We start from the raw sequence: 72089 nt of genomic DNA on the forward strand, positions 1-72089 counted from the left end.
GGTACCTCTTGGTGAGAGGTGGTGAGTTGCAAAGAGCAGGGAGACTGGGAAAGTGAGAGAGAGAGAGAGAGAGAGAGAGAGAGGAGGAGGAGGAGGAGGAGGAGAGGCGATGAAAGAAAAAGTAAGGGAAGGGAGGAACTGTCATAATCAGTATTGTATAAACGACTCAAAAACCTTCCACACCATTTTGCTTTCTCTAAGTAAATACCGGATGAAAACAGTAAATATACTTGCTTAGTTACGACAACTTTGTTAATGAGATGAAATTATTATTGCTAAAATTTCAACAATATGTTAGGTGAGAGAACAAATGTGCAACTAAAACATTTTTTTACGATTACCTTTCGCTCCTGGTGATCGATACGTTGCAGTAATAAAATGTTTTATAAGTCAAACATGTATCCATTTACTTAACAGGAGGAAATTTTTCTTAAATTCCTGAATATAAGTAGCGGGGACAGATACCATAATCTTAAGAGCGCTCTGAAAATGTGTTGACCAGTTACCATCGCCTCTCACCTCTACCAAATATGCCTCGGAGCGGGACCAGATTTCCTTTATAGTTTGTGTGAAGTGCTACACCCGTATTAGTCATTTAATGTATGGAGTAGTACAGGCTCGATTCTCCGTTCGCTAAACAAGAGATAATCTTTCATTCAGCATGCACTTATTCGTAGCCCTGGATATGGAAGAAGTAAAATCTCATCCCATTTTACAGAAGGAAGAGTGATTGGCTAGTCATCTGTTACAGTCTTACAGATCAGCATCACTACTCTCAATCACTTCGATTCTTGTAGACAGTAATCTCTCTCGCGTCTCTGACCGTCAGCATGATTTCAGAAAGGCATCTCCGCAGCTTATTCCTTTTTAAATCTCTAATCTGTGTAGCACTAATCGCTACATATACCCAAGATAAGCTGTGTTACGACACTGGACATCTCTGTTGTCTTTGACCGGGTATTACGCCCCAGACTCTTGGCAGAGCTACAAGCAGCAGGAATTTCTGGGTTCATTTAAGACTACCACTGCAGCTTCCTTAGTTGGAAAACTGGTTATAATAATATACAAGATGGCTGGTCCATAAAAATATACATCCGAATTGCTAGCTATTCAAATGACTTAGTGTGCATAAATAACGTCTCTTATGGGTTTTGCTACACAGTATCAAAATACAACAGTGGAAAACATGTGAAACAATTAAGTGTGAAAGAACGAAAGCCGACCTAAAATATCTGACAGTGTTAATGCATTAAGATTTGCAATGAACTCTCGTCACTGTGAGGTCAGTACCCACATGGAGGCAAAAACGTGAAATTTTCTATCTTTCTACTTACACCTGAAGTCCTCTTCAGTTAATGAGAAGGCTTTCAGGAGGAAATCAAAATACACAATCTGTCACCCGTGTTTCTCTCATCATGTAGGTAATGATCAATCAGATTTCGCAATGTTGACTTATAAATGACAAATTAGTTATAGTGTTTATAAATATAATATATATGCAGGCAAACCATATAGCTAATAACAAATAATGAAAACTGGGAAAAATGGAACAGACAATTTATAGTTGAAAAAGCCTACCGAGGCCACAGAGTATATATCAATAATAGAATTCACGGACAAATTTATGGTATTTTATTGAAAAGATGGTTGGTCTCCTAGTGATTATACAACATCTCACAGAGATGGTTGGTCTCCTAGTGATTATACTACATCTCACAGAGATGGTTGGTCTCCTAGTGATTATACTACATCTCACAGAGATGGTTGGTCTCCTAGTGATTATACTACATCTCACAGAGATGGTTGGTCTCCTAGTGATTATATACAAGTCACAGAGATAGGTAAAAGTGGCGATCATAATTTTATTGGTAGTTTTGATTTGATTCGTTACTGGGACTTTTTTCCTAGAACACTGAATACTGTTCTGGTCACAGTATATGAGGAAGGATTATAATGTATTAGGAGACCAGAGCATAGACTGCGGAAGTTAATGTTACGTAACCTGATTAAAAGATGCATTTGTACAGTATCATAAGATGATCAAGAGAGAATTTAATCCACTAATGTACATTACTAAAAAACAAATTGGCAATCTGGATTTAAAAAATATTCAAATATTTCCCAGAACAACATTGAGCAGATATTTGTAATGCACAAAACTCAGTGTATTCTTATTGGTAAACTATTTAATTACCCTAAGCGAAGTACTTGTTCTTAAATCGAATAATAAACAAAATGTATAATATATCTTGGCTTATGGAGTAAAAAATCATTTTGCTAAATAAAGCGGAGTGTAAATTCAGTTTCAATAATCAATCTGATCAGCACGAAACACAAATGCTAAATAGGTATTAAATAACACTACTTACTTAGGTACACTAAAAATAGATTTGGAAAAAGTGAGCTAAAGAATGCATGAATTTCAACAAGGTTATCTGATTTCTGCTGGTCATCAAGGTTGCTCTTTGCTGATGACACAGTTCTTTAGGGGATTCTGAAGACATGTTGCAAACGTTTGTAGACGAATTTGGGAGGTATGTAAAAGAAGAAAATTAAAAATAAACGAAGGAAAGATCAAGGTGATGAGGGTAACAAAAGACCTAAACAATTAGCAGTGACGGATTGAATATTAAACTGCAGAGAGGGATTTGGGAAAAGTAGATATATTTAGAAATTTGAGAATGGACTTGCCATAATTATAAGATGGGTCTATGAAAGACGAGGAAAAAAAAACGTAAAATAGATGAGGGGAAAGAAAGGTCGGTGGTGTGTTGAGTCATTTGTGTAAAGAATGTACCAGAGTATAGTGATACCAATATGTTTATATGGAAGTGAAGCATGAGTTTTGAATGCTGAAGTGAAGAGGCTAGAGACACTGGAGATGTCATGTTTGAAAGAGGTGTGTGGTGGGTACATCATACAGAGAATTCGGAACGTTGAAATTAAAAGGTGATGCGAGGTCATAAACGATACAATTCAGAGGGCTGAGGAGGTTTTGCTGAGGTGGTTTGGCATGTAGCGAGAAAGGAGAGAGATAAATTGACAAAGAGGATGTATAAATCTGGGATGGAAAGTAGGAGGAAAGGGGATAGTCCTAGGAACAGAAGGAGAGAAGGGGTAAAGGAGTCTTCGAGTTTTAGGGAACTCGAATACAGATTAGTGAATACAGTGAATACAGATTAGTGGTTTATAATGAACGTGAAAATGTAAAGTAAGCAAGGTAACTTTTATGAAGGGACTTACATCCTGGAAACGGGCTCAAATCCGGCTGAACGGGTTTCATGAAAACCTTCATGAAAACCAGAGCAGGCATTGTCGTTCCCACCTGGAGGTGGGAACGACAATGCCTGCACTGTGGAGGGGTACGGATGTAGAAGTCAGAGAGTAACCTGATTGTGATGTCAGCACACTTCTGGAAAGATGGCGATTGAAGATATGATGGTGAATGTGCTTTCTTCTTTGGGACACTACCTCGTCGATAGACGGCCATTTGCGCAAAACGAAAATGTTGATAAGTTAGTTTTCTCGCAAAATAGGAAATTTCTTAAGTGGTTAATTCACACTAATTCGCACAAAATAAACTTTTCATTGCATTAGAGAAAATTATCCAAAAAATATAATTACTTTTGAGAGCAGAGTGACTGCCTAAGAAACCCGACATCGGACATGCACGCATAATAATAGGTTAGATAAATAGATATTCTTCGAAGACATGAAGTTCATTGTTTGCTCCACCTTTCAGCCTTGAATACATAAACAGTCTCGTCTGGGATCGCTTGCTCTTTAAAGTTCTCCTTCGTGTGTCTTTGAGCCGTGGGAACATAAGGAGGAGTATTGAAGTAGGCCTATTGGCCATTGCTAGGCAATGGCCAATAGCCAACCTTCACCCACTCATGTGCTTGTCTAACCTATTTTTTAAAAACTACACAAAGTTTTAGCTTTAATGATGTTTCATTTATCCACATCTCTATTACCAAACCAATGCTTTCCTATGTCCTTTCTAAATCCATTTTTTTTAAATTAACCCATTGCTGCGCCAGTCCTATTTACATCCCTTTCATTTATTCCTCTTTTCCAAAATTTGTACACCCCAATCATATCATCATATGGATGAGTGCAGATTCAGTCTATCCTCGATTGGAAAGATTTTTGATACACGAGATTAAGTTTGTCGTCCTCCGTACGTCTTCTATTGCGCTGATGTCCGTTCTGTAATACAGTGACCAGAACTGTGCAGCATAATCTAAATGAGGCCTACCATACTCCCGGCCGGGATTGAACCCGCGGTCATAGAGTCTCAAAACTCCAGCCCGTCGCGTTAGCCACTAGACCAGCTAGCCATAATAAGATTCATCCAACTAGGTATATTTCTACACCATAGGAAGGTTAGCACAGGCACCTCTGTGACCACAAATGCAAGTTTTTACAGACGAATCTCCAGCTAGCGTGGCCGTGACGAACTCTAGCTCAAATCCCTTCACTGCCGTCAACATGACTTAAGAAATTTGTGGTCACAGAGGTGCCTGTGCTAACCTTCTTATGGTGTAGAAATATACATAGTTGGATGAATCTTATTGTGGCTAGCTGGTCTAGTGGCCAACGCGACGGGCTGGAGTTTTGAGACTATGACCGCGGGTTCAAGCCCGGCCGGGGTATGGGTATTATTATTATTATTCGGGGGTATGGGATGGTTTTTTTGCAATCGTGTCATTACGATTTCTTAAGTCATGTTGACGGCAGTGAAGGGATTTGAGCTAGAGTTCGTCACGGCCACGCTAGCTGGAGATTCGTCTGTAAAAACTTGCATATGTGGTCACAGAGGTGCCTGTGCTAACCTTCCTATGGTGTAGAAATATACCTAGTTGGATGAATCTTATTGTGGCTAGCTGGTCTAGTGGCTAACGCGACGGGCTGGAGTTTTGAGAGACTATGACCGCGGGTTCAATCCCGGCCGGGGGTATGGTTTGTTTGCAATCGTGTCATTACGATTTCTTAAGTCATGTTAAATGAGGCCTGACCAACAATATACAGAGTCGAAGAATAACCTGAGGCCTCCTGTTATTTATACTCTGATATGAAGACAAGAATTCTATTCGCTTTATTGCAAAGACTATGTGCTGTTGTCTTGGCTTTAGATTATTGTTATCAAGAACGCCTGAATCTTTTTAATCGCCAAGTTGGTTTAGAAAGACACGTAAGCAAACACTATGACATATTTATTAGAAAACGTTTCGGTCCTGGGACCTTGATCACTTCTAACATACAGAGGTAGAAAGGCATTATATATATAGGCGGAGAGTGAGGTGTGACGCACGTGACCTGAGGAATGTCATAAGAACATAAGAACATAAGAATGGAGGAACACTGTAGAAGGCCTACTGGCCCATGCGAGGCCAGGTCCTTATCAAAACAACCTCTGCCTATGATGAGAACGGGTAGACGATGAAATCATGTGACTCCTGTGTTGTTGGGTTGGTGCTGTTTAAGTATCATATATGCCAATGTTTTTGAAATTTTGTAGTTTCCAGTGTTGCGTTCTAGTGTCGGTGACGGCGATTAGTGAGGCTTCTAGGCACCGTCGGCGTCTGAGGTCTGGTTCGGTGAGAACGAGTTGTGCCTCATTCCAGTTCATCAAATGTCCCGTGGAGTCTCTGTGGAGGACACAGGCGTACCTTACATCGTCTCTGTTAGAGGCATTTCGATGCTCATTCAAGCGGACTGCAAGATCTCTGCCTGTCTCGCCTACATATTTCTTGGGACAGAACCCACAGGGGATAGTGTGTGACGCCTGCTGTAGAAGTTAGAGGTGTGGGGCTGCGTTTCGTAGTGAGGTCTTTGATAGATGATGTGTTTATGGTGGAAACGTTGATGTTACTCATAGCAAGTGCCCGGCGAGTATTCGTGGCAACATCACCACATGGGAGTACTATGAACTGCTTAGGGGGCTGTTCCATGGGCGGTTTGTTGAGAATAGCTTGTGCCTTAAGTCTGCAATCTCGGATGAAGAAAGATGGGAACTGAAGACGTGTAAAGGCTTGTGTTATGTAAGTGCATTCTTCTTCTAGAAAACAAGGGCTGGAGATGCGAAGAGCTCTCAAGAAGAAGCCAATGAGGACTCCTCTCTTAGTGCGGGTGTCTTGTGTGAGTAAAAGTGTATAAGATCGTCCTTGTTGGTAGGTTTTCTATACACTTTGAAGAGAAGTTTGTCACTGTCGGGAGATCTGCACAGTAGAACGTCGAGGAAAGGAAGTTTGCCATCATTTTCGAGTTCAAGTGTAAACTTTATTGATGGTTCAACTGCATTGATCTTGTTGAGAAGGGCCTGGATATTGAGACGTCTCGGATAGAAAACCAATACATCATCAACGTATCTTAGCCAGGTAACGGTGTTGGGAATGAGGGTGCTGAATTTCTCTGTCTCCAGGTTTTCCATGAAGAGGTTGGCAAGCACAGCACTTAGCGGGCTGCCCATTGCCATCCCAAAGCACTGTTTGTAACAGTTGTCCTGATACTTGAAGAAGTTGAAATTAACACAAAGTTCCACTAGATTGATGAAGTCTAGAAGAGGTAAAGGGAGGTCGTGGTTTTCAGTGAGCCTCTGTCTCAGAATGTTGATTGCAGCGTCAGTAGGAACGTTGGTAAAGAGGGCTGTGACATCGAAGGAAGCCATGCTTTTGTTTTTGACATTCAGGTTGGAAATTCGGAGAGGTCACCTGAGTGTTTGAGGTGGGCTTGACTGATGGTGCCCAGAAGCGCTGAAAGGTATTTGGCAAGGTGGCCGGCTAGTCTGTGTGGTGCACTCCCTATGCCCGAAGTGATAGGCCGTAGTGGGATGCCAGGTTTGTGTGTCTTAGGAAGGCCATACAGACGAGCTGGTTTCGGTTGACCTGGTAAAAGTTTAAGTAGTTTTTTGCCTTGTTCTGATTTTCGTAAGATGCTACGAGCCTTTTGAAGAAAAGTCTGAGTACTTTCCGCCTATATATTTTCCGCCTATATATTTTCCGCCTATATATTTTCCGCCTATATATTTTCCGCCTATATATTTTCGTAAGATGCTACGAGCCTTTTGAAGAAAAGTCTGGGTACTCTCCGCCTATATATATATAATGCCTTTCTACCTCTGTATGTTAGAAGTGATCAAGGTCCCAGGACCGAAACGTTTTCTAATAAATATGTCATAGTGTTTGCTTACGTGTCTTTCTAAACCAACTTGTCGGTATTTATTACCAAGGTTTATACCAATCACCAAGTATATTTTCTTTTCCAAGGCTTAGAACTTTGCTTTGCACTACCAGAGCACATCACACTTCTCTCAGTACAGAGCCACACCACACTCCCCACAGAGCCACACCACACTCCCCACAGAGCCACACCACACTCCCCACAGAGCCACACCACACTCCCCACAGAGCCACACCACACTCCCCACAGAGCCACACCACACTCCCCACAGAGCCACACCACACTCCCCACAGAACCACACCACACTCTCCACAGTACCACACCACACTCTCCACAGTACCACACCACACTCTCCACAGTGCCACACCACACTCCCCACAGTACCACACCACACTCCCCACAGTACCACACCACACTCTCCACAGTACCACACCACACTCTCCACAGTACCACACCACACTCTCCACAGTGCCACACCACACTCCCCACAGTACAACACAACACTCTCCACAGTACCACACCACACACTCCACAGTGCCACACCACACTCTCCACAGTGCCACACCACACTCTCCACAGTACCACACCACACTCTCCACAGTGCCACACCACACTCTCCACAGTGCCACACCACACTCTCCACCGTGCCACACCACACTCTACACAGTACCACACCACACTCTACACAGTACCACACCACACTCTCCGCAGTACCACACCACACTCTCCACAGTACCACACCACACTTCCCACAGTGCCACACCACACTCTCCACAGTACCATACCACACTCTCCACAGTACCACACCACACTCCCCACAGTGCCACACCACAATCTCCACAGTACCACACCACACTCTACACAGTACCACACCACACTCTCCACAGTACTACACCACACTCTCCACAGTACCGCACCACACTCCCCACAGTGCCACACCACACTCCCCACAGTGCCACACCACACTCTCCACAGTACCATACCACACTCTCCACAGTACCGCACCACACTCCCCACAGTGCCACACCACACTCCCCACAGTGCCACACCACAATCTCCCCAGTACCACACCACACTCCCCACAATGCCACACCACATTCTCACCAGTACCACACCACACTCTCCACAGTACCACACCACACTCCCCACAGTACCACACCACACTCTTCACAGTACCACACCACACTCTCCACAGTACCACACCACACTTCCCACAGTGCCACACCACACTCTCCACAGTACCGTACCACACTCCCCACAGTGCCACACCACAATCTCCACAGTACCACACCACACTCCACAGTACCACACCACACTCTCCACGGTACCACACCACACTCCCCACAGTACCACACCACATTCACAGTACCACACCACACTCTCCACAGTACCACACCACACTCCACACAGTGCCACACCACACTCTCCACAGTACCACACCACACTTCCCACAGTGCCACACCACACTCTCCACAGCACCATACCACACTCTCCACAGTACAACACCACACTCCCCACAGTGCCACACCACAATCTCCACAGTACCACACCACACTCCACAGTACCACACCACACTCTCCACGGTACCACACCACACTCCTCACAGTACCACACCACATTCACAGTACCACACCACACTCTCCACAGTACCACACCACACTCCACACAGTGCCACACCACATTCTCCACAGTACCACACCACACTCCACACAGTGCCACACCACACTCTCCACAGTACCACACCACACTCCACAGTGCCACACCCCTCTCCACAGTACCACACCACACTCCCCACAGTACACCACATTCACAGTACCACACCGCACTCTCCACAGTACCACACCACACTCCACACAGTGCCACACCACACTCTCCACAGTACCACACCACACTCTCCACAGTACCACACCACCCTCTCCACAGTACTACACCACACTCTCCACAGTACCGCACCAAACTCCCCACAGTGCCACACCAAACTCCACAGTACCACACCACACTCACCACAGTACCACACCACAATCTCCACAGCACCACACCACAATCTCCACAGTACCACACCACACTCTCCTCAGTACCACACCACACTCCCCACAGTACCACACCACACTCTTCACAGTGCCACACCACACTCTACAGTACCACACCACACTCCCCACAGTACCACACCACACTCTCCACAGTGCCACACCACACTCCACAGTGCCACACCACACTCTCCACAGTACCACACCACACTCCACACAGTGCCACACCACACTCTCCACAGTACCATACCACACTCACCACAGTACCACACCACACTCCCCACAGTGCCACACCACACTCTCCACAGTACAACACCACACTTTCCACAGTAAAACACCACACTCCCCACAGTACCACACCACACTCCCCACAGCGCCACACCACACTCCCCACAGTGCCACACCACACTCCCCACAGCGCCACACCACACTCCCCACAGTGCCACACCAGACCCACCACTGTCTCCACTGTGGTATACATCGTTTCCCACAGATCACGAAAACGCTTCAATATAAACTTTTATATATATGCGTTATTTTAAAATACAAATAATATAGATTCTATACTCCATGAACGCGTGTACCATTTAAAGTTGGAATGTGTTAGTGAAAGCTAATATTTTGTGTAATGTAAAATATTGAATAATGTTGAAAGCGAAGGTGGAATGAAATTGAGGGAAAACTAATGGACATATACAGACGCCCGCTGTTTGCTTACCTCAAAATTCATAGAATATTACTGACATTGGGCTTAAAGGATGAAGCGTGCAGAACCTTGGCAATAATCACAGTGAATGTATTATAACACCTTAATAATCATTATAATCAATTAGCTCTTAGTAACATTATTGCACGTTCGTGTAAGCCGTCATATAATCAGCCTCTCAAACATAAAATGATTTTACTTAACAAAACGTGATTTATCCCGTTGTCAGTTAAGTAACGCGCCAATCTAATTATCTTCGGAAACCTATAATAAATGTTATTACCCCTGAGATTATATTCTCCCTCTCTTCCTCCAGTCTCAAAGGAACTATTCACGCTCTCTGCCAGTCCCTAGCTACCTTAATGTCTTCCATACATATACTAAATAAAAGCACCAACCACTCCAAAACTATATCCCCATCTGATTTTAACATTTCTGTCTTTGTCCCATCAATTCCATCTGCTTTACCCCGTTTCATTCTGCCTACTGCATCACAACACCTCCCCCACACTCACAACTGGCTCTTCCTTAATCCTACAACATTTTATACCTCCCTGCCCATTGCACGAAATATACAGTTTCCCCTGTCTTTATCAACATTCAACAATTCCTCAAAATGGAAGAAGTGAATGGAAGGGAGTGGACTGGTCAGCAGATGGATCTATGAAAGACGAGGGGAAAAAGGTGAGTGGTGCACTTAGGAGTCTGTGGAGACAAAGAACTTTGTCCGTGGAAGCAAAGAGGGGAATGTATGAGAGAATAGTTAAACCAACGCTCTTATATGGGTGTGAAGCATAGGTGGTGAATGTTGCAACAAGAAGAGGGCTGGAGGCAGTGGAGATGCCATGTCTGAGGGCAATGTGTGGTGTGAATATAATGCAGAGAATTCGTAGTTTGGAAATTAGGAGGTGTGGGATTTCTGAAAGTATTATCCACAGGGCTAAGTAGGTGTTGCTGAGGTGGTTTGGGCATTTAGAGAGGATGGAACAAAATATAATGACTTGGAGAGCGCATAAACCTGTAGTGGAAGGAAGGTGGGGTAGGGGTCGGCCTAGGAAAGGTTGGAGGGAGAGGGTAAAGGAGGTTTTGTGTGCGAGGGGCTTGCACTTCCAGCAAGGGTAGTAGATAGGAGTGGAGACTAATGGTTTTTACGACTTGATGTGCTGTTGGAGTGTGAGCAAAGTAACATTTATGAAGGGATTCAGGGAAACCGGCAGGCTGGACTTGAGTCAACAGAGTGCCTGCACTCTGTTGATGTTGCAGTTTTTAATTGTTGCGTAACCATGCCTCTGGCAAGACAGTGATGGGATAAATGATGATGAAAGCATTTCTTTTATTTCAGGTCACCCTGCCTTGGTGGGAAACGGCCGATGTAATAAAATTATATCATACAAACTTTCTCAAAAATAAAATACATTGCATTTTTTCAGTCAATATAAATGAGAAGTTTATCGGCGTTTTATTCCTGTTGCTGTGAGTTTGTGCCACTTTTGCAGAGAAATAAAAATTCCCACACTATTTCTGTAATCTTTTTAATCTACCTAATAATACCGCCCACTGCGTGTTGATTTGAACATAATAAGAACATAAGAAAGAAGGAACACTGCAACAGGCTTACTGACCCATGCGGAGCAGGTTCATGTGTACCCCCCCCCCAGGATTAGAGCAATGACCCCAACCCCGGATTAGCCCAATGACCCATCCAGTCTGGTCATCCCCACTCAAGGAAGAAGCACGGCACCAGACCCAGCAGCACAAGCTAGTCAGGTCCAACTCACACCCACCCACACTCAGTCATGTATTTATCTAACCTATTTTTAAAACTACACAACGTTTTAGCCTCAATAACTGTACTTGGCAGTTTGTTCCACTCATCCACAACTCTATTATCAAACCAGTGCTTTCCTATATCCTTACTGAATCTGAATTTTTCCAACTTGAAACCATTGCTGCGAGTCCTGTCTTGGCTGGAAATTTTCAGCACGCTATTTACATCCCCTTTATTTATTCCTGTTTTCCATTTATACACCTAGATCATATCCCCCCTAATTCTACGCCTTTCGAGAGAGTGCAGATTCAGGGCCCTCAGTCTATCCTCATAGGGAAGATTTCTGATACATGGGATCATCTTTGTCATCCTCCTCTGTACGTTTTCCAGAGCATTTATATCCATTCTGTAATACGGTTACCAGAACTGAACAGCATAGTCTAAATGAGGCCTAACCAAGGATATATAGAGTTGAAGAACAACCTGAGGACTTCTATTATTTATACTTCTATATACGAAGCCAAGAATTCTGTTAGCTTTATTGCAAACACTAATGCACTGTTGTCTTGGTTTTAGGTTACTGCTAACCAGAACTCCTAAATCCTTTTCGCAATCAGTAGTATTAAGATCTACTTTATTTAGTTTATATGTGGCATGGTTATTTTCCTGTCCAACATTTAAAACTTTGCATTTGTTTATATTAAACTGCATCTGCCACTTCTCCGACCATTGCATCAGTCTATTCAAATCATCCTGGAGTGCTCTAATATCCTCATTAGAATGAATTGGACGGCCTATTTTGGTGTCATCAGCAAATTTGCTTATGCCGCTATTTATTCCTTCATCTGTGTCGTTTATGTAAATTGTGAACAACAACGGGCCCAACACTGACCCCTGAGGAACACCCCTTGTGACGTGCCCCCATTCTGATTTCTCCCCATTTATGCAAACTCTCTGCTGTCTATTTGTCAGCCATGCCTCTACCCAGGTAAAAATTTATCCTCCTATTCCATGTGCCTTAAGTTTCCTCATTAGCTTCTGGTGTGGAACTCTATCGAAAGCCTTACTGAAGTCCATATACACAATATCATATTCATTACCATGATCTACCTCCTCAAACACCTTGGTGAAAATAGTTAGTAAATTCGTAAGACAGGAACGCCCCTTTGTAAAACCGTGTTGAGATTCATTAATCAATCTGTGCCTGTCAAGATGGTTACGAATTGCTTCGGCAATTACTAATTCCATAAATTTTCCCACTGTGGAGGTAAGGCTTATTGGTCTATAGTTCGAAGCGAAGGACCTGTCACCTGCCTTGTAAATAGGTATTACATTTGCCATTTTCCACTTATCAGGCACTATGCCAGTTTGTAGTGATATGTTAAAAATATTAGCCAAAGGTATGCTAAGTTCCTCTTTACATTCGTTTAACACCCTTGCAAACAGTTCATCAAGGCCTGGGGATTTCTTAGGTTTTAGTTTCTCTATTTGTCTGAGGGCCATGTCACTAGTTACTGCAATTGTACATAGTTTATTATCCTGTTCTACGTAATCTATTATTTCAGGAATATCGCTAGTATTTTCCTGGGTGAAAACTGAGAGGAAGTAGGTATTGAGAATTTCACACATATCCTTATCACTGTCAGTGATCATACTTCTGTATACCTGAAAGAACCCTTTTGGGTTAGTCTTTAAATCCCTTGGAACCTTAGTCTCATAATCCCTTTTTGCTTTTCTTATTCCTTTCTTTATTTCTCTCTTTAATTGAATATATTAATTTCTTAACTGCCCAACCCCTCTTTTGATACGCCTATATATGCTTCTCTTTTGACCAGTGAGATGTTTTAATCTATTGTTCATCCATTTGGGATCATTTTTGTTAGATCTAATTTTCCTACTAGGAACAAAAGTTGTCTGGGCAGCTAGAACTATGCTCTGATAAACGTCATATTGGCAACCAAGATCACCTACCTGCAGGGCCGGATTAAGAAGTCTCCGGGCCCTAGGCTATTCAGATTGGCGGGGCCCCTTTGAGTTACGGGTAGGCGAAGTGACCCCTTCCAGCTTTGGGTCGGTGTGAGCCTGTTTAAGGTCTAATTAAATACATTCTGGCTATTTAGATTAAATTTAATAGGGAAAGTACATCAAGACAACCAAAACCATTTACCAAAAGCCATTATAACTATCTTGTTAAATCATGCATTTTAAAGAGAATAAACTCAAGACAGCATAGTATTACTAGATTAGGATATTCAAGTAGTGACATCATGTACCTATTATATTCAGCATAACCACTACAGCACTATTATTCCCTTTATAAATCACTGACCATTATTGTTATCATTGCATCATGCATAAGAGTATCAAATCATATAAACTCAAGAAAGCAAAGAATTGTTTATATTCACAGGCACTTCTGAAATAAACTTTTTTCTGGATTTCATATTGGCAAAATCATCAATTATATTCTGAAAATCAATATTTCTTGTTAGATCAGACTCAATGGTCAACAAGGCTAGGTTACACAATTTGTCTTGGCTCGTTGTTGAACGGAGCTGGGTTTTCACTCTTTTCAAAACAGAAAATGAACGTTCTCCTTCACAGTTAGTAGCTGGAAGTGTTAGGTAAAGGCGATACACTATGTCAACATTAAGGAAGGTTTCTGAGATACCTGCATTTCTTAAATGTTTCAAAGCAGCTGAGGGCGCACATTTTTCAGGTGGAGCTTTAATCTGATTCATATACCCAGAAAAATTAACTATTTCTTCAACAAATGTGTCCTGAACATCTGCTGAAAGGTATTGTTGCAACTTTAATGCAGCTTCTCTCAATTCTGCATCTGGCATAGTAGTAATTTTGAACAGAAATCCAAACTTGTCATTGTGATTCTGGTAGATTTCTTTTCTTTTCACCAATTCTGTAATCAGTGAATCCAGAATGACGAAGTATGTAGCTGTCTTACATTTCTACCTTGGTAGCAACACAATTTCATTGTCTGGCTCTTCAAAATTACGTTTCCTCTTCCTTGACCGGTAACTGTAGTCTTTCACCAGCAGTTTAGCTTTCTCTTCAAACATTTCAAAAGCTTCATCATTGCGAAGTGAGCTTACAAATTCCACTAAGCCTGCATAGACGTTAGCACAAGTAGCCATTTCAATTTCAATTTTCTGAAGTGTCTTGTTCGTGGCATTTAACAGTTCCAGTATACAGTCCCAAAGCACACAGAGTAAGGCCAATTCAAAATCTTCCAATTTTGATGCTAAGCTGGCTGCTTCGCTTCTTGTAGTTGCTGTCTGGTCTTCATCCTCTGCTATTTGGATCAAAGCAGAACGTATTTCAGCAAAGCTGTCTTTCAAAGCATGTGTTGCATCATGCTGTGCTGACCACCTTGTTGTTGATAATGATTTGATGACATCTCCATGAATGGTTGACTTGAGTATACTCCGCCGATACGTTGAAGCAGAGAAAAAATTAAAGAGTGCTTGTAAAAGTCCAAAAAATTAAACTGCAGCGACACAACACTCCGCAGCACATGACCCAACAAGATTAAGAGAATGTGCTGAGCAGGGCACATATTCAGCAAGTGGATTGATTTGCTTGATACGGGCTTGCAATCCATTATATTTACCCGACATGTTACTTGCATTGTCATAGCTCTGGCCACGGCAATCCATAATAGAGAGATCATGTTCATGCAGAGTATCCAGTACTACATTCATCATTGTTTCTCCATCATGGCCTGAAAGAGGAATGAATTTTATAAAGCGCTCTACAGGCTTACCACTGGAGTCGACAAAGCGAACAATGAATGTCAATTGATCTGTATGTGAAATATCTGGTGTTGAATCTACACTTATTGCAAAGTATTTTGCAGTTTTCACAGCTGCTATGATGTTATTGAGGACCTTCTTGGTCATAAGTTCAATAAATTCATTGCATATAGTAGATGACATGTAAGATACAGTGCCTCTTCCTGCATTCCCAAGGCGTGACACATGATTTGCTAAGAATGGATCGAACTGTGCTAACAGTTCTATGATCCCCAGGAAATTGCCATTGTTTTCCGAATCAAAAACCTCATTTTCTCCACGGAAAGCAAGTCCTCTTAGAGCTAAGAATTTTACAACAGCAACAACTCTTTCTAGAACTTTTCTCCAATAAGTGCGCTCTTTTTCAGTTTGATTTTCCAAATGAGAATCCAATAAGCCTTTTTTCTGTGCACGAAATACACTGGCTAAAATGCAGCTCCTGTGAGTGGTGCTGTTTTCATGTTCCTCGAAACGCTTGGAATTTTTCCAGTCATTGAACCCCTGTGTGAAGGTATTTTCTTTGGTAGAAAATAGCTTGCATGCTGAACAGTACACTTTTCCTGAGCTTTCAGAGTATACCATCCATGATATTTTCACAGTCTCTGAATTTGCAAGCTTCCTATAAAACATAGATGACTTTAAACAACGACGACTTCCATCATCATAAATCCTTGCTGATTTCCTAAAGTCAATGTTCAGAGTTTGACTGAAGTTTTCTGCAATGAAAGCATTACGTAGAGAATCTGGGATTACATTTGGCCATGAGGCAGGATCTTTTAAGACAAATCCTGTGGATGAAATGTCCGTTGAGACATTGAGAGGAGACACAAAAGAAGTAGATGCTGGCTGAGAAATAATGGAGGGAGGGCTTCCTGTATGATCTGACGTATCTGCAGATTCAACTGTACTGGTAACATCAGAAACAGTTTTCGTGAGCATGTCTGTGATCTTTTTGCAGCTTCCTACATCTTTCTTTTTCTGTTCTTCTTCTTGAATTTTCTTCTTTCTTTTCTGTGACTCACTCGCATAAGAACGTCCAACATCACGTTCACGAGATGCCATAATGAGGATGTATCACTGTCTGTAATCATGCAAATACAAATTTTTCATTATCAATTGTTATTAATTTTTTATTATTAATTTTTTTTCTGTCAATTGGGGGGATAGGGCCCTTGTAGCCCCCTTTCCTCTGGCTGCGCATCTAAAAATTCAAAACGTTACCAGAAAGGAGTCATATACAGAACTTTTACCATAGATTAGGTTAGTGATTTGGGCTACGAATATTTTACTAATTCATCCTCCTTGATCTCCAATTTACTTAGAAATCATACTGAGTCCAAGAACAATGCACAATGGTATTTATATTACCACCATGTGCGCAGTCTTGGATGAGCCCCTGAACCCCTTGGACCGCGGGGCCCTAGGCAAATGCCTAGTTTGCCTATGCGGTAATCCGGCCCTGCCTACCTGACCCATAGTCAGGACATCCCAATTTAGCCCACCAAGGTAATTTTTCAGTCCCATGAAGTCGGCCAAGCGAAAATCTGGGACAGATTTGACTGCAGTTATCTGGGTAATTCCATGATATATTGAAACTAAGTGATTTGTGATCACTTTCCCCAAGCTCATCATTAACCTCAAGATTATTAATTAGTGAATCTTTGTTGGCAAGAACCAAGTCAAGCAGATTGTTTCCTCTAGTTGGTTCTGTCACAACCTGTTCTAAAAAGCAAGCCTGAACCGTATCAAGAAAGTCACTAGACTCAAGATTTCCTGTCATATTGTTCCAATCAATTTGTCTAAAGTTAAAATCTCCCATTTTCACAATATTTTCATATCTAGATGCCTTATGAATTTCGTCCCATAACAGCTTACTGCGCTCCCTATCAAGGTTTTGGGACCTATAAATCACACCCAAAATTAATTTGTAACGTCCCTTGAGAAACTGTAGCCAAACAGATTCAGTGTTCGATGTTTCTAATCTTATATCATGTCTAAGACAACAATTTAAATTTTCTCTGTCTTACATCGCCACTCCACCACTCTTCCTGCTGACCCTATCAGTGTGGAATAGTTTATAACCCTGTATGTTGCATTCAGAAGGCATTTCTCTATCTTTCAGGTTGAACCAGGTCTCTGTTATACCAATATCTATATTACCTTCACTTGCAAGTAATCTTAGCTCATCTATCTTATTTCTTAGATTCCTACTATTTGTATAGTAAACCTTAAGGGAGCTAGTCACTCGTTGCCCTCTACTATCTCTCTTTGTTTGTTGATCACTTGATTTGCCATTATTAGCAAATTTATTTTGAATATTGTCTTTTAAACATATCCCTGAGGTATCCCGGTAATAACTGCTGTTTTTAACCCTAATACTGCAGCCTGATTGTTTCCCACAAACACCCATACCTCTATAACCTATCAGTTTAAATTCCTAGACAAGTCATTAATTACCCTCTCAATTGAATTGGCTAATGCAACCACTCCATCCCCAGATAGATGAACCCCATCCCTTGCATACATATCACGTTTGCCAAAGAAAAGGTCCCAGTTATCAATGAATGGGATTGCAAGTTCATTGCAGTATCTGTCTAGCCAGCAATTTATACCAATTGCCCTAGACATCCATTCATTGCCCACTCCCTTTCTAGGCAGGATGCGACATATGACTGGGATCCCTCCCTTAGACCTAACTACTTCTATGGCTGACCTGTACTTATCCAGTAGCTCCTCTCTCCTGCTATTCCCAATGTCACTACCCCCAGCACTAAGACAGATAATGGGCTTGTTCCCATTACCTGCCATAATATTATCCAACCTGCTGACTATGTCACCAACACCAGCTCCAGGAAGGCACACTCTCTGTCTGACCTTTCTGTCTCTGTTACAAAATGCACGGTCCATACATCTTACCTGAGAATCGCCTACAATTAAAATATTCTTTCCTTGATTAGCAGGGGAATCAGTGGTACCTTCAACCTCACTAACCACTGAAGTACACTCGTCTTGGAGAACAGAGAATCGATTTCCTACCTTCACATCTTCTCTATGAACTCTCACCTTCCTTCTTCCTGAACTGTGAACCACTTGCCACTTAAAGCGGCTGCCACTATCACTGCTGGTGACCATTTCCTCCTTACCAGCTAAATCCTTCTCACACTCGCTCCCAAACTCATCTATGCGAAGCTTCAGCCTCCTATTTTTCTCCTGAAGAAGTAGAATCTCCTTCTTCAATTCTTGAACCTGAGATTCTAAAATTTTTAATGAATAATTCTTTGTAACATATTTTTGGCTGACAATACTAACTTAATGGTTATAATTATGATCATGATTTTTAAAGGGGTGGAGGGGCAAACCAGCGGAGGGCGTCGGTCAGATGACCAACAGCTCCAGCTGCGTGGCATCATATGACTAAGACGTACGTCAGGAAGCACTTGGTCTATTTCCTGACTAACCTTGTAACTAATTATGTCAACGCAAACGCCAAGTTTTTGTAATTTCGTTCTAGGAAAAAATATAATCATTAATGATGGCAAAATAAATACACACACACACACACACACACACACATATGCATATATATATATATATATATATATATATATATATATATATATATATATATGTATATATATATATATATATATATATATATATATATATATGTATATATATATATATATATATATATATATATATATATATATATATATATATACATCCTAAGTAGTAGGTTGGTAAACAGCAACCGCCCAGGGAGGTACTACCGTCTTGCCAAGTGAGTGTAAAACAGAATCCTGTAATGTTTTACATGATGGTAGGATTGCTGGTGTATTTTTTCTGTCTCATAAACATGCAAGATTTCAGGTACGTCTTGCTACTTCTACTTACACTTAGGTCACACTACACATACATGTACAAGCGTATATATACACACCCCTCTGGGTTTTCTCATATTTGCTTTTTAGTTCTTCTTGTTTATTTCCTTTTATCTCCATGGGGAAGTGGAACAGAATTCTTTCTCCATAAGCCATGCGTGTTGTAAGAGGCGACAAAAATGCCGGGAGCAAGGGGCTAATAACCCCTTATCCTGTATAAATTACTAAATTTAAAAAGAAACTTTCGTTTTTATTTTTGGGCCACCCTGCCTTGGTGAGATACGGCCGGTTTGTTGAAAAAAACCATTATATATATATATATATATATATATATATATATATATATATATATATATATATATATATATATATATATATATATATATATATATGCAAGAAGATCACAGTAAACAGGTGATTTCAGAATATGCAAAACAACCACTCTGAAAGAATAGAGAAATTCGAAGCGCTTTCGTGACTACTCACATTATCAAGGAACTGTGAAAGTAAAGCATCCAAGGAAGCTACATAAGGGCTCTGGCCAACACCTCACTGTCAGATCCCACAACGGTTAAACACCTGACGAGCGCCGACCCAACTGGATAGGTCCTTTGCACAACTCACCCACAAACTATTCTACCCAAGAAAATTTAAAAATTATTATTTGTCCAGTGTATTATTAAATTCTTCCCAAATTCTATTAATTATAAATGGATCTAATTTATATAAACCAAAGGAAATATTCATATTATTGTCAAAACTGCTTTTTATGAAACAAGATTCAATTATATTCCTGTCGACCATGGACTTGCTTGATACTTTCTCAACTTTTTGAAAATCAATTGGATGGTTAAAATCTCTTACATGAATAAACAGAGCATTGGAATCTTGTCCAGTTCTAATGCTATATTTATGTTGTTTTAATGTTAGTTCGAGATTTTTACCAGTTTGAACGTAATAAACTTTATCGCAAATTTTACAAGGAATCTTATAGACACATCCATCAGCATTTTGGGGGGAATTCTTTATCAAAAGTTTTTTTTTATAGTATCAAGATTTTTGAATACAACTTTAATATTAAAAGTCTTAAGAGGAGAAGGCATATCAACCAAGTTTTCATGGTAAGGGAGAACCAACATATTTTTAGTTGAATAATGCTGGTTTCAACTAAAAGTATGTTGGTTCTCCCTTACCATGAAAACTTGGTTGATATGCCTTCTCTTCTTAAGACTTTTAATATTAAAGTTGTATTCAAAAATCTTGATACTATAAAAAAAACTTTTGATAAAGAATTCCCCCCAAAATGCTGATGGATGTGTCTATAAAATTCCTTGTAAAATTTGCGATAAAGTTTATTTCGGTCAAACTGGTAAAAATCTCGAACTAAGATTAAAACAACATAAACATAGCATTAAAACTGGACAAGATTCCAATGCTCTATTTATTCATGTAAGAGATTTTAACCATCCAATTGATTTTCAAAAAGTTGAGAAAGTAGTATTAAGCAAGTCCATGGTCGACAGGAATATAATTGAATCTTGTTTCATAAAAAGCAGTTTTGACAATAATATGAATATTTCCTTTGGTTTATATAAATTAGATCCATTTATAATTATTAGAATTTGGGAAGAATTTAATAATACACTGGACAAATAATAATTTTTAAATTTTCTTGGGTAGAATAGTTTGTGGGTGAGTTGTGCAAAGGACCTATCCAGTTGAATCGGCGCGCGTCAGGTGTTTAACCGTTGTGGGATCTGATAGTGAGGTGCTGGCCGACCCCTTATATAGCTTCCTTGGATGCTTTACTTTCATAGTTCCTTGATAATGTGAGTAGTCACGAAAGCGCTTGGAATTTCTCTATTCTTTCAGAGTGGTTGTTTCGCATATATATATATATATATATATATATATATATATATATATATATATATATATATATATATATATATATATATATATATATATATATATATATATATATGTCGGGCCGAACAGGCAGAACTTGGTATCTTGGCTTATATAGCAACGCTCATCTTGCCATATAGGACAAGTGAAAATTTGTATATGCAATAATTTCGCCAAAATCATTCTGAACCTAACGAAAAAAAATATATTTCACTGTGTTTGTTTAATATTAAATTACTGTGAACAAATCTAAAATATATTTAGTTGGATTAGGCTACAATAAATTGCTCTTGCTGTAATAAGGTTAGGTAAGTTTTCTAAGATTCTTTTGTTGCAAAATTAAAAAATTTTACATTAACATTAATGAAAAAATATATCTTCAAACGTGTAAGATAAAATTTCAGAAAAGACTTAATTTTAAATGAGTTCTTGCTAATTGACCAGTTTTACTTATTTGGCACGACACACACACACACACACACACACATTATATATATATATATATATATATATATATATATATATATATATATATATATATATATATATATATATATATGTATCTGTGTGTGTGTGTGTGTGTGTGTGTGTGTGTGTGTGTGTGTGTTTGTGTGTGTGTACTCACCTAGTTGTACTCACCTAGTTGAGGTTGCGGGGGTCGAGTCCGAGCTCCTGGCCCCGCCTCTTCACTGATCGCTACTAGGTCACTCTCCCTGAGCCGTGAGCTTTATCGTACCTCTGCTTAAAGCTATGTATGGATCCTGCCTCCACTACATCGCTTCCCAAACTATTCCACTTACTGACTACTCTGTGGCTGAAGAAATACTTCCTAACATCCCTGTGATTCATCTGTGTCTTTAGCTTCCAACTGTGTCCCCTTGTTACTGTGTCCAATCTCTGGAACATCCTGTTTTTGTCCACCTTGTCAATTCCTCTCAGTATTTTGTATGTCGTTATCATGTCCCCCCTATCTCTCCTGTCCTCCAGTGTCGTCAGGTTGATTTCCCTTAACCTCTCCTCGTAGGACATACCTCTTAGCTCTGGGACTAGTCTTGTTGCAAACCTTTGCACTTTCTCTAGTTTCTTTACGTGCTTGGCTAGGTGTGGGTTCCAAACTGGTGCCGCATACTCCAATATGGGCCTAACGTATACGGTGTACAGGGTCCTGAACGATTCCTTATTAAGATGTCGGAATGCTGTTCTGAGGTTTGCTAGGCGCCCATATGCTGCAGCAGTTATTTGGTTGATGTGCGCTTCAGGAGATGTGCCTGGTGTTATACTCACCCCAAGATCTTTTTCCTTGAGTGAGGTTTGTAGTCTCTGACCCCCTAGACTGTACTCCGTTTGCGGCCTTCTTTGCCCTTCCCCAATCTTCATGACTTTGCACTTGGTGGGATTGAACTCCAGGAGCCAATTGCTGGACGAGTTCTGCAGCCTGTCCAGATCCCTTTGTAGTTCTGCCTGGTCTTCGATCGAGTGTATTCTTCTCATCAACTTCACGTCATCTGCAAACAGGGACACCTCAGAGTCTATTCCTTCCGTCATGTCGTTCACAAATACCAGAAACAGCACTGGTCCTAGGACTGACCCCTGCGGGACCCCGCTGGTCACAGGTGCCCACTCTGACACCTCGCCACGTACCATGACTCGCTGCTGTCTTCCTGACAAGTATTCCCTGATCCATTGTAGTGCCTTCCCTGTTATCCCTGCTTGGTCCTCCAGTTTTTGCACCAATCTCTTGTGTGGAACTGTGTCAAACGCCTTCTTGCAGTCCAAGAAAATGCAATCCACCCACCCCTCTCTCTCTTGTCTTACTGCTGTCACCATGTCATAGAACTCCAGTAGGTTTGTGACACAGGATTTCCCGTCCCTGAAACCATGCTGGCTGCTGTTGATGAGATCATTCCTTTCTAGGTGTTCCACCACTCTTCTCCTGATAATCTTCTCCATGATTTTGCATACTATACATGTCAGTGACACTGGTCTGTAGTTTAATGCTTCATGTCTGTCTCCTTTTTTAAAGATTGGGACTACATTTGCTGTCTTCCATGCCTCAGGCAATCTCCCTGTTTCGATAGATGTATTGAATATTGTTGTTAGGGGTACACATAGCGCCTCTGCTCCCTCTCTCAATACCCATGGGGAGATGTTATCTGGCCCCATTGCCTTTGAGGTATCTAGCTCGCTCAGAAGCCTCTTCACTTCTTCCTCGGTTGTGTGCACTGTGTCCAGCACTTGGTGGTGTGCCCCACCTCTCCGTCTTTCTGGAGTCCCTTCTGTCTCCTCTGTGAACACTTCTTTGAATCTCTTGTTGAGTTCTTCACATACTTCCCGGTCATTTCCTGTTGTCTCTCCTCCTTCCTTCCTTAGCCTGATTACCTGGTCCTTGACTGTTGTTTTCCTCCTGATGTGGCTGTACAACAGTTTCGGGTCAGATTTGGCTTTCGCTGCTATGTCATTTTCATATTGTCTTTGGGCCTCCCTTCTTATCTGTGCATATTCATTTCTGGCTCTACGACTGTTCTCCTTATTCTCCTGGGTCCTTTGCCTTCTATATTTCTTCCATTCCCTAGCACACTTGGTTTTTGCCTCCCTGCACCTTTGGGTAAACCATGGGCTCATCCTGGCTTTTTCATTACTCCTGTTACCCTTGGGTACAAACCTCTCCTCAGCCTCCTTGCATTTTATTGCTACATATTCCATCATCTCATTAACTGGTTTCCCTGCCAGTTCTCTGTCCCACTGAACCCCGTTCAGGTAGTTCCTCATTCCTGTGTAGTCCCCTTTCTTGTAGTTTGGCTTCATTCGTCCTGGCCTTCCTGCTTCTCCCTCCACTTGTAGCTCTACTGTGTATTCGAAGCTTACAACCACATGGTCACTGGCCCCAAGGGGTCTTTCATATGTGATGTCCTCGATATCTGCACTACTGAAGGTGAATACTAAGTCCAGCCTTGCTGGTTCATCCTCTCCTCTCTCTCTTGTAGTGTCCCTTACGTGTTGGTACATGAAGTTCTCCAGTACCACCTCCATCATCTTAGCCCTCCAAGTATCTTGGCCCCCATGTGGGTCCAAGTTCTCCCAATCTATCTCCTTGTGGTTAAAGTCACCCATGATCAGGAGCTTTGCCCTGCATGCATGAGCTCTTCTGGCCACTCTAGCTAGTGTGTCAACCATCGCTCTATTGCTCTCGTCGTACTCTTGCCTTGGCCTCCTGCTGTTCTGTGGTGGGTTATACATCACTGCTATTACCACCTTGGGACCTCCAGAGTGAAGTGTTCCCACTATGTAATCACTTTCTTCTCCGCTATCTTCTCTCTCCAGCTCATCAAAATTCCAGCGATTTTTGATCAGCAACGCCACTCCTCCACCCCCCCTGTTCCCTCTGTCTTTCCTCAGGATTTGGTATCCCGTTGGAAAGATGGCATCTGTTATCATACCTGTAAGCTTGGTTTCTGTGAGAGCTATGATGTCCGGTGATGCTTCTTTGACTCTTTCTTGCCACTCCTCCCACTTATTTGTTATTCCATCAGCGTTTGTGTACCATACCTTCAGTTTCCTTTCCAACACTGTGGTTTGGGGGGCCTGTGAGGGTGGGAGACCTGGTGGCATACTGTGGGGTTCTATAGCTTGGTGTTGGGTGGAGGCTGTGGGTATGGATTGTAGGGTGTGTTGGGATGGTGTGATAGGTTGTATGGTTCTGAGAGTAGTTGTGTGTGTGCTTGCCCTTGCTGTTCTGTCCTGCTCTGACAGACCTCTGCTGGTTCCCTCCTTGTCTCTTTTCCTAGCTCCTTTCGCTTTTTTGTCCTCTCCCTCAGCTGCTGTCGTTCTGATTTTGTTCTGTCTCTGTCTAGGAACACCCTCTTGTACTCTTCCGAGTATTTCAATCGTGGTTTCTCTTGGAGGATCCTGTTCCGCACTGTTTCCGTCCTGAGAATCAGCTTGATTGGTCGGTTTCTCACCTTCGAGTACCCCCCTATTCTCTGAAAATTTACAATCTCGTCCCTCTCTTCACCTATTTCTGTTATGATTTTCTCAATCTCCTTCCTTTCTTCCTGCTTCCTTTCAGTGTGTGTCCTTTCCTCTCTCTCCTGAAGCCCATGGATAAACACTGATTTTGCCCTTTCTTCCTCGCATTGCCTCACCCTCTGTGGCTCTGGATCCTGCCTGTATGTGGTCAGTTTCTCCCTTGATTTTTGTGTGTGTGTGTGTGTGTGTGTGTGTGTGTGTGTGTGTGTGTGTGTGTGTGTGTGTATCTAGAAAAAACAAGAGATTCTTCTACGAAACAAATAAACGTAATTTTAATTACCTAGAGAAACTGAGATAGCTCAAACACTAGTAAGTATAATTTCCCCATCAAGTTTAGTGAGCAGCTTGACGCTATTTAAGGTCTACCTGGAAAGATCAGCAAATATTTTCCCTCCTCAAGATATATAATCTTAGGCTCGTAAAGCTTCATCAGTGACCTAAATTACCCTAATCCACAGCAACTCGATTTATTCTACGTTATTGCTGCTCTGGCGCGTAATGAAGCGCCATTTCGACGCAAATGAGTGAAATTTTACAATAAATGTGATATTGGAATTTTCTAAGGATTTCGGAGTTAATTGCTGTCGTATAAGGGAGGCTGAGGCAGATAAGATGTTGGAATGCATCTCAGGGTAGTTCATTACTCTCCTTATAGGGAGGCAACATTGATCATACTGCGACAAGGTGGGCAAGAAAGACCCACCAACGTGCCGCGTTTTAAACGACCATTTAAAAGGGAAATAAAAGAGATTGGAGGTTCAAAGGTTATGTGTAGCAGTCGTTGAACGAGGTAAAAACTAGAAATACAGGAAGGCGAGCAGTCGAATATATATGGAAAACTGCACACATCAGAGGCAATAAAGCGTTTTTTTTTTAGGTGTAGTCTGATAATGGACTTGGAAATGCTGTAAGGCGTTTATTCTATATCACCTGATATTACTTCTCGACGAGTAAGGATGCACTTATAACGCATTGATGAGTAGCGATGTGAGTTATAACGCACTGATGACTAACGATGTTCTTTATAAGGTAATGTGTTGACACACATCTATATTCGTTGTAAGTGATAATGTGTAAAGACGTTCGTTATAACGTATTGACGTGTTGCTTGCTGATTAATTGTGGTTAACATCAAGTACAGTGTTTGTACGTAGTTCAGCCAACAGCAACTTTCTTGCGAGTTTGTGTTCTCTGTAAATTATGTTTACAGGGATTGAAACTCTTCTGTCCCGCCAGGATTGTGTGTGTGCGTGTGTGTGCGTGCGTGTGTGTGTGTGTGTGTGTGTGTGTGTGTGTGTGTGTGTGTGTGTGTGTGTGTGTGTGTGTGTGTGTGTGTGTGTGTGTGTGTGTGCCAGCACTCGTATTTTTTCTAATTTTAGTTTGTGGGTTCACTCACCTCTTAAACTTTCTATTAACTTGAGTGCTCAACCTTTGTCGTCTTTATTTTTCACGATTTGATCTGATTTAGCATACAGTCTATCTTCCTCAGCTCGTTCCATTCTTATGTCATTTTAACGCAGTGAATATATTACATGGTGTCTCAGCGATTCAATTGTATGCAGACCGAGCAAACTGCAGGAACAACGTGCAGGCTGGACAATCTGCAGGCTGGACAATGTGTAGGAACAATGTGTAGGCTGGACAATCTACTCTTGTCCACCCTAACTAAGCCTGAGTATATTTTATGTGCCCTGATGATAACATCTCTTCTTACTTTCCGATGTTCCCCTGAGTGTTGAGGTTCAGATCGTGTAGCCATTTTTTCTGGATTTTGTTTCTCAGTTCTTGTATCTACCGGGTTGCGAATCTATATACTTACATACGTTTTTATATACAGCTTCTGCAAACCCATGGATTTCTATTATGTTCATGTTGATTAGTATTATGAAGAATTTCTTGCTCATTGTTGAAGGTTGCTTTAAGGTAAGTGAGTTGGCTTAATAATAATAATAAAATAATAATTAATAATAATAAAATAAATAATAAAATAATAAATAATAATATCTTTATTTCTACAAGTATATGTACAAGGTATACAGACCATAGCTGATATCAATGACAAATAGAAGACCCCTTGTTATGAAGAGCATTTCTGGCAAATTAGGTCAATTTTGTCCTAGGATGCGACCCACACCAGTCGACTAACACCCAGGTACCCATTTTATACTGATGGGTGGCCATGAACAGCCGGTGAAAAGGAACGCGTCCAATGTTTCAACCCTCGCCGGGAATCGAACGCGGACACCTCAGCGTGAGAAGCGAGAGCTTCTGCCACCAGGCCACCGTAGTCGTGAAAGCCTCATTCTTGGTTTGTCTGTATTAAAGTTCTTACGGTAACCTGACGTTCTTTCATTGCTGCGACTGATGTTTGTGTCAGCTAGCGTTTGTGTGTAGGTGACATACCTACTGACCTGATGTTTTCCCATTTGTAATGACTTGAGAGGGTGAGGTACCTACTGACCTGACGTTCTCCCGCATGTAGTGACCTGAGAGGGTGAGGTATCTATCGACCTGACGTTCTACATGTAGTGACCTGAGAGGGTAAGGTACATACTGACCTGACGTTCTCCCACATATAGTGACCTATTGGTGGTGAAGAGACTGGCACTGTTCTTGTTCTTACTCTATTTTTAAAAGTGAACGCTGTTCTTTTATGTGTGTACTCATCTATTTGTGTACTCACCTAGTTGTACTCACCTAGTTGAGGTTGCAGGGGTCGAGTCCCAGCTCCTGGCCCCGCCTCTTCACTGATCGCTACTAGGTCACTCTCCCTGAACCTTGAGCTTTATCATACCTCTGCTTAAAGCTATGTATGGATCCTGCCTCCACTACATCGCTTCCCAAACTATTCCACTTACTGACTACTCTGTGGCTGAAGAAATACTTCCTAACATCCCTGTGATTCTTCTATGTCTTCAACTTCCAACTGTGTCCCCTTGTTACTGTGTCCAATCTCTGGAACATCCTGTCTTTGTCCACCTTGTCAATTCCTCTCAGTATTTTGTATGTCGTTATCATGTCCCCCCTATCTCTCCTGTCCTCCAGTGTCGTCAGGTTGATTTCCCTTAACCCCTCCTCGTAGAATATACCTCTTAGCTCTGGGACTAGTCTTGTTGCAAACCTTTGCACTTTCTCTAGTTTCTTTACGTGTGTGTGTGTGTGTGTGTGTGTGTGTGTGTGTGTGTGTGTGTGTGTGTGTGTATGTGTATTTACCTAATTGTACTCACCTAATTGTGGTTGCAGGGGTCAAGACTCAGCTCCTGGCCCCGCCTCTTCACCGACCGATACTAAGTCCCCCCTCTCCCTGCTCCATGAGTTTTATCATACCTCGTCTTAAAACTATGGATAGTTCCTGCTTCCACTTCATCGCTTGCCAGACTATTCCACTTCCTAACTACTCTTTGACTGAAGAAATACTTCCTAACATAATTTTGACTCATCTGAGTCTTCAGCTACCAATTGTGACCCCTTGTTTCTGTGTTTCATCTCTGGAACATCCTGTTTCTGTCCATCTTGTCTATATCTCTCAGTATTTTATAAGTCGTCATCATATCCCCCCTATCTCTCCTGTCTTCCAGTGTCGTCAGGTCGATTTCCCTTAACCTCTCCTCGTAGAATATACCCCTTTGTTCCAGGACTAGTCTTGTTGCAAACCTTTGCACTTTCTCTCGTTTCCTTACATGCTTGGCTAGGTGTGGGTTCCAAACTGGCGCTGCATATTCCAATATGGGCCTAACGTACACAGTGTACAGAGTCCTGAATGACTCCTTATTTAGCTGTCGGAATGCTGTTCTTAGGTTTGCCAGGCGCCCGTATGCTGCAGCAATTATTTGGTTGATGTGCGCCTCAGGAGATGTGTTCGGTGTTATACTCACCCCAAGATCCTTTTCCTTGAGTGAGGTTTGTAGGCTTTGGCCCCCTAGACTGTGTGTGTGTGTGTGTGTGTGTGTGTGTGTGTGTGTGTGTGTGTGTGTGTGTGTGTGTGTGTGTGTGTGTGTGTGTGTGCGTGCGCGCGTGCGCATTTGTGCATGTGTGGTGTTGCATGCTCTTGAATTATATGCACATGAGTTATTAGCTAACAGTGTTGGAGTGTATTTATGTGAGATGCGTGCATGTGTGTGTTTGTGTGGCTTGATTGCACCTGAGTGTGCTTGTATGCACGTTTGTGTGCTTCTGGGGGATTTATGCACATGGATGTGCAAGTGAGAGGTGCATGCACGTGATGTGCTGGGATGAGCTGAAGGCACGTAAGTATGTTTGTATGGGATGCACTCACCTATATATAGTCGCCTACATGTGGTTGTCAGTGTCGTGGCTTAGCTCCTGGCTCCACATTTCTATTGGCAGTGACTGGGTCTTCTCTTACCTGGGTGCCTGAGCCCTATCACACTGTACCTGCTCTCAAAATTTTCTTTGGGTTCCTGTTTCTATCCACTGTTTAGGTTGCTCAACTTCCTGATCACTTTAATGCTAAAGTAGTATTTCTTAACATCCCTGTGAATCATTTATGTTTTCTATCAACTAACTTAATGTATCTGGTTCTCACCTCTCAAGCAGTCTGTCCTCGTCCACACTATTTATTTTACTCACTACTTTCTAATTTGTTTTCATGTCATCCTTGGTTCTTCTGTTCTCTAAAGTCATCAGGTTTAGTTCGTTTAGTCAATCCTTATAGGTCATACCTCTTAGTTCCGAAAATAAGTCTCACTGAGAACCTCTTTTCCATCTTCTTCACAGGCTTTACCATGTGTGGATTCCATACTGGTTCTTGAAAGCTAACGTTAGATTTGCCAGACACGCGTTACGTGTGAATGTTATTTGGTTGAAGTGTGTGAGGTGATATGGTTAAAACAATGCTCACCTCGAAATCCTTCTCCTTGAGAGAGATCTGCAGCCCTTGTTCCCCAAGCCGGTACTCTTTTTCTGGTCTTCTTCGCCTTTTCCAAATTTTCATAACTTTGAATTTTCCTGGGGTTAAATTCTAATAGTCACATATCAGACCATTCTTGCAGGTTGTCTAGAGCCGTATGTACGAGTGTATGCATACAGATGTATGCACACTCGTATGCATACATGTGTATGCACTTGAAGGTGTTTGTACTTGAGGTAGCTTTATGCTTGTGCATACTAGTGAGAGCTGTCAGCACGTGTGGCTGTATGCATGTAAGGGACTTGGTTTTGGCTGTATGCACTCGAGTATGCTTGTGAGATCTGTATGGTCCAATGAGCTCATTTATCTTTGCGTGTCTGCGTGCGTGCATGTGCTCATGTATGCGTGACTGTGTTTAGACGCAATTATTTAGTTTTTAGGTTTAGGGTGAATCGAATGCACCGGCGCCATTAAACCTTAAGTCCAGCTTCAAAGTCACAACCTCTAATATAATTGCACTTACGGAAAAGAGAGAGAGAGGAAATGAAGCAGCAGCAGCTGAAACATTAACAGCACTGCAGAAGCAGTACTTATAAACTATACGTTGCATATACTTGAGCTGTTATATATCCGTAAGAACTTCAGTACCTGTGTAAATGTACATGTTATATATTTTATGATAATAAATATAAAGGTTCAGAAATAATCAGTAACAACACTGCGACTAACCAAGGATTCGAACATATGTTTTTTAGGCCGCATCATGGTGAGCGAAAATTTCATGACCCTCTAACCCACGGGACCATACAATCCTACAAGAATCACGCTTGGAATTTTCGCTCACCATGAGGAAGGCTAAATCAAAATGGGTTCGAATCCTCGGCTAGTCGCAGTGTTGATTAAATACCAATGGTTCGTGGTTACAATAATAATAATAATAATAATAATAATAATAATAATAATAAATGACAAAGTTCTGTATATATATATATATATATATATATATATATATATATATATATATATATATATATATATATATAGGTGTGGGGTGGGAGCACTGGCAACTGCAGTGGAGGGAGCAGTTAGGACTTTAAACTAGGAATAGTTAGTGGTATGGGTTTTGGCAGGAAAGCAGTGAAGTCCCAGTGTAGTAATATTACGAGTTCTAGGGGAACTAGTAATAATAAGAACGAGATAGATATTGAAAAGCCAGGGACCTTGGGTGATAAGGACAGTAATAGGTTTAGTAGAAAAATAGAAATGAGCAGGAAGGGTAAAGAGAAAGGAGAGTCTTTCAATGTTTATTATGCTAATTGCCGTAGTGCTAGGAATAAGATGGACGAGTTGAGACTAGTTGCTAGTGTAGGTAACATTGATGTATTTGCCTTAACTGAGACGTGGTTTAATTCAAAAAGTCGGGACATGCCTGCGGAATGTCATATTCAGGGTTTTAAATTGTTCCAAGAAGATAGAAGTATTGGGAGGGGGGGTGGGGTGGCATTGTATGTCCGAGATCGCTTGAACTGTTGCATAAAAACGGGTATTAAGTCTGAAGTAACACATACAGAGTCTGTTTGGATAGAATTTTCAGAGGGGCATGAAAAACTGATTTTAGGAGTGATATACCGTCCCCCAAACTTAGATAGGGACCAAGGGAAACTACTATGGGAGGAAATTGTTAAGGCCACAAGGCACGATAATGTAGTAATTCTAGGAGACTTTAACTTTAGTCATGTTGATTGGAATTTCTTGACTGGGAATTTAGAATCATACGACTTCTTAGAAGTATTTCAGGATTGTTTTTTGAAGCAGTTTGTGACAGAACCTACAAGGGGAAATAACCTGCTTGACTTAGTTATGGCAAACAATGAATCCCTTGTTAATAATTTAGAAATTTCAGAGGAACTGGGTGCTAGCGACCACAAATCAATTACATTTAGCATTGAATGGAAGTACGTTAGTAGCGATAACTCAGTAACAGTCCCAGATTTTCGCTTAGCAGATTACGATGGGCTTAGAGAACACTTATCATCTGTTGACTGGGGTAACGAAGAGAGCTATCAATATGACAGTTTTCTGAACACTATACATGCTGCTCAAAGAGCGTTTATCCCATATAAAGAAATTAGATCAAATAGAAATGACCCAAAATGGATGAATAATAGGCTCAAATATCTACTAGGGCAAAAGAAAGGAATTTATAGGCGTATCAAAAGAGGTGAGGGTCATCTTATGAATCAGTATATTGACATTAAGAGGGACATTAAAAAGGGGATAAGAAAAGCTAAAAGGGACTATGAAATTAAAGTTGCTAGGGATTCTAAAACTAACCCAAAAAGTTTTTTCCAGGTCTATAGAACAAAAGTTAGAGATAAGATAGGTCCCCTTAAAAATAACTATGGGCACCTTACTGACAAAGAGAATGAAATGTGCTTGATTTTAAATAATTATTTTCTCTCAGTTTTTACACAGGAAGACACTAACAATATTCCAGTAATTAATTTTTACAGTGGGCTAGAAGAAGATAAATTATGTAACATCACAGTCACTAGTGAGATGGTTGTGAGGCAGATAGACAGACTGAAGCAAAATAAGTCGCCAGGTCCTGATGAGGTTTTTTCAAGGGTTCTTAAGGAATGCAAAATGGAACTCTGTGAACCATTAACTAATATTTTTAATTTATCTCTTCAAACAGGTGTAGTGTCTGATATGTGGAAGATGGCTAATGTAACTCCTATTTTTAAAACAGGGGACAAGTCGTTACCGTCAAATTACCGCCCAATAAGCCTGACCTCAATTGTAGGCAAATTACTAGAGTCAATTATAGCTGAGATTATAAGAAGCCATCTCGATAAGCATAGCTTGATTAATGATACTCAGCATGGATTCACAAGAGGCCGGTCTTGTCTAACTAATTTATTAACTTTCTTCAGTAAAGCTTTTGAGGCTGTTGACCACAATAAAGAATTTGATATTATTTACTTAGATTTTAGTAAGGCTTTTGATAGAGTTCCGCACCATAGACTGTTAAAGAAAGTGGCAGCTCATGGCATTGGGGGAAAAGTGCTCTCGTGGATCGAGTCATGGCTCACTGACAGGAAGCAGAGAGTGTCCATAAATGGGGTTAAATCCGAGTGGGGATCTGTAACAAGTGGCGTTCCACAGGGATCAGTCTTGGGCCCGTTGTTGTTTATAATATATATCAATGATCTTGATGAGGGAATTACTAGTGATATGAGCAAATTCGCCGATGACACAAAGATAGGTAGGATAATTGATTCAAACGTAGATGTTAGGGAACTTCAGGAGGATTTAAACAAACTCTATTCTTGGTCAGAAAAGTGGCAGATGCAGTTCAATGTAGATAAATGCAAGGTTCTGAGGCTTGGGAGTGCCCATAACACTAGTACTTATAAATTAAATGATGTAGAACTTAGCCATACAGATTGCGAAAAGGACTTGGGGGTTATGGTGAGCAGCAACCTTAAACCAAGACAGCAATGCCTAAGCGTACGTAATAAGGCAAATAGATTACTGGGATTTATATCAAGAAGTGTAAGCAACAGAAGTCCAGAGGTCATACTGCAGCTTTATACATCATTAGTAAGGCCTCACCTAGATTATGCAGCTCAGTTCTGGTCTCCGTATTACAAAATGGACATAAATTCGTTAGAAAACATTCAGCGTAGGATGACTAAATTAATACATAGCATCAGAAATCTTCCTTATGAAGAAAGATTGAAGACTCTTAAGTTACATTCACTTGTTAGACGAAGAATGAGGGGAGACCTGATCGAAGTGTATAAGTGGAAGATAGGTATAAATAAAGGGGATATTAATAAGGTCTTGAGGATGTCTCTCCAAGAGAGAACGCGCAGTAATGGATTTAAATTAGGTAAGTTTAGATTTAGAAAGGACATAGGAAAGTATTGGTTTGGAAATAGGGTAGTTGATGAGTGGAACAGTCTACCTAGTTGGGTTATTGAGGCTGGGACTTTGGGTAGTTTCAAATATAGGTTGGATAAGTACATGAGTGGGAGGGGTTGGATTTGAGTGGGACTTTCACATCAGAGCTTATTTCTTGGGTGGCATTGAAAATTGGGTTGGGCAAATGTTTTGTTAGTGGGATGAATTGTAAAGGACCTGCCTAGTATGGGCCAGCAGGCCTCCTGCAGTGTTCCTCCTTTTCTTATGTTCTTATGTTCTTATGTGTGTGTGTGTGTGTGTGTGTGTGTGTGTGTGTGTGTGTGTGTGTGTGTGTGACAAAGTTCTGTCTATCTTTTATACTCTGTTAAGTGATATATGTAACCAGACCTTCAATCGTGTTTCGTAGTGTGTGTAGACGACTCCATAAGTGTGTTGAAAATTATATAAATTACCGAAAAGTTGTGAATAAGACACTTGTGCAACAGCTGGGTATCTATATTGTTGAAACGTTTCCAATACATAGTAGGCGTAGGATGCCTCTATATTTGACTGGAAAAATCTACTGTGCGGGCGAAACGTTTCAACAATGAAGATATCCAACTGTTGCGCAGATGCATTGCTCCACAGAGAACAAATTTAAAACAAGGAAAGATGCGAGAAGTCCACGTCGATAAGTGTGGTTCTTCGGATTGTTTTGCCTAAATAATTGTTTTTATTTCTTCCTATCGAAACTATGTCTCTTGTTTTAAGTGACTTTATGTATTTTATAAGCTATCTTTTGCAAGAGCTGCTCATTACTCCTCACACTTCCATCATAACCTGAAAGAAGGAAGCAGCGAACGCTGCATGAACATTAAGTCGGTAATATCTTCATTGCCGTGATTGCATAAGAATAGAGATTCCCTCAATGTGTCGGAAATTCAAACTTAAAATTAGACGCGCATTTCCCAGGTTTCGCTAAATACAGGGTTATCAGTCATCCACGAGAAGCCAAGCATCGGCACAAGGAAGTCAAGACAGTAATACCAAGTTCGCTTCCCATTAAAGCTGGAGTCGAAATTCGTAGTGATTAGGCTGGCCTTCAGACTCTTCCTGAACGGAAATTACTACAAACCTAGTCGTCACGCATTGGAATATGATCAAAGTTAATATGATCATCTGTCACTCACTCTTGGGTTACTTATCAGAACTACAAGTATTAAACTGCCTCCTCTGTATTAAAAGTGACCAATATCGTAGAAACACAAAATTTAAGCAACCTGTTAGGCTAATCGTAACAATGAAAATATATATTTTTTGCATGAAATAAAAAAAGTTCTTCAGTTTTTGAGAAATATTTATATGAAAATATAATAATGAAGTGGGAAAATAGCCCAGATAATATTCATAAACCAAGATTACCAAAAGAATCTCAACTGTTCCAAAATATTTTTATTATGTTTTATTATCGTCATTCTGTAGGAGAGTAAAAGCTATGTAAGAATAACATCGGTGTAAAACGAGGATACAGAATATTAGCTAGTAGGAAATGTCTAGTAAAGAACAGAAGGGAAAGGAAGTGTAAAAATTGTTTGTGAAGAAAAAGAGAATATGTCGAGTCTCGTAAAGCAACACGAAAACTTTTCTTTCTTTTAGGTATGATGAACAATCTATCAACTGTGTTCTTACAAGGACATAATTAATGCAATCAATCCACAAAAAGAGTTAGACGGAAATTTGTAATTTGAGAAAATCATTCCTTCTCTATATCATAATTTTTATCGGTAATTTCAATGACATTGAGTTTCACGCAGACGTATTCAACAGTGATGATTAAGTCTGGGAAAAATGCAATTAGTTTTCTTCTGTAGTTATAACGTGGTTGTTGCAACACTTACAACAATAGTAGGCCTGCTACAGTGCTCCCTCTTTCTAATGTTCTTAACAGTGGGAACGTACATCATTGTTACAACAGTCACATTTCAAATACAATACAGCTAATTGAATAAGCAGTCAGAAGCTATATAGTATATACTCTTACTGTGTATTGTGTATAAATGGTATATAAATTAAAGATACCCAGATGTTACACGTGTCTAATTCATGTTATCAGTACTGTATACCATTTATATACAACGTGTCAAACACAGCAGCATCATGGAATCTTGGTACAGAAGACATCTCCACGACCTCCTTGCTGACTTCTGGCTAAACTCATTGGTATAACTTACTTCCACTGGGAAATCCCGCCTACCAGTGACAGTGCCCTCGTTTACTGCTTTTCACATGACACCAGTGTATAAACACCAGTCTTCCTGCCTCTGCTTCAGATTCTTCAAGACAACGGCGCTCGTCACCCGCTCCTGGGCTCAGCAACTGATTATCTTGTCTTCCACTGTCTTCTATGCGTATTTTTGCAGTCTTCAGATTACGTCCATGCATTATACTGATAAAGCCACTGGATGGGGAAATGTCTACAAAGTAAAGTTACCCAGATGTTGTTCATATGACAATTCATTGCTGCAGCAACAGCAGAATGAAAGGGTTATGCATGTCAGGTTGCTTTCTTATGCCGAACAAAATTACTGGAGGAAAGGAGTCCACCTTAATGGATGTTGTAAAAAAAGATCCAGATAGTTTACCTGTCTGACAATACCACTGGTTAGAGTCTTAACGTGAAGGATGCTCAAGAAATTTCTCGTTTATGTCTTCACTGGATAAAAATCGTTTACTCTTATAAGACCACATACACGTGACGTGACTAGTTATTATGTTTTCACCAACATAATCACACCATGAAATTTAAAGATAATTTACTTGGTATTTTCTTGATCTGTCACTTATTAAATGTACAGTATAGTTTGTCCATTTATTTTTTCTGGTCTTTATTACTAAGTGTGAATATTTTTAATAAAGCCATCTCCACATCAACACAAATAGTTTTTATTGATATTAATTATTCGCATTATTTCAATTATTGGATTTTCGTCTCTGTGAACACGAGAAATACTTCTTTTGGTACACTGTTCAACCCATACTATTTTAGCGCTTGTTTGTGTTAATTAATAACTCATTTTCTTGCAAAATGAATAGAATTTCGTTAAAATGTTTGCAGAATAGTGATGACGAGTGTGTTGGCGAGTTCAGCAGCATGAGCGAGTGCAGTGTGAGCGAGTGCAGTGTGAGCGAGTGCAATGTGAGCGAGTGCAGTGTGGACAAGTGCAGTGTGGACAGGTGCAGTGTGGACAAGTGCAGTGTGGAGAAGTGCAGTGTGGACAAGTGCAGTGTGGACAGGTGCAGTGTGGACAAGTGCAGTGTGGACAAGTGCAGTGTGGAGAAGTGCAATGTTGCACTTGGTGCTTCATTAAGCTTTAATTTCTTGAGCTTCTCTGCCTTTCCCATTGTTATTTTGGACTTTTTCATATATATATTTTACTCTAATTCTTTCACCTGTCATAATTTTACATAACAGCTATAAATTACAAATGATTATTTGAACCGACAAACAATGAGAAAAAGTAATTTTAATCAATACATTTTCGATACAAAGACTTCCATTGTCGGAAATTCTCTCTATACAAAAAGTTCGCAATAACTTGAGTTGCTTTATCCGTTCTTCCGCATTTAGCGGGAGTTTATAATCCTGTAGTCAGTAGTAGCCTCGACCGGATGTTGATAATAGTTAATTCGGTGTGATGGAGTGAGGTTAAGAGAAACCAGGAACAAAACCGCACTTCTACCTGATTATCTTCCAGCATGAATCGGAACTCATCCACTAACCTCATTAAAGCGAGGTTTTGCTGTTGTGGGAATAAGATTCATTGAAGGAGACTTCGCCACGGTTGGTTTCTTCAGTCTCGCTGAGGACTGGAAGTCACCTGTGGCAACACGTCTCCAACAAAGTCTAAAGTATACAATTTTTTTCTTTAGCATACAGGCCGTGTCCCACCGAGGAAGGGTGATCCGAAAACGAGAAAATGTGAGAAAGAAGAAGTGAGTCTTCTTTTTACATTCAGTAATTTACAGAGAAGGGGTTATTAGCTCCTTGCTCCCGACATTTTAGCCGTTTCTTACGACACGCATCGCTTACGGAGGAAGGATTCTAACCCACTTCCTCAAATATTTCTTATTCCCTCAGTCTGTAGTTGTTAACATACCTGTACTTACATACTTCGCAGCTGAGCATTTGCAAGTTGAAAGAACAGTAATCCAATAAGAAAAAATACTGAACAATAAGTCACAATTCAGAGGCTGCCACAATTCACCAAAAATCAACAATTTGGAGAGGAAATTTTAGCCGACGAACCGTAATGTCATCGAAATTTTCCTTTGAAAAAGGCAAGAACACGCACTCAAAATTATAACAAAGTTGACAGAACGAAGAATAAATACATTTCAAGCTTGTTTACAAATTTCAAGTTGTTTACAAATTCTATTTTAACCACAAATCACTTGGGAGATAATCAGTTAATAATCAGGGAACTATCCCTTCACCTGATCACCTACTGCGCCAAAATAGGAACAGCAGGGACACATCTATCAGAACTGGTAGAGGAGGGGCAGAGGACGTGGAAGAGGACGTGGAGGAGGAAGATATCTACAGTCGTCTCACCCTCCACTAACACAGTTCCAGCGGCAGAACCTGAGGACAAATCTGCAAAACACAGGAGGTGCAACAAATCATAGTCCACCCTCCCAGGCACCTAGGCTGTGCTCTCGCTGTCACCGGAAGGGGCACACTGCCAACAACTGCCTGCGAGATACCAGGTGCAATTACTGCTACAAGAAAGGACATCAGGAGGACCAGTGTCGGAAGAAAAAGGAACTTGACAGACAGGACCACCTGTTTAGAGACCTGTTCTCAGAACCAGCAGGATCTCTGAATTGGTGAACACACTCACACGTCACCCACTCAGCTACTCCTATCCCAGCCCAGCAGGCGGTATTGTGCCTTATACAAGACCACAGACCTACATCCCTGCAGCTGCCTCAGTACCCTACCTCTCTCAAGGGCAGGCACCTTACATGCCCTACACACCCACCACCTCAAGCTGACCACATCATCATGAGGAGCCAGTCTATCAGCATCCTGTCGGCCAACATTAGAGGTTTCATTACTAATGTTGGAGAGCTCACACAGTTTTGTGAACACTCGACGTCCCGACATGATAGCTGTTGTTGAAACATTTTTGGATGACAGGACTCCAGAAAATTTTGCAAGACTTGCTGGCTACACCTCATGGATGAGAAGAGACATGCAAGGGCAAAGAGGAGGTGTTGCTGTGTGCTTCTCTAAAAGTGTTCATGCCCAGCACATTGATGTTGCCACCCCTACACATCTTGAAATGATGTTCTTCAAATTCTGTATAAACACTAGTACCTCTGTACTAGCATGTGCAATGTACAGACCTCAGTGGCAACATGCAGACCCCATCAACTTCCAAATGGAAAATATTGACTCCCTTCTGCTACAACACAACTGTCAACATATCATAATCGTTGGTGACCTCAACCAGCACCTTATACAGAGGGACTTTGATGACCTTCTTACAGTGTTTGACATGAGAAACTTTGTTGATTTCCCTACTCACATCTCTGGCTCCTCCCTTGACCCAGTAGTGAGTGATCTGGCAGAAGGCATAGTCATTTGTCAACCCCTCGGCTATGTTGGATCGTCTGACCACAAGGCTGTTTTTACGACACTTAAGATCCCAACAGAACGAGGTGAGGAGTCCACACGCACAACCTGGCTATGGGAAAGAGGTAATTGGCCAGCCCTTCGCTCTGAGCTCGCCACCACCGATTGGAATGCTCTTCTCCAAGGGGATGTTGACAACCACTGCACACATCCTTAATCTACAACAAGAACACATTCCTCACCGGCAATATGTGACGAAGCCTACAGATCAGCCTTGGTTTGGCTTTCGTTGTAGAGAGGCTGCTACTGCTAACTACAAAGCATGGCGAAGGTATAAGAGACATCCTACCACCTATAACAGGAACTTGCACAGGCAAGCCTGTAGGCATATGAGTGACGTTCAAAAGTGGGCCATTGCTAAATGGGAGGTGGACACTAAAAGAAAGCTAGCATCAGGTAGGGTAGGCTCCTAAACCTGGTGGTCCCTGGTCAAGGACAGACAAGGTTATCTGCCTGATGTACTCATTCCACCTCTAAATCGACAGGATGGGACCACCTCTACTAGTAATCAAGAGAAGGCGGACCTATTTGCTGAACACTTTGCTACCGAAATGCAAGTTCCTGATCCAGCAAGGGGCCCTCCTTGGCTAGCTGCAAGAACTGTGTCAAAACTGTCATTGGTGACAATAAGGCAGGAGGAGGTGCATTTCCTTCTTAAATCGCTTGACCAAGAAAAGGCTGTGGGCCCAAACAAGTTGAGCCCAAGATTGCTGAGAAGATGTGCAGACCAGCTAGCAGCACCTCTAACTCGCATCTTTCAGCACTGCCTAGCACAGTGTAAATGGCCCTCTCTATGGAAAGAGGCAAATGTAGTCCCTGTTCACAAAAAGAAGAGCAGAGCAGAAATCAGCAACTACAAACCAGTGTCACTCCTGTCAATCACTGGTAAGATCCTTGAGACAATAATCTCAAGACAAATGACAGAGTTTTTTGACTATCACTCACTACTTTGTGATCGTCAATATGGCTTCAGGAAAGGTTACTCTACTGCTGATCTGTTGTTAAACCTCTCCACTAAGTGGCACCAGTCACTGGATGAATCCAAAGTCAGCTGTGTGGTAGCACTGGACATTGCTGGCGCTTTCGACCGGGTGTGGCACCAGGGTCTCTTAGCAAAACTTCAAGCACTGGGAATTGCAGGCTCTACGCTATGTCTCCTCAGTGATTACCTTCATGGTAGATCTCTAAGTGTAGTTCTCAATGGAACGGAATCAGCAAGACATCCTATTGGGGCAAGTGTTCCACAAGGAAGCGTGCTGGGACCATTGTTATGAAATGTCTACTTCAACGACCTTCTTCTTTTCATCCCAGAATCACATGCATATGCAGGCGATTGTACACTGACATTAACTTATCCAAGAGAAGAAATGCCAGCTGCTCTAAGCTACATCAATCACCAGCTAAGAGCTATATCAGCTTGGGGAAATAGATGGCAAGTAACATTTGCACCTGAGAAAACGCAAATGATGATCGTCTCTAGGCACCATGATGGTAATGCTGGTGCAATAATAAGGATGAATGGGAGGGTGTTGGCACCTGAAGAAGAAGTTGATATCCTTGGGGTGAAATTTGACTCCAAACTAACCATGAAGAACCATGTTGTAAATCTTGTAAACAAGGCAGCCCGGAAGCTTACAGCACTTCGCCGTATCTCGCATCTATTTGACAGTAGGGGTTGCAAGATTCTGTACGAGGCACAAGTACGCTCACACCTTGAGTATGCTCCACTTTCTTGGTTTACCTGCCCCCCCCTCTCATCTGCGACTGCTTGACAGAGTAGAGAACAGAGCAAGACGTCTCATCTCTCGCCTGGACCCATTCTGGATAGATCTGTCATTTCAGCAGAGCCTACAACATAGGAGGGATGTGGGTGGCCTTACTGTTATGTACAAGGCCAATATTGTCAAAATACCACACTTGGATCCACTTCGAGGACAGCGTGAAACAAGCTTTTATGCCACAAGACGGGCAGAAAGCAGCAACTTCACTCTGGCTGTACCCTTCTCCAGAACATCACTCCATCTGAGGTCACATATACCCAGGATGGCTCGAGTATGGAACACATTCGTACAGCACAATGATGTCATCGAGATAAAGTCAGTTGATCAAATGAAAATGCTGGCCCACAGATGGCTCCAACTTCATGCTGTTCCCTACTTGTATGTCTCATAACAATAAAAATGCTTTTAAATGAGCTGATGTAGGTAACAGCTCTTGGCTTGCCAATAAAGTTAGGAATCCTTAACCTGTAAATAGCTTGTCAATAAAGCTAGGGATCCTTAACCTTGTCAAACCCTGTGTAAAAAAAAAAAGCGTCTTTCCTCAGCTGCAGTGACCAGAGTACAAAAATACACAGAGTTAAATAGAAAGTTTTGCGTGTGTGCCATGACTTCTCTCAGTGCAGTGGCTGAGAGGTTTATGATCGGACATCCTCAGCGGTGGTTTATACATATTTACTCACTTCTCTGAGATGTTCCTTCATGTTTTTCTCGATCTTTTTTTATTTGCCCATTTCCTTTATGGTATCATTCGTGGGTTGAAAAAATAGTCACCACTTGTCATACACAAACTTCATCTTCTACATTTTTCCCTCTCCTTGAAAATTTTATACAGAGATTTTAGCTTGTCTTGGTGGGTTTTCAAAAGAGTTTATTTTTCTTGATTTTCCTTATCCACATTTGTCACTTTTAAAGCTTTTTGATCTTGTCTAGAACTTTGTTAAGTAAAAGATGTTTCTCGTTGTGATGTCAGTGATGAATTGGAAGTTATTAAATTCTCTCCTCCCCTTTAACTGATTTATATATATATATATATATATATATATATATATATATATATATATATATATATATATATATATATATATATATGTCGTGCCGAATAGGCAGAACTTGCGATCTTGGCTTAAATAGCAACGCTCATCTTGCCATAAAGGACAAGCGAAAATTTGTGTATGCAATAATTTCGCCAAAATCATTCTAAACCTAGCGAAAAAAATATATTTCACTGTGTTTGTTTAGTATTAAATTATCGTAAACAAATCTAAAATATATTTAGTTGGGTTAGGCTAAAATAAATTGTTCTTGTTATAATAAGGTTAGGTAAGTTTTCTAAGTCCCTTTTGGTGCAAAATTATAATTTTTACATCAACATTTGTAAATGAATGGTTCAGAGAACCGACATGTTGATAAATTAGACACATGTGCAACTCTTGGGTATCTTTATTGAGGAAACGTTTCGCCACACAGTGGCTTCATCAGTCCATACATAGGAGAAACTTGAAGAACAGGAGGAGAATGAGGTAATCAGTCCCTCAACCTTGAGTCGATGTGTTCAGTCCATCAATCTTGAGTAGAATTCGGCAGATGAGCGGAGAAGCAGCTTATAAACCTGCCATACGGTTTATAAGCTGCTTCTCCGCTCATCTGCCGTATTCTACTCAAGATTGATGGACTGAACACATCGACTCAAGGTTGAGGGACTGATTACCTCATTCTCCTCCTGTTCTTTAAGTTTCTCCTATGTATGGGCTGATGAAGCCACTGTGTGGCGAAACATTTCCGCAATAAAGATACCCAAGAGTTAAAAAAAACATAAGAAAACATAAGAAAGAAGGAACACTGCAGCAGGCCTACTGGCCCATGCGAGGCAGGTCCAAGTCATAAGAACATTAGAACGAAAGAACACTGCAGAAGGCCTACTGGCCCATGCGAGGCAGGTCCAAGTCTCCTACCGGCTTAAGCCAATGCACCCAACCTAGTCAGGTCAGGTCACATTGACTTAAGGGAGGAACACGGCAACCGACCTGGTAGCACAAGCTATCAGGTCTAACTCACACCCACCCACATCTACTCATGTATTTATCCAACCTATTTTTAAAGCTACACAACGTTCTGGCCTCTATAACGGTACTTGGGAGTTTGTTCCACTCATCCACAACTCTATTACCAAACCAGTACTTTCCTATATCCTTCCTGAATCTGAATTTTTCCAACTTAAAACCATTGCTGCGAGTCCTGTCTAGGCTAGATATTTTCAGCACACTATTTACATCCCCTTTATTTATTCCTGTCTTCCATTTATACACCTCAATCATATCCCCCCTAATTCTACGTCTTTCTAGAGAGTGCAGTTTCAGGGCCCTTAGAGTTGCACATGTGTCTAATTTATCAACATGTCGGTTCTCTGAACCATTCATTTACAAACCTGTCAGACACTGCAATTTCTTGGGATCTTAATACTTAGGAATTCTTCGCTTGCCTAATTCTTGGGCACAACCTACTTCCACATTGAACAAATGTGACACGACCTATGACTGCTGCACCTCTCCTGCCATACGGTTAACAAGCTGCTTCTCCGCTCATCTGCCGTATTCTCCACAATAAGAACATAAGAACGAAGGAACACTGCAGAAGGCCTACTGGCCCATGCGAGGCAGGTCCAAGTCTCCTACCGGCTTAAGCCAATGCACCCAACCTAGTCAGGTCAGGTCACATTGACTTAAGGGAGGAACACGGCAACCGACCTGGTAGCACAAGCTATCAGGTCTAACTCACACCCACCCACATCCACTCATGTATTTATCCAACCTATTTTTAAAGCTACACAACGTTCTGGCCTCTATAACGGTACTTGGGAGTTTGTTCCACTCATCCACAACTCTATTACCAAACCAGTACTTTCCTATATCCTTCCTGAATCTGAATTTTTCCAACTTAAAACCATTGCTGCGAGTCCTGTCTAGGCTAGATATTTTCAGCACACTATTTACATCCCCTTTATTTATTCCTGTCTTCCATTTATACACCTCAATCATATCCCCCCTAATTCTACGTCTTTCTAGAGAGTGCAGATTCAGGGCCCTTAGTCTATCCTCATAGGGAAGGTTTCTGATACATGGGATCAACTTTGTCATCCTCCTTTGTACATTTTCCAGAGAATTTATATCCATTCTGTAATAAGGTGACCAAAACTGTGCAGCATAATCTAAATGAGGCCTAACCAAGGATGTATAGAGTTGAAGAACAACCTGAGGACTCCTATTATTTATGCTTCTTGATATGAAGCCAAGGATTCTATTAGCTTTATTGCGAACACTTATGCACTGTTGTCTTGGTTTCAGATTACTGCTAACCAGAACTCCTAAATCTTTTTCGCAATCCGTAATATTAAGATCTACATTATTTAGTTTATATGTGGCATGGTTATTGTCCTGTCCAACATTTAGAACTTTGCATTTGTCTATATTAAACTGCATCTGCCACTTCTCCGACCACTGCATCAGTCTATTCAAATCTTCCTGGAGTGCTCGAATGTCCTCGTCAGAATGAATTCGACGGCCTATTTTGGTGTCATCGGCAAACTTGCCGATGTCGCTCTTTATGCCCTCATCTATGTCGTTTATGTAGATTGTGAACAGCAGGGGGCCCAACACTGACCCCTGTGGAACACCGCTCGTGACACTTCCCCACTCTGATTTCTCCCCATTTATGCAAACTCTCTGCTGCCTATTTGTCAACCATGCCTCTATCCAGGAAAAAGTTTCTCCTCCTATTCCATGTGCTTTAATTTTCCTCAATAGTCTCTGATGTGGGACCCTGTCAAAAGCCTTACTGAAGTCCATATACACAATATCATATTCATTACCATGATCTACCTCCTCAAATACCTTAGTGAAAAAAGTTAATAAATTCGTAAGGCAGGAACGCCCCTTTGTAAAACCATGCTGAGATTCGTTGATTAATTTATGCTTTTCAAGGTGGCTACGAACTGCCTCGGCAATTATTGATTCCATAAATTTTCCCACTATGGAGGTTAGGCTTATTGGTCTATAGTTCGAAGCTAAGGACCTGTCACCTGTTTTGAAAATAGGTATCACATTTGCCATTTTCCACTTATCTGGCACCATGCCAGTTTGTAGTGATATGTTGAAAAGATTAGCCAAAGGTGTGCTAAGCTCCTCTTTACATTCCTTTAGAACCCTTGCATACAGTTCATCAGGGCCTGGGGATTTGTTAGGTTTTAATTTATCTATTTGCCTAAGGACCATGTCACTTGTGACCCTAATAGTACACAGTTTATTATCGTCCTGTTCTACATAATTTATCATTACTGGAATATCGCTGGTATCCTCCTGTGTAAAAACTGAGAGGAAGTATGTGTTAAAAATTCTACACATTTCCTTATCACTGTCAGTGAGCTGACCCGAGGAACTTTTGAGTGGGCCTATCTTGTCCCTGATCTTACTTCTGTATACCTGAAAGAATCCTTTTGGGTTAGTCTTCGATTCTCTTGCAACTTTAACCTCATAATCTCTTTTTGCTTTTCTAATTCCCTTTTTTATTTCTCTCTTTAACTGAATATATCGATTTCTCAATTGCCCCTCTCCTCTTTTGATTTGCCTATATATGCCTCTCTTTTGACCAATCAGATATTTTAATCTATTGTTCATCCATTTAGGATCATTTTTGTTTGATCTGATTTCCCTATTTGGAACATAATTTGACTGAGCAGCTAGAACTATGCCCTGGAAAGCATCATATCGGCAACCATCACCACCTACCTGACCCTTAGTCAGGTCATTCCAGTTCAGCCCACCTAAGTAATTTTTCAGTCCTATGAAATCAGCCAAGCGAAAGTCAGGGACGGAGACTTGATTGCCATTATTAGGGGAATTCCATGATATATTAAAACTGAGTGATTTGTGATCACTTTCCCCAAGCTCATCATTAACCTCAAGATTATTAATTAGTGTTTCCCTACTGGCAAGAACCAAGTCAAGGAGGTTATTTCCCCTAGTTGGCTCTGTCACAAACTGTTTTAAAAAACAATCCTGGATCGTATCAAGAAAGTCACCTGACTCTAAATTTCCTGTCAAATTGCTCCAGTCAATCTGTCTATAGTTGAAATCTCCCATTAGCACAACATTTTCGTATGTAGATGCCTTACGAATTTCGTCCCATAGAAGTTTACTGCACTCCCTATCAAGATTTGGGGCCCTGTAAATCACACCCAAAATTAGTTTTTCTCGGCCCTCGAGAAGCTGTAACCAAACAGATTCAGTGGCTGACGCTTCTAATTTAATATCTTGTCTAACACAACAATTTAAATTGTCTCTGACATACATCGCTACTCCACCACCTTTCCTGTTGACCCTGTCAGTGTGGAATAATTTATAGCCTTGTATGTGACATTCAGAGGGCATCTCTCTATCTTTCAGATTGAGCCAGGTCTCTGTTATAGCAATAATATCTATGTCTCCTGCACTTGCAATTAATCTTAGCTCATCTATCTTATTTCTTACACTCCTGCTATTAGTATAGTAAACCTTAAGGGAGCTAGTCCCTTGCTGCCCTCTGCTGTCCCCCTTTGTTTGCTGACCTGATCTATTGTCTTTATTTATAACTTCATGCTGAATGCCTTTTATACATTTACTGTTTCCAACCCAAGTGTTGCAACCTGCTTGTTTCCCACACACACCCATACCTCTATCTTCCATCAGTTTAAAATCATAGGCATTTCACCAATGGCCTTCTCAATCGAGTCTGCAAGTGCTACCACCCCAGCCCCAGAGAGATGTACCCCATCCCTTGCATACATATCATGTTTGCCATAAAAGTTGTTCCAGTTGTCAATGAATGGGATTGCAAGTTCCTTGCAGTATCTGTCTAGCCAGCAATTTACACCAATTGCCCTAGACAACCATTCATTTCCTACTCCCCTTCTAGGCAAGATGCTACATATGATTGGGATCCCTCCCTTAGACTTAATGAAATCTATAGCTGACCTGTACTTATCTAGCAGCTCTTCTCTCCTACCCTTCCCAATATCATTTCCACCAGCACTGAGACAGATAATGGGCTTGCTCCCATTACCTGACATGATATTATCCAGCCTGTTGACAATGTCCCCAACACCAGCTCCAGGGAAGCACACTCTATCTCTCATCTTCTTATTCCTATTACAAAAAGCACGGTCAATGTATCTTACCTGAGAGTCACCAACCACAAGAATGCGCTTACCTCCATTAGCAGGGGCAGTAGTACCCTTACCTTCACTGGCCACTGAAGTACATTCATCCTGAAGAACAGAGAAGCGATTTCCTACCTTCAGATCTTCACTCTTAACTTTCCTTACTCTGATGCGCCTTCCATTACTGTGAACTACTCGCCACTTGTAGCAGGTGCTGGGCTGCACCTCACTGCTGGTAGCCGTTGCTGCCTCCCCAACTACAGCCTCCTCACAGCGAGAGACAGACTGCACCTCGCTGCTAGAAGCCTCATTCCCCACAACTCCAGCCACCTCACACTCTCTCCCAGACCCATTGAGGTGGACCTTCAGCCTCCTAATCTCCTCCTGGAGAAGCAAGACCTCCTCCTTCAACTCTCCAACCTCAATTTTTAAAACACTGCAGAAGCAAGCCATGCTTTGTAACCGTCCACACTAATCCCCAAGGCAGCTCAGGGTCTGTGACCTCACGTGACGACTGACCACTGAGTACTGCGAGTCCTGTCTAGGCTAGATATTTTCAGCACACTATTTACATCCCCTTTATTTATTCCTGTCTTCCATTTATACACCTCAATCATATCCCCCCTAATTCTACGTCTTTCTAGAGAGTGCAGATTCAGGGCCCTTAGTCTATCCTCATAGGGAAGGTTTCTGATACATGGGATCAACTTTGTCATCCTCCTTTGTACATTTTCCAGAGAATTTATATCCATTCTGTAATAAGGTGACCAAAACTGTGCAGCTAGAAGATTGATGGACTGAACACATCGACTCAAGGTTGAGGGACTGATTACCTCATTCTCCTCCTGTTCTTCAAGTTTCTCCTATGTATGGACTGATGAAGCCACTGTGTGGCGAAACGTTTCCGCAATAAAGATACCCAAGAGTTGCACATGTGTCTAATTTATTTACATCAACATTAATGAAAAAAAATATATATTTAAACGTATAAGAGAAAATTTTAGAAAGGACTTAATTTTAAATGAGTTCTTGCTAATTGACCAGTTTTACATATTCGGCACGACATATATATATATATATATATATATATATATAAATATATATACATATGTTTTTATATATAATATTATATATATATATATATATATATATATATATATATATATATATATATATATATATATATATATATATATATATATATATATATATATAAGTTAAAGCACGGCCAATACTTTTAAAATATTAACACTGCATGTGTGATTAAAAATATCACAATTAACAATCTATAATGATTGCTTGGGTCACTCATTCACTCACACACACACACACATACACACACACACACACACACACACACACACACACACACACACACACACACACACACACACTCACACTCACACTCACACTCACACAGACACACACACACGCACACACGCACGCACGCACGCACGCACGCACGCACACACACACACACACACACACACACACACACACACACACACACACACACACACACACACACACAGACTCCAGGCTGAGGGACTAATCATCTCAAACTCCTTCTGATCTTCATTCATCTCTGTACTGGACTGAGGAAGCCACTGGTTGGAGAAACCTTTCCACAGTAAAGATTCCCAAGTGTTGCACAAGTTTTCTATTTCATCAACCAGTTATCTACACTCAACACATTTATTGAACAAATGCTTCATTACAAGTGTCAAAACATTTCCTCAATAATGTCTTGAACTCTGCACGTCTTTATCTAAATGGTAAAATGTCCTAAGTGATCTCTCATGTGTTTATATTCACAGTCTTAAGTGTAGTTACGTCATATTTATGCAGTAGGAAAGATAATAGAGAATGTCAATATTTCTGATGTATTGATATAACACATCGATAGAATATATCCATAACTGTTGATTCCGCGTGTTAATTAATATATATAAACACTGTACTCTGGTATTAGTATGCATATGGTTTGATTCCTGCTTTCGCTTGGTTTTATTTTCTTTTAAGTTTTCGATTTTTGTGTTTGCATTAGTGAGTGTTATGACGAGTAAACCTGATTGTTGAGGCTTCAACCATCTTTCAAACACTTTTATAAGTAAATCAGGGATAAATACTGTCGGCATGTTGATAAATAAGACACTTTTGCAACACGGAAAATCTTTCAGGCACGTTACTCTCTATCTAGGGCCTTTATCAATCTAATCATGAAGGCCACTGGTATGCTAAATGAATCTCAAATAATGCTACCCCAGTGATTCACAAGTGCCCTTCCAAAAAACTGTAAAGGCCAAAGTATTTTACTGAATAACGCCCTGGGATAATCACACGAGAAAATCTGTTTCACCTTGGAGAGGTAACTTTGAGTGCATGGTATTAATAGTGGTGGTATTATTAGTAAGCGAAGATAAATTCCTTTAACGTGTACAGCAAATTACAGAACATTAATGATAAATTGTTCCGACAGTGATTACAGGTTAAAGTCAATTACGGATATGAGTACATTATTTTTTGAAGTTTGTTACAATAGATGACACGCGGATAGATAGCGCTGAATAAATATAGGTTACAACAGTTGTGATTACCTAGCCACATGAGTAAGAGCCAGTGATTAAAAGGTCGTGTAACCTAATAGCACAATTAGATCAAATCTTCATCTCCTTGCTACGATGATCAGCTTCTAAATAATCTTTTGTAAAGTGAGACCCGGGAGGTAAACATTATATACGTAAATCATAGAGCTTTCAGCACTGACAAAGCACTTGTTCTTTTTCCTTGAAATGAGAGAAAATAGTTATAAACGCAAGATTTAACGAGGATGCACGGCCTGAAAATACTTAGTATCGAGCCACCATAGAGGCAAGAGTGGCATGCAAATACGCACACTCAAGCAGGCACAGGAGACAGTATGTTCCAGAGATGGGACACAGAAACAAGGGGTCACAATTGGAAGCTGAAGATTCAAATGAGTCAAAGGGATGTTAGGAAGTATTTCTTCAGTCATAGAGTAGTTAGGAAGTGGAACAGTCTGGCAAGCGATGTAGTGGAGGCAGAAACTATGCATAGTTTTAAGACGAGGTATGATAAAGCTCATGGAGCAGAGGGAGAGAGGACCTAGTAGCGGTCGGTGAAGAGGCGGGGCCAGGAGCCGAGTCTCGACCCCTGCAACCACAATTAGGTGAGTATACACATGGTGGCAGAAATGGAAGTGAAAGCTCTGCTCCACAAGGTACTGTACTCGCTCCCATCCCTTTCTTCATCCTCATATTTAACATAGACAGATGAGAACCACAGCACCTCGTCTTTCTTTGCTAAGACACTGCACATCTGCAAGCGAATATATACCAAGTCTTTCAATGAGCCGTTGAAAACAACATGAAGTTCAATGAGGACATATTTCAATTACTCTGCTTTGGAAAACTAAAGGAAATAAATGCTAGATCGGAATATAAAGCAAATTATAACCATACAAATTAACGGAAAACTAATGTGAAAGATTTGGAAGTGATAGTGTCAGAGGATCTCACTTTGAAAGATCACATCATTATTACATCTGTTAAGAAAATGATTAGGATGGATAACAAGAATCTTCAAACCGGGGAATGCCAAGCCACTGATGAATCTTCTTAAATCACTTGTTCTCTCTAGGCTGGAATATTGCTGTAAATTAACAGCCTTTTTCAAGGCAGATGAAATTGCAGTTCAGTAGAATATACAGAGACCTTTCACTGCAAGTATAAGTACAGTCAAACACCTCTGTTAATGGAACCATTTGAAGTCCCTTAACCGGGCGGTGCAACATCCCCCCAATGAAAAGCAGGGTTGCCGTGAGTACACTGAGAGATAACACAGTAAGTGTCAGGGGCCCAGGATTCTTCAGGTGCCTGCCAGCATACTTAAGGTGGATTACCAATAGGCCTATACCTGTCTTCAAGACGAAGATGGACAGTTATATAAAGTCAGTACCTGACCAGCCAGTTAAAATGCGTGCGGCAAGTGGTGGATCAGGTTCTGATCCACCTGCAGAGGTGTTAACCCCTGCAACACCCTCCAGGTATTCTCCAAGTACACATGTTAGAGGTGACAGTGTTTATATGCTGGAGGTGACAGTGTCTATATGCTGGAGGTGACACAGAGGTAACATTTTCAGTGTCAAGATGCCAGTTCATCCATCACTACACATCATTGCTCAGCTCATCACGGATTGAACCAGCAAAAATACCTCAGTTAAACTAACTCACTGATTCCATTTATACCGTGCCAATCCAATTTTTTTTTTATTTGGATTTCTTCCTAAAGCCGTTTGAATATTCCACTTCCCCTACCACCTCATCTTTTCATTCTTTTTTACCAATAGGTATATTTTATTATATATATATATATATATATATATATATATATATATATATATATATATATATATATATATATATATATATATATATATATATATATATATATTTTACAGTACTCCGTAATAACCACCTCTAGAACTTTACTGGGGACCCTCATCCTCAGAAAAGATAATAAACATACCTCAGGGAAAACTCAAGGTTCTCCCCGGTACATTACACCAATGTATTCATGTTTGAGTTTTCTATCAATGTATTCTCTCTATTAATAAAGTTCACATGTAGCTTAAAAATATAGGGGGTGGTAGGAGAAGAAAATATTCAAACTGCTCCGGGGAGAACCTTGAGTTTTCCCTGAGGTACGTTTATTGTCTTCTCTGAGGATGAGGGTCCCCAGTAAAGTTCTAGAGGTGGTACCTCCTTATATAAAATATATAATATATATACGTCTAAGTATATATATATATATATATATATATATATATATATATATATATATATATGTATATATATATATATATATGTGTGTGTGTGTGTGTGTGTGTGTGTGTGTGTGTGTGTGTGTGTGTGTGTGTGTGTGTGTGTGTGTGTGTGTGTGTGTGTGTGTGTGTGTGTGTGTGGTGTGTCGTGCCGAATATGTAAAACTGGTCAGTTAGCAAGAACTCGTTTAAAATTAAGTCCTTTCTAAAATTTTATCTTATACATTTAAAGAAATATTTTTTTCATTAATGTTGATGTAAAAATTTATAAATTTGCTCCAAAAGGAACTTAGAAAACTTACCTAACCTTATTATAACAAGAGCAATTGATTTTAGCCTAATCCAACTAAATATATTTTAAATACTTTTACAGTAATTTATTTAATACTAAACAAACACAATGAAATATATTTTTTTCGTTAGGTTCAGAATGATTTTTGCGAAATTATTGCATACACAAATTTTCACTTGTCCTATATGGCAAGATGAGCGTTGCTATTTAAGCCAAGATCGCAAGTTCTGCCTATTCGCCACGACATTTTTATATATATATATATATATATATATATATATATATATATATATATATATATATATATATATATATATATATATATATATATATATATATATACGTATTTTCCCTAAATAGACAAATGGGTTTGAATATAAGCAACTGAGGCAGCGGAGGAGATCGTGTGAGAAGGTGGAGACTTATGCAAATTTACTCTCGGACTCAGATTTCCTCGCTTGATGTCGCGAACTAACAGAGCAAGACAAGTGGCATTTCGGCGACCACAAATGGCTCGACGGACTGATGTTTTCTATTACTAACGAGACGACAGCGATCGTTCTGTAGCTCGTGGTTGTGTCACGCCATCTCATGAGGATTTAATGAAGTCTAATTGGTAGCTTCAGTAGTTCTTTTTATGACTACTTCAACTGTAGGGAGGATAGCTTAGCTGGAAGGCTTGCCATCCTCCTTGAAGCTATTGGATTTCTCGTTAGGAAAATTAACCAATACAGGTTTCTTTCATGTTGTGACTCATTCAACGGTGTACCCGACAGCTGGAATGCAGAAAAGAATCTTTGAGCGTGCGCTATTATAGTGCTGTGTCTACCACACATGCGATTGTGGTATTTATTGGCTCTATGGCAGACAATGACAAAGGGACTACTGGCTTGTCGGTCGAACTCGGTGATCTGAGAGACCCCTTTGAGAATCGTGAGCAGTCCTTCTTGCTACTGAGTGATGAAACAACAAACACAGCTGATTACTAACATTGTACTAAGATTTTTGTATCTCGGAGCGGCTGAAGCCATGAATTCTTCGATAAGAATGTATTACATTACCATTTTTTATATTTTTCCAAATACCAATTTTCGGTAATAGCTATTATGTTATACTTGATTTAGTTGACATTTCTACATCTCTCGATTTCACCTTATCTCATCCCAAGCTATACTTCACACCCACACTCACTCTCATTAGGAATAAATTGTGGGAACCTTATCACTTACAATGGTTACAGACTTAAAAAAAATGAAGCACATGTTAAATTATTTGCCAAGCCCATTGTTCTATGCAATTAAAATGTCATGGCTCGCGAAATCGCAATTTCAAGATTTCAAACAAACCACGGAAAGGGTGGGGTTTGAACCTATGGCGAGTGCGTCGTAAAACTCTTATTGTAACTGCCTACAGTAAAATTCGTCCTAGTTAGATGAATCTTAGTGTAGCCATATGGCCGAGTAGCTTACGCCCTGGGCTGGAGTTTTACAACTCAATCGCCATGATTTCAAACTTCACCCGTTCCGTGGTTATTTAAAAAAAGTTAAGTGATAACTATTGTTTGTGTTAGGCAACCTCGCGCACTATAGACAAGACTGGATAGGGCTAAAATTTATTATTAGTCATTAAGGTGTCCCGTGGATCGGTTGGTAAGACACTCAGCTAGCAAACTAAGAGTATAAGATCTATCTTAATTTTGAATAATAGTTAGATTGGGTAGAGTTTGTAGTATTTATAAGAAATTTTACATATTGCCATTTATTTTATCTATGAAAAATTTAATTAGGTTACATAATTATTGCTCTTGGTTAACCTCACTGGTTATAATCATAAACATAGTTTTTAAAGGGGTGGACCTGTAAGCCAGCCGAAGGCCTCGGTCAGATGATCAAAACCTCCAGTGATGGGTTATCGTATGAATAAGATCCACGTCAGGAAGCGCTTGTACTGTTTCCTGGCAAATCTTACCTACCTATCTGTCCGTGGTTCGATCCCCGGGACGAGTAGAAACGTTGGGCATGTTTCTTCACACGTGATGCTCCTGTTCACCTATCACTAAGTAGGTAGGTAGTTGGTTGCTAGTCAACTGTCGTGGGTCGCATCCTGGGGGAGGGGTAGTGCTACGGCCCCCTGCCAAACTAGCGGTTAAATAGTTAACCTGCCGGCCGGCAGTACCACTGGGTACGTCATCAAACCCATTGCGGGGACTGCTGAGCCGGCTTTGAGCATTATGTACCTGAACACCTCACTGTACGCATCTAAGCAGTAGGTACCTGAACACCTAAGTGTACACATCTACTGGCTTTAGCAGCATTATGTACCTGAGCATCTCACGGTACGCATCGAAGCAGTAGTTACCAGAACACCTAATGGTACACATCTTCTGGCAGTAGAGAGTATTCTACTGGCTTCTACTGACGTTAGAGGAAGCGCTCACCGCAGCTCACTGAGTCTGTCGGCCTCAGTTACTTGACGGCCGCATTCAGTGAGCTTGCAGCATGATGTTCTGCAAGCAGGATTAACCGAACCTCCTTGCGGTGTCAACTGGTCTTGAAGGCGGTAGACAGTACTCACCAGACCGTCTTACGGTGTACTTCTACCGGCCTTAGAGAGTATTTACAGGACTACCGGTGATGTCTGCGGACTCACCGCCTACGCTGGTCAACTGTGGGCCGGAGTCTTCTGATGCTGTTTTAGTGGGACATTACATGAAGAAAAGGTTGGAGTGTTGCACTGAACTGGGCTAGGACCGTAGTGTGACACTTAGGGAAGTATGATGGAGTGGAACACTGAGATATGCTACAGGACCGTAGTGGAACACTGAGAAGAAAAGGGTGTCGTGTGACACTGAAGATGGTCAGGATGTAGTGTACATTGAATAGTATCATGTGACTGGCCTCGAGAAAGACGCTGTGGGTGATAGTGTGCGACGCAGAGACAAGGGTGTCGAGAGGGACACAGTAGAGATATTGTGTATGACGCAGAGAAAAGGGTGTCGTGTGACACGGAGAGTAGGTGTGTCGTGTGACACAGAAAAGGGTGTCTAGTGGACACGGTTGAGCAGGAGCGTCATTACACGGAAGAAAGGGTGTCAAGTGACACAGTTGAGAGGGAGCGTCACAACACTCCACGGATAAGTGTCGTGTGAGACACGGAGCGTCATTAGGGTGTCGTGAGACACGGAGTTGACTATAATTTATTATACAAAAGTTATTTATAATTTATTATTTTAGCATATATATATATATATAGATATATATATATATATATATATATATATATATATATATATATATATATATATTTATATGTGACACAGTAGTGTCAAGAGTTTTACCCTGTGTAGGGTCACGAATTATTATTTTAGTAAAATGCTAATTATAATTTATTATTGTAACCTATATATATTATCAGATGTTTATTAGTTCAAATACCTCTAGACCAAAGATTGATTTTTATATAATATTAAAGATTAATTGATTTTAATGTGTATATATGTATCCCGAACTCTTTATTACAAAAGGAGTAAAACTATCATCTTTAAAAATCACTTTTTTTGTAATAGGTAGCATACTTTAGATATGGCTTTTTTTTTTAAATAGGCTGAGTTCTTAGCCTGTAAAATTTGCGTAAAAAATATGTATTTTACAGCAAACTAAATATATTACTTATGCTTGATAAAGCGAACCTTAATTATCTCATATTTGTTAGTTTTCTCTTACTGTGAAAAATTAAACTAACCTAGGTAGGCTGCTGGAGATTGATGTCTTCGCGTAAACACAAACAAAATTTATAAAGAAATGCAATAAAATGATTCAGAACTTACATAAAAATATAAGTCTGTCTCCTTGGTAATAAAGTACTGTGGACTCTGATATTGAGTTTGCAGGTTCGAGTCCTGCTGTGGACGTAGAGAAAATGTAAATAATTTCTCCTGTTTAACATTGTTAAGCAATCCTCCCAGATTGCTCTACCAGCTTTCCTATCTTCTTCCATAGCATCAAACGAGTTGATAAGACAAATTCTTCCTGATACCCTTAGTGACTCAGCAGGAATAGAAGACCCTAGCTATGCCAGTGCCATCACTGAATGAGAGACTCTTGCTGCTCCAGCACCAAACCCTAGTGCAGCAATGGCTCAGTCAAGCTGGGATGGCCCGATCGCTGAAAAGTTGCTTACCAACATGCTCAGGGCTGCAACATCAGATAGGGAGATTGCCCGTCGCAAGGCTGTGAGCGCACATCACTCCGGGGACATCCTCCAAACAGTTCCCATATTGGCAATGGGAACGCGACTCGACCCTAAGTGGCTCTGCACCTTGCTGCCCCAATTCACACGGAATATACGTGTATTTGCGGCGAAGCGCAAGCAGACGAATACGGTCTACATGGTCTTAACTGTTCCAAAACCAAAGGCTGGCATGCAAGACACAATGAGGTCAACGACATCATTAAGAGAACCCATGCTACAGCTGGATGCCCAGCCGAGAGGGAGCCCCGATCACTAGCAGCCAACAATACCCACAACTCAGCAAACCGTCCCGACGGGATTGTTTATCCTTAGAAGAATGGCAAGCTCTTAGCATGGGACTATACCTGTGTGTCCACACTGGTTGACACCTATATCCATCACAGTGTGGGGCGACAGGGGGGAGCTGCTGACCACAGGGAGGAGTACAAGATCAGCAAGTACAGGGACATAAGCCAACAGTATCAATTTGTCCCAGTGGAATCAGAGACCTTGGGATCATGGGGAAAAAATGCAACACGTTTCCTTAAAGAATTGGGTTCCAGACTCATCGACACCACCAGGGACCCAAGGGCAGCCACTTTCATGTTCCAGTGCCTCAGCGTAGCCATCCAGAGGGGAAATGCTCGCGTCCAGCCTCGGAGGAGCTGGAGGAAAATCATGATCTTTGATACATTGTGCCATTGTATTCATATTTAGGTTTTTCTCTAAATGTATTCTGTTTATTAATAAATATTCACATAGAATATCAAATATAGGGGGTGGTAGAAGAAAATATTCAAACAACTCCGGGGAGAACCTTGAGTTTTCCCCGAGGTACGTTTATTGTCTTCTCTGAGGATGAGGGTCCCCATTCCAGCCATAGAGGTGGTATTTCCCTATATTATATATAATATATATATATATATATATATATATATATATATATATATATATATAATCTCCGAATGAAGAGAGAGATACTGGTGGGTGCCATACACGCTACCCTACTGTAAAAAAGCTTCCCCTCATTTTCTCCTGTCGTTGCCCCTCAAACATTGCACAGCTCCTGATGGCGCACTGAGAACTTTGAAAGTACCTGAGCTTAAGATTTCCACTTGTCTTGCCAGGTTATGATCGACTGCGAGTGTTTTGCATATATATATATATATATATATATATATATATATATATATATATATATATATATATATATATATATATATATATATATATATATATATATTAGTGTGTTTGTGTGTGTGTCTGTGTGTACTCACCTAATTGTGGTTGCAGGGATCGAGTTGTAGTTCCTTGCCCCGCCTCTTCACTGGTCGCGCGCGCGTGCGTGCGTGCGTGCGTGTGTGTGTGTTTAAAAATACCACAGAGAAAATAGGAAATAAAACCTGAGCACTTTCATGTGCTTACACACATATCTTCATATATATGTGTGTAAGCTCTTACTCATGACTTTCACTCCCTGTCCTCGTTAAATTTAGAGGCACCTTATTAAAATGCTTGCATACTAGCGACTGAGGCTTTTGGAAGCTATCAGAGTCATTCTCAGATTCTGAAAATAGGTTCTATAACGCACCGAGTCACCATCTGGAAAAGACCTGGGCCGGTACACATACCGGCGAATCATTCAAGTTTGGTCATATCTCACCTGCACATTGCCCTAGTTTCCCTTACACCTACATTCATTATTTGAAGTCGATCTAGTGCCTTGTTGTGGAAAGAGCGAAATATAAATAAACTTAATGAAAACAATCCAGGCAACCACTTAAAAGTCTCCCCTCGTGGATACTGGATGATCAAAGATGCAGGATAACACAAGAACAGCTCTGTCGAAATCATAAAGAGGTCAGTACACAGTGTGACACAGAAACTGCAATTGTCCTTAAGGGATCACAAAAAAATTGTGAAGACTGCTGCACCATCGACCATTTAAGATATGTAAAACCTTTCCTGGTAGTCAATGGCCGTTCGTGCGTGCCTGGACCCTTCGTAAATATAACAATAACTGATAAAAATGGAATAACCATCATTCAGTAATGACAGTCACGGTAACAATTAGTCTTTCCTAACACCTAAGATTTTACGCATTTGTTTTCGGCTAATTTCTCGACATTCATTATTAAGATTATATTTTGGTACACTGATCTTGGCTTAATCACCGTCACATGTAATTAGCACCTCGACCCACACTACTCGAAGATAATACCAGGAACTCGTAATTAATTTCAAGAAATCGTGTCAATCAAGGGGATTTACAGGCACCCAAGTGAGCACTCGGAACTTACACTCTTCACTGCAAATGTCATGTACCCATCTGACGCAGTGAAAAGGAGTCTTAAGATGAATTACAGTTCAGTGCTTGCAGGAGACTCATTTTAACAGCATTTCATATGATTTAAGGATATAACTGTCAGAAAAAAAAAAACAGCTTTAAAGCCATGTGAACCACCATTGTTATTCTAGTTAATCGCATTTATCGGACAACCAAATAATATCTCTTAATGCCAGATTTTTTATGTTTCAAACCAGAGTGCTTAAAAGTAAAATACAGATTCAATTCATATATAAATCACCACACTCGTATGATGCTTCTGTGTATAATTTATTTTCTGCATTTAGAATTAATAAGTCATTCTCATATCAGCTTATACAATATGAAAACAAATTAAATCGTAATAAACAGCTATTTACAGCGGTTCGAGCCCCTCATCCACCCTTCTGTATATTCATATTCAGTATATTTCACCTAAAGTTACCACTAATGCATTTATAAGAATAATCTAACTTAGCAAGAAACAACTTAATGGTATCACAAATATAAAAAAAATAAATCCCTTGTGGCGACAGATATCGCAGAGTAATTCCTACACTCATGAAGGTCACGAATTGTGGTGATTCTCTGATGTTGAGTAACGGAGAGACAAGTACAAATTCCGAAGGAAATAGCAATTGTATAATACGAAAGTCGTGCACCATATATCATAGCAGATAGCCAGTGAAAACTGACAGTTACTGCACGTGAACAGCTATTCAAGAAACCTGCGACAAAATCAATTCAAAAACTTGTTAGTTTCTTTAATATGTTACATGTACTGGAATTTTTTTTTCCAGCCTGTTATATTGCCGAATATATTCTTCCTCGTGATTTATTTTCCAATAAAATTTACCACACAGCCAAAATTAGTTGAGAATTTCATGAATTGCGGAAGCCATTGTCGATATGTTTAATTGCATGTACATCAACAAGAGGATAGCAATACACGGCTCTGTACCCCTCCATTATACCTTGCTTTGGCATTATATCGTTTACGTGCGCTGCAAGTTAATGGAAGGCGTGATGTTGTGTCCAATATAAATTGAAATATATATTTCCCGCAACCCAAGCTTTTTACTCATGGAAATCGTATTTCATAGAGCTGGTCTGGTTGCTGCTGGCGTTAGTGCTGAGGTTAGTGCTGATCCTGTGTGCGTGTATGTAATCACCTATCTGTAATTACCTATTTGTAGTTACAGCAATAGAGTTTATGTTATTTGTGTCACATCTTATATTACAGTTTTTTGTACATTTAGAACCAACATTTTGATGTTTTTAGAAAACAGTATTTGTTAACCACTTTATTTGTGGAGAAATAATTTCCAGTGTTATCGTTCTCAGCTGTTCTTGTAGTTTATAAATACAGTATCGTGGTTTCCCTAACGATGGCAAGAAGAAATATTCTTTTATTAATTTTCTAGTTATCAGTACTCCTCCGTCTGACCTTTGTTGATGCGAAGACATTTCAGGTTTCTAAGATCTTTATAATTAAAAATTATTGAGATGCAGCTACTTGCACTTTCAATTTTTTCCTGAATTCTCCTAATTTTACTTATTTTGTTATTGATTTCCTATTTTTTAATACCTTTAAGTCTGAAAAATAAGCACGCACGCAGGCATGTATATACTCACACAATAACTCCGACTCCACACACACACACACACACACACACACACACACACACACACACAAGATGTTCCAGTGAGGGGACACAGAAACAAGGGGTCACTCTTGGAAGTTGAAGACTCAGATGAGCCACAGGGATGTTAGGAAGCATTTCTTCAGAGTGGTCAGGAAGTGGAACAGTCTGGCGAGCGATGTAGTGGAGGCAGGAACCATCCATAGCTTTAAGACGTGGTATGATAAAGCTCATGGAGCAGGGAGAGAGAGGACCTAGTAGCGTTCAGTGAAGAGGCGGGGCCAGGAGCTGAGTATCGACCCCTGCAACTACAATTAGATGAGTACAATTAGGTGAGTACACAATTTCTTTGAGATGATAATGTTATTATTCATTACTTGGCCTGTTGTCTTACTGATTGTTAAAGACACTTGTCGATAGTGTGTGTGTGTATTCAACTTAGTTGTGGTTGCGGGGGTCGAGTCATAGCTCCTGGCCCCGTCTCTTCAACTGGCCGCTAATCCATCACTCTTCCCGCTCCGTGAGCTTTATCACACCTCTTCTTAAAGCTATGTATGGATCCTGCCTCCACTACATCACTACCCAGGGTATTCCACTTCCTCACAATTCTGTGACTGAAGAAATACTTCCTAACATCTCTGTGGTTCATCTGCGTCTTCAACTTCCAACTGTGGCCCCTGGTTGCTGTGTCCCATCTCTGGAACATCCTGTCTCTATCAACCTTCTCTATACCTCTCAGTATATGTCGTTATCATATTCCCCCTATCTCTCCTGTCTTCCAGTGTCGTGAGGTCGATTTCCCTTAACCTCTCCTCTTACTACCCCTTAGCTCCGGGACTAGTCTTGTTGCAAACCTTTGCACTTTCTCTAGTTTCCTTACATGCTTGGCTAGGTTAGGGTTCCAAACTGGCGCTACATATTTCAAAATAGGCCTAACGTATACAGTGTGCAGGGTCCTGAATGAATCCTTATTTAGATGTAGAAATGCTGTTCTTAGGTTTGCCAGGCGCCCGTATGCTGCAGCAGTTATTTGGTTGATGTGCGCCTCAGGAGATGTGCCCTGTGTTACACACACACACACCAAGATCCTTTTCCTTGAGTGAGGTTTGTAGGCTCTGGCCCCCTAGACTGCACTCCGTCTGTGGTCTTCTTTGCCCTTCCCCAATCTTCATGAACTCCAGCAACTCCAGGAGCCAGTTGTTGGATTCTGCCTGGCCCTCGTCCGATTTAATTCTTCTCAACAACTTCACATCATCTGCAAACATGGACACTTCCGATTTTATTCCGTCATGTCGTTCACAAATACCAGAAACAGCACTGGTCCTAGGACTGATCCCCGTGGCACCCCGCTCGTCAGAGGCGCCCACTGACCCCTCGCCACGTACCATGACTCGCTGTTGTCTTCCTGAGAGGTATTCTCTGATCCATTGTAGTGCTTTCCCTGTTGTCCCTGCCTGGTCCTCCAGCTTCCGCACTAATCTCTTGTGTGGAACTGTGTCAAACGCATTCTTACAGTCCAAGAAAATGCAATCTATCCACCCCTTCCTCTCTCTTGTCTTACAGCCATCACTCTGTCATAGAACTCCAGTAGGTTTGTGACACAGGATTTCCCGTCCTGAAACCGTGCTGGCTGTCGTTGACAAGCTCATTCCTTTCTAGGTGCTTCACCACTCTTGTCCTGATAATTTTCATGACCTTACATACTATACACGTCAGTGACACTGGTCTGTAGTTCAATGCTTCGTGTCTGTCTCCTTTTTTAAAAACTGGTACTACATTTGCTGTCATCCATACTTACGGTAGTCGTGGTGTTTTGATAGATGTGTTGAAGATAGTTGTTAGTGGTACACAAAGCGCCTCTGCTCCCTCTGCGTCTCTGCTCTCCCATGGATATGTGTTATCCGGCGCTATCGCCTTTGAGGTATCTAGCTCGCTTAATAGCCTCTTCACTTTTTCCTCGGTTGTATGTATTGTGTCTAGCACTTGATGGTGTACCCCACCGCTCCACTTTTCTGGAGGGCCTTCTGTCTCCTCTGTGAACACTTCTTTGAATCTCATGTTGAACCCCTCACATACTTCACGGTCATTTTTTGTGACCTCCCTCTTGCCTTCCTCAGCCTGATTACTTGGTCCTTGACTGTTGTTTTCCTCCTGATGTGGCTGTACAACAGTTTTGGGTCAGATCTGGCTTTCGCTGCTATGTCATTCTCATATTGCCTTTGGGCCTCCTGTCTTTTTTGTGCATATTCATTTCTGGTTCTACGACTGCTCTCCTTATTCTCCTGGGTCCTCTGTGTGTGTGTGTGTGTGTGTGTGTGTGTGGGCGCGCGCTCGCCTAATTGTACTCACCTAATTGTGGTTGCAAGGGTCGAGACTCAGCTCCTGGCACCGCCTCTTCACTGACCGATACTGGGTCCTCCCTCTCCCTGCTCCATGAGCTTTATCATACCTCGTCTTAAAACTATGTATAGCTCCTGCCTCCACTACATCGCTTGCCAGACTATTCCACTTCCTAACAACTCTGTGGCTGAAGAAATAATTCCTAACATCCCTTTGACTCATCTGAGTCTTCAGCTTTCAGTTGTGACCCCTTGTTTCTGTATCCCATCTCTGGAACATAATGTCTCTGTACACCTTGTCTATTCCACGCAGTATTTTGTATGTCGTTATCATGTCTCCCCTGACCCTCCTGTCCTCCAGTGTCGTCAGACCGATTTCCTTTAACCTTTCTTCATAGGACATTCCCCTTAGCTCTGGAACTAGCCTTGTTGCAAACCTTTGTACCTTCTCTAATTTCTTGACGTGTTTGACCAGGTGTGGGTTCCAAACTGGTGCTGCGTACTCCGGTATGGGCCTGACGTACACAGTGTATAAAGTCTTGAACGATTCCTTACTGAGGTACTAGAACTCCAATCTCAGGTTTGCCAAGCGCCCGTATGCCGCAGATGTTACCTGGTTAATGTGTGCTTCTGGCGATGTACTCGGTATTATACTCACTCCTAGATCTTTCTCCTTGAGTGAGGTTTGCAGCCTTTGGCCACCTAGCCTATACTCTGTCTGCGGTCTTCTCTGCCCTCCTCCGATCTTCATGACTTTGCATTTGGCGGGGTTAAATTCTAGGAGCCAGTTTCTGGACCACACACCCAGCCTGTCCAGGTCTCTTTGTAGACCTGTTTGGTCCGCGTCTGATTTAATTCTCCTCACGTCATCTGCAAACAGGGACACTTCTGAGTCTATCCCTTCCGTCATGTCGTTCACATGTACCAAGAATAGTACTGGTCCCAGGACTGTCTCCTGTGGGACCCCGCTCGTCACTGGCGCCCACTGTGATACCTCATCATGGACCATGACTCGCTGTTGCCTCCCTGTTAGGTATTCTCTGATCCATTCCAGTGCCCTTCCTGTTATACGTGCCTGTTCCTCTAGCTTCTGTACTAATCTCTCGTGAGTAACTGTGTCGAAGGCCTTCTTGCAGTCCAAGAAAATGCAATCGACCCACCCCTCCCTCTCATTTCTTACTTCAGTTACCTTGTCATAAAACTCTAGTAGGTTTGTGACACAGGATTTGCCTTCCATGAATCCGTGCTGGCTGTCGTTTATAATCTTGTTCCACTCCTGGTACTCCACCACTCTCCTCCTGATAATCTTCTCCAAGACTTTGAATACTTTACATGTCAGTGACACTGGTCTATAATTTAGTGCTTCATTTCTGTCTCCCTTCTTAAAGATGGGGACATTTGCCTTCTTCCATACTTCAGGTAGTAGCACAGTTTCAAGGGAAGTGTTGAAGATTTTGATGAGTGGCACACGTAGTGTCCCTGTTCCCTCTCTAAGGACTCACGGAGAGATGTCCGGTCCCTCCGCCTTTGAGGTATCAAGGTCACTTAGGAGCTTCTCCACCTCCTCCTCAGTTGTGTGTAATTCATCCAACGCTTGTTGGTATATAGCTAGTTGCTGTACGCCACTGTTTTGTTTTCCCGTTGCCCCTTCAGCCTCCACTGTTGATGTTTGTGTGTGTGTACCACACACACACACACACACATATATATATATATATATATATATATATATATATATATATATATATATATATATATATATATATATATATATATATATATATATAATCCGAGCCCATGAAAAAAATTCATGTTGTTATTGGCATATTATACTTTGTTGGGGTTGTATAATTTAAACTCCTTATTACTAAAATATGTAATTTAACCACTGCTTAATATTAGAATACATACATAAATACAAAATAATTAAATGAAATAAATGGAAATTTATGCTCACTTTACTTTGCTGAAAAGAGTTGATTGCCTACTAAGATAGTGCTGAGAAAGGAGTAGGAGGTAATGTTAGTGTGTGGAAGGAGAGACCCCTTCTCTTTTCTCTCTTTTCCCTATTTAGACCTGGTTGAAGCTCACTAGGATTGAATTTTACTAAAAATCTGTCCAAGGAACTTAGCTTCTGCCTTCTCCTCAGGATGTTTCGGAAATGTGACATTGTCTGGTTATTCCAGACAATGCTAATACGGCTTGTTTGGGCTTTGTTGGGGTGATACTTCTCAGTAAAGTTTTTGACGTCCATCCATTTGGCAAAGATTTCCTTGATTAATGAAGTAGAGGCTTCCTATATCTCCTCTTTCGAGCCTGAAGAGAGTGCATCTTTCTTAGTCTTGTGCTCCTCCTTCTCAAGTTCCTGCAGCTCGCCAGTTGTCAGGTCATCCCTGTGTCCCTCCACTAACTCCTCCACATCACCATCACTCACATCCAGACCCATGGACCTGCCCAGAGAGAGAATATCCTCCACTATACACACAGCCTCAAAGCCCTCAAAGTCCCTTTCAGTCACTGTTTCTGGCCACAAGCAGAGTTCATTGTTCTGTACGAAACTTCCTGCCAGGCTTTGTCAATGAGAGTTATGCGATGGGTGATAGTAAAGTGATCTTTCCAAAACTCTCTCAGGGTTAACTGTGTGTCAGAGGTCACTTCAAAGCACCTCTGGAATAGTGCTTTAGTGAAGAGTTTCTTGAAATTACTTATGACCTGCTGATCCATGGGCTGAATGAGAGGAGTCGTGTTAGGGAGGGGGGAAAAACTTTACAGTTTTGAAGTCAAACTCCGGCAGCACATAGTCTTGCAAGCTTGGAGGGTGAGCTGGAGCATTGTCTATTATGAGGAGGGTCTTCAGAGGCAGGCTTTTATCCTCTAAACTTTTTACACTTGGCCCAAACGCAACATTAAACAATTCGCTGAAATATTCTCTGGTTACCCAAGCCTTGCTGTTTGACCTCCACATCACAGGTAACCGATTTTTCTGCACGTTATGCTTTTTAAAGGCCCTAGGGTTTTCAGAGTGATAGATCAGTAAAGGCTTCAGTTTGCAATCCCCACTTGCATTGACACAGAACAAGAGTGCTAACCTATCCTTCATTGGTTTGTGTCCTGGTAATGCCTTCTTCTCTTGTAATAATGTTGGTAGAATTACCGACAATATGTAAAGTAAAAGGATACAAGTGCAACTAGTGTGACATTTTAATGTAGCAACGTTTCGCTCTCCAGGAGCTTTGTCAAGCCGGCTTGACGTAAGGGTTGCCACAATAAAATATCACATTAGTTGCACTTGTGTCCTTTTCTTGTGCAATATAGGTCCTGTTAGACATTTTCTTTCAAAATAGGCCTGTTTCGTCACAATTAAAAACTTTTCGGGGAACAAAACTCTCAGCCTCTACAAATTCCCCAAACTCTGTAACAAAATCATTGGCGGCATTCTTATCTAGCAAGTGGGCCGTATTCCAAACAAAGGTCGTATACCAAGCAAAAATTTTCGTATCCAAACAGGATGTATACCAAATTAGATTTATTCCAAAGTAGACGAATACCGAGGTACCACTGTATATATATATATATATATATATATATATATATATATATATATATATATATATATATATATATAATGTCGTGCCGAATAGGCAGAACTTGCCATCTTGGCTTAAATAGCAACACTCATCTTGTCATATAGGATAAGCGAAAATTTGTGTATGGAATAATTTCGTCAAAATCATTCTGAACCTAACGAAAAAAATATATTTATTGCAAACGTATCTAAAATATATTTAGTTCGGTTAGGCTAAAATAAATTGTTCGTGTTACAATAAGGTTAGGTAAGTTTTCTAAGCTCCTATTGGTGCAAAATTATAAATTTTTACATTAACATTAATGAAAAAAATATATCTTTAAATGTATAAGAATTTTTTTTAGAAAGGACTTAATTTTAAATGAGTTCTTGCTAATTGACCAGTTTTGCATATTCGGCACGACATATATATATATATATATATATATATATATATATATATATATATATATATATATATATATATATATATATATATATATATATATATAATGTCGTGCCGAATATGCAGAACTTGCGATCTTCGCTTATATAGCAACGCTCATCTTGCCATATAGGACAAGCGAAAATTTGTGTATGCAATAATTTCGCCAAAATCATTCTGAACCTAACGAAAAAAATGTATTTCACTGTGTTTGTTTAGTATTAAATTACTGTAAACAAATTTAAGATATATTTAGTTGGGTTAGGCTAAAATAAATTGTTCTTGTTATAAATAGGTTAGGTAAGTTTTCTAAGATTCTTTTGGTGCAAAATTATATTTTTTTACATCAACATTAATGAAAAAAATATATCTTTAAACGCATAAGAGAAAATTTCAGAAAGGACTTAATTTTAAATGAGTTCTTGCTAATTGACCAGTTTTACATATTCGGCACGACATATATATATATATATATATATATATATATATATATATATATATATATATATATATATATATATATATATATATAATATATATATAATATATATATATATATATATACAGTGGACCCCCGCTTAACGATCACCTCCAAATGCGACCAATTACGTAAGTGTATTTATGTAATTGCGTTTGTACGTGTATGTTTGGGGGTCTGAAATGGACTAATCTACTTCACAATATTCCTTATGGGAAAAAAGTCGGTCAGTACTGGCACCTGAACATACTACTGGAATGAAAAAAGTTCGTTAACCGGGAGTCCACTGTATATATATATTGCATTTGTGTAGATAAATTATAAACTGTAATAAGAATAATTTGACGAGAGGAGGACTAGACAAAGCATGCCAATACTTCCTTAATATTTTCTATTCCATAACGAGGACCATTTGTCAGGACATGCCTCATATATTTATCGGGGACGAGGCAGACAAGGCGCGAGCCTCACTTGTGTTCAAGTTATCACCATCGTTACTGCATGTTGTGAATTTTCCTCAGATGTTGGACCTGTGTGATCTTTCGGGAACTGAGCTTAAGCACCAAATAAATCTCACTTTGGAAAAGTACACTGAAATTTAGAGTTAGCTCAACATTTCGGCTCAAACTGAGAATTTTCTAGTACTTTTAGAGGTTTGGATTCTGCATTCTTATCATAGGGGAGCGCTAAACCCGAAGGGAATATACAGTGCCTGTGGGAGGGGGGCGATGGCACTCAGGCTTAAATTAGGGAATTGGAGCACAGATTCAATTCCCTAGATCAAGAGCCCCTCACCAGCATCAAGGAACCTTCCTTGAGATGTTGGATTCTACAACAACCGCCGTTAGAGGCGCTGGGTAAACCATAAATTTCTATAAATCATGTCATGACCTTGACACATCAGGGAAATATTTATAGGAATTTTACTGATATATTTTACAGTGTCGCATTTACACGATAACGATTACTAATTTTTCACACACATTTTGCTCCTGGTGCTAGTCAACCAATGCCCAACAGTGTCTGAAGAGTGGTCCAAAGACGAGGCGGGGTCAGAACGGGGTGCGGTATCAAGAAGGTGCCCGGGGGTAGTAGGTTCATGGACTAGGGCTGCCATGGTTAGGTTACTTCTTTCTTTTTGTTTTTAAGAAAAAAAAGAAAGAAAATAAAAATAAAAAAAGAATAAAAAAAGGGGGGACCGGGGAGGGATAGTTCCTAGGAGGAATGAAAGGGCCAGAAATCTCCCTCTGCGCCCAAGAGGACCTCAGCACCGCAAGTAGCGCAGATGCAGCATGGAACCCGTGCCATACCCTACCCATCATGCTAGTAAACTAACAATCCGGGATAGCAACCTCACATCTGCCGAGCTACCTCGGTGGACAAAAGAGAGGGTGGCCGGATATCCGCCACAAAGCATACCTCCTTCGGCCACCACCCCCGGAATCTGAAAGGTGGCTTCCAGAGATACACCCGTCGCCCGAAAGACACCCAAAGCTACTCCGGGATACCGGAGAGGGATCGGGACATCCCCAGGCGATCCAGATTCCACGGCAAACTACGCCACCGCCAAGAACCTCAACGGAATGGGATGGACCCCGGTATCCTTTCCCCTACCTAGGAACTAGCGCGCCTGTGGGAGAAATCCCAAAGGCCAAAAAGAGGAAGGGCAAAAGGGAGGGGTGGGGAGGAGGAGGAGGAGGAAAGGAAAAAGGGGAGGATGGGGAGGATGGGATAGGGGAGGGGAGATTGGGGGGTAATTAGGTTTGGTCTGAGGAAGAAGACCGACAGGTCTAATTCCTCAGACCAAGAGCCTCTTCACCACGCCAAGGAGCCCCCCTTGAAGAGGCTGAGGATACTAGATTTCTAACATGACTGAAGACAACTTTCTAGCAAGTTGTCAAGTCGGCTATTCGTTTCAAGAAAATACTGATTCTCATTCTGATTTTAGATTGCGACATCCAGTCATGTGAGGCAGGAGAGAATCTAAGAAACAGTGGTCACAGTGGCATTTGATTCCAAATAAATCCAGACTTTGAGATCCAAATGGATACATTGGTGGTTTAACATTACAGAGCATTAAACCCTGATGTGCTTTTACATCATTAAAGTAAATAGCTTTAAACTACTAACTACATTCATTTGTACCTGTGAAAACAACTGTCATGTGACTACCTTAAAGACTTCCTTTTTTAACACCTGCTCTTACCACCCTTCATTGGCTCAAACACCACCCGTTCCGTGATTTATATTGACTCTATAATGCACTCGTTAGACCGCATCTCCAAGCTATATCAAACGAATTCAGAGTAAAAAAGTTGCAGAAAAAAATAACTAAAACTGGAGGATCATTAAGAAAAACAGCATATAAAGAAAAACTCTGGCATCTCCTTTAAAAACTTTAGATACATGGGTAACATCTGGATATCTTTACTGTAGTTGTTTCGCCATCCAGTGGCTTTGTCAATACAAATTCAATGCCATAATGTGAAGACAGTAGAGCCATATGCAAAAGACGAGGTTGAAGGGCACCGTAGTCATGAAGACACTTGAAGAGTACCGTAGTCTTGAAGACACTTGAAGAGTACCGTAGTCTTGAAGACACTTGAAGAGTACCGTAGTCTTGAAGACACTTGAAGAGTACCGTAGTCTTGAAGACACTTGAAGAGTACCGTAGTCTTGAAGACACTTGAAGAGTACCGTAGTCTTGAAGACACTTGAAGAGTACCGTAGTCATGAAGACACTTGAAGAGTACCGTAGTCTTGAAGACACTTGAAGAGTACCGTAGTCTTGAAGACACTTGAAGAGTACCGTAGTCATGAAGACACTTGAAGAGTACCGTAGTCTTGAAGACACTTGAAGAGTACCGTAGTCTTGAAGACAGTAGAAGAAACCTGACGTTTCTTCTACTTTCTTCTCCCGGTGGGGAACATATAAGCGGTTGTCTGAATATTTTTTTTTACTTTATCCAAGTTTTCGTTTATATTTCGGTCGCAACAGGAGAAAGTTACGCCAATCAGCTTCAAGTTATCATTGCTGTTGTACCAAAGGTACGGTAACTAGAGCTAGTTTCTAGGGTCAATTAACACATGCAAGTGACGCATCGCTAGAGTTGTTCTGCCCAGTCCCATTTTTATTATTATAACTTTTAATGGGAGAGTGCTAAGCCTGTAGGGCCATACAGCACCTGGAAAGAAAAGCAGGGCCCAATTCCTCGGATGAACAGCCTCTCTCCGATATCAAGGGGGAAGGGAATCAATTACCAGCATCCTGGAATGGTTCTGATAACATAGTTTAATCACAATTATTATCATCAATACCATTGCAGGAATGATAATGGCATGAAATACCAAAACGATGTGGAGAGGGAAGGAAACGGCAAGGGAGCATTCCATTGAATTACATTTGTCACTCTTCCAGCATCACAGCCTCCGCTGCTTGAGCTGTCCTGTTGTTGCTGCTGCCGCTGTTATTGCTGTCTCTTTTGCGATTGGTTTAAAGACTCGTGAACACTAGGACTTGTTTATTAAACAACGTTTCAGTCCTGGGACCTTGTTTGTTAGCGAGTCTTGTTAAACCAATTTGTCGGTATTAATTACCAAGGTTTAAACAATACTTCCGTTGTCGCTGCCGCTGCTGTTGCTGTCGCTGCTGTTGCTGTCGCTGCTGTTGCTTCCGCCACATTTGCAAATTATGTTGTTTGTGTGGTGTTCGCTGGAAGCAGTTGGACGGCACGTAATTATGATGTGTGTATCTGTGATGCTCACCTGAACTGCTGGGTCTCTGTGTTTTACTGTTCGTTATTGTACATGACTATAGTGTCTGCTGGGAGTTCCTTTTGAGGCCGGGACTACCACATGTTACCATTTATATACTCAAAACACATATCATAAGAGGTCAACGTCTTCTCTCTTCCCCCCCCCCCAAAAAAAAAAAAAAAAAAAAAAAAAAAAATTGTCCCTCTTCTCAGTCGTTATGGAACATATGATGCCGGGTATTGTGTGGATTCAACAGGTTTCTGAGTCATTGACTTGGTATCTACTTTAGAATACAATACATTAACCTAATTTAAATTAGTATGTCATTAAAGACGATAAAATTTCTGACAAAATGAGGAATCGTAAAGCAACTAGGCTAGGAAAGATGGCGATGACGCCTAGATAAACAGAAAAATA

This window comes from Cherax quadricarinatus, chromosome 90 (assembly GCF_038502225.1).
Source record: "Cherax quadricarinatus isolate ZL_2023a chromosome 90, ASM3850222v1, whole genome shotgun sequence".
In the NCBI taxonomy this organism is placed as follows: domain Eukaryota; kingdom Metazoa; phylum Arthropoda; class Malacostraca; order Decapoda; family Parastacidae; genus Cherax; species Cherax quadricarinatus.